At 39.0% G+C, this 72,089-nt stretch overlaps 2 protein-coding genes across 4 annotated transcripts; one reads left to right on the plus strand and one right to left on the minus strand.

Moving 5' to 3' along the window:
- Positions 1 to 39,992: 39,992 nt before the first annotated feature.
- On the plus strand, positions 39,993 to 45,364 carry LOC113697917 (tRNase Z TRZ2, chloroplastic). 2 transcript variants are annotated; one of them, XM_027217533.2, is made up of 8 exons: positions 39,993 to 40,499; positions 41,254 to 41,416; positions 41,502 to 41,572; positions 43,086 to 43,181; positions 43,294 to 43,464; positions 44,207 to 44,275; positions 44,462 to 44,536; positions 44,956 to 45,364. In XM_027217533.2, exons 1-8 carry the CDS (start codon positions 40,062 to 40,064, stop codon positions 45,043 to 45,045), a joined length of 1,173 nt encoding a protein of 390 aa, XP_027073334.1. In that variant the 5' UTR covers positions 39,993 to 40,061; the 3' UTR covers positions 45,046 to 45,364. The 2 variants fall into 2 exon arrangements, with proteins under 2 accessions (XP_027073334.1, XP_027073335.1); XM_027217534.2 differs by having other exon boundaries at positions 39,999 to 40,499; positions 43,294 to 43,407.
- Positions 45,365 to 47,257: 1,893 nt separating this feature from the next.
- On the minus strand, positions 47,258 to 53,467 carry LOC113698339 (beta-1,3-galactosyltransferase 7). Of its 2 annotated transcripts, none has more exons than XM_027218125.2 (11): positions 53,309 to 53,467; positions 52,307 to 52,394; positions 52,147 to 52,196; positions 51,684 to 51,895; positions 51,532 to 51,595; positions 49,566 to 49,638; positions 49,366 to 49,486; positions 49,117 to 49,204; positions 48,885 to 49,010; positions 48,244 to 48,353; positions 47,258 to 47,678 (listed from the first exon to the last, which is right to left on the minus strand). In XM_027218125.2, exons 1-11 carry the CDS (start codon positions 53,422 to 53,424, stop codon positions 47,530 to 47,532), a joined length of 1,197 nt encoding a protein of 398 aa, XP_027073926.2. In that variant the 5' UTR covers positions 53,425 to 53,467; the 3' UTR covers positions 47,258 to 47,529. The 2 variants fall into 2 exon arrangements, with proteins under 2 accessions (XP_027073926.2, XP_027073925.2); XM_027218124.2 differs by having other exon boundaries at positions 51,684 to 51,904.
- Positions 53,468 to 72,089: the final 18,622 nt, after the last annotated feature.

The following is a 72,089-nucleotide window of genomic DNA, read 5'->3' on the forward strand; positions in this document are numbered from 1 at the left end:
ACGAAAGCAGAGGATATCGCAACCACTAAAACATGTAAGGAAACTTTTGGCTGCAGAAATTTTTTCAGGAGTTGGATATGAAGCAACAGAAATACAGTCTAAGGCTGCAAACGAACCGAGCCGCTCGAGTCGAGTTGGCTCGAGTCGAAATCGAACTCAAACTCGAGGAGTTGGATATGAAGCAACAGAAATACAGTCTAAGGCTGCAAACGAACCAAGCCGCTCGAGTCGAGTTGGCTCGAGTCGAAATCGAACTCAAACTCGAGCTCAAAATATTAAGTTCGTTGCTCGCGAGCTCGAGTATATATATATATTTTTTTAATTTTAAGTATATATATATTTTTTCTTAATAAATAATAAATTATTAAGGATATATATGTAATTTTACTATTAAAATAAAATATGAGTTCGAATTCAATAAAATTAAGTCAAGACTCGACTTGATTAGGTCAAAATTCGACTCGACTCGGCTCGTTTGCAGCTTTAAATACAGTCTTCACTGTGACAGTCAAAGTGCTATTCATTTGTATAAGAATTCGACATTTCACTCCCGATCCAAGTACATTGATGTGAGGTATCATTGGATTCGAGATGTGTTGGATTTCAAGTTACCTGTGATGGCATTCACGAACTGCATGGGGTTGACCAGTGCGTCCTGCGTCTCGTACTGGTAGCCATCATTTTCAGCGACCAAGGCACTAACATTCTGGTTCTTCTTTTTGTTGGGACAATTGCGGGCCAAGTGTGGTCCTCCGCAATTAAAGCAGCCATCTTTCTTCGGATTCGGTGCCTGCTTTTCCTTAGAAGAAGTAGCACCACCGGCCTCGTTTGTGACCACCGATTGCTTCTTTTTCTTCTTCTTCGCGAACGGTCCACCTTTCTGATCCTTGCCCTTCTCCTTCTTCTTGTCGTTGGATCCTGTGGACCTGAAGTCTATCAACTTCTCTGCGGCAGCAAGTGCTTGAGACACGGTGGACTTGTTATGATTGGTTCACCAAATGGGCTAGACCTATAAGCCCAACAATCTCCATCTCCATCTCATTTGGAAGGCTCTACCAAATCTATTTTTTGTCTGCAAAACGAGAGTTTCTTCTTAGGCAATACTTTGATTAGCGTATCTACACCATTGTCATTACGTAGATCGGTTTTCTAAGTATGCTATCTTTATCGGTGCGCCGAAAGCGTGTCCGGCTGATGTTGCCGCTGAGTTGTTTTTCAGAAATGTTGTGAAGTACTTCGGTTTACTCGAAGACATCATAAGTGACAGGGATACCAGATTCACGGGGAGATTCTGGACCGTGTTGTTCGGATTGCTGGGATCCGAACTTAAATTCTCTACTGCCGCCCATCCTCAGACCGACGGTCAGACGGAGAAATGCCTTGCTGGAGGAGTACCTAAGGCATTACGTGACGGCAAGTCAGAAGAATTGGGTGGAGTTGCTGGATGCCGCACAGTTTTGCTACAATCTGCACAAGTCATCCGCAACGAAACTGAGTCCGTTCGAGTTGGTAAACGGGCAACAACCTCTGACTCCGCATGAAGTGGCACTTCAAGGCGGGAGTCGTTGCCCAGCCGCACACCGGTTTGCTCATTGCAAGCAGGAACTGGTGGACGAAGCAAGAGATAGCTTGCTGGTGGCGCAACAACGCATGAAGAAGTATGCAGACCAACGTAGACGAGACTTAGAATTCCAAGTGGGGGATCAAGTGATGCTGAAGTTGACTCCCCAGATTTGGAAGAAAGTGAGCAGCAAGACCGTCCATCGTGGGCTCATTCCGAAGTACGATGGACCATTTGAGGTAATTAAGAAGGTGGGTCGTGTAGCCTATCGATTGAAACTGCCCGATAGACTGAAGATCCACCCGACCTTCCATGTAAGCTTCTTGAAGCCCTTCAACCAGGACGAGATGGATGAGGGACGGAGGCAAGCGAAACGTGCTCCGCTGGTGATCCGCAAGCAATTCCAGAAGGAGGTGGAAGCTGTGCTGGACCACAGGACGATGGGGCAGAGCAAAAAGAACAAACGGACAGATTACCTGATCCAGTGGAAGGGCGAGACCGAGTTGGATGCTACTTGGGAGCGGGACGTGACCTTGTGGCAGTTCGAAGATAAAATTACTGAGTACCTGAGGAACGTGCGGAAGCAAGCCAAGTTGACGAGGACGTCAACCTCTTCAGGTGGGGGTGGTTTGTTAGGCCCTTAGGGCGCGGTCCAGACGGAACGCGCTCGGCCTTGGCCAAGTTCGGCCAAGCCATGGCCTAGGTGGAAGGCCGAAGGTGAAGTTTGTTGGAAACGAGTGGACCCATGTGTGATGATGTTTTCCTAGCCTAAGTATGGGTTGGGGAAAGTTCCAGGGGCATCAGGTGCCTCTGGATTAGTTGGGGACAGAGGGGTGCCTCTACTAACGGTTGGAAGTTTTCCCTTAAAACACCTATAAGGAAGGGATAACTGTAACTAAGCCAAGTCAAGGCCATGGCCCAAGGGCCAAGGCCACGGATTGACTATGGCTTGGTGGGGTGTTCGGGTGGTTCCAAGGGATAGGAACCACGGTGCCTAAGGTTGCGAAGTGTTGGAGCAAGTTGGGCGCGGAACGTTGCCGATGGCGGGAAACGGGGCGCCCGAAATTGCTGGATGGTTGCTGGTGCGCGCCAGAGAAGAACGTTGGGCAGTTGCCAACCGTTGTGGGCGGTTGCTAGGAGTTGCTGGTGGCTACCAGCAACTCAGCCTTGTTCCTAGCCAATTCCTAGTTTCATGGACGTTCAGTTAAGAAGAGCGGTTGGGTCTTTTTTCAACCGTGATGTGCCTATAAATATTGGGTTAGGCAGAGACTAAAGGGCAGAGAGTTCTCAAATAGTGAGAATCACCCTTAGATGTTCTGCACGCCAAGTGTTTGTAGAAATTCCTTGTAAGCGTTATTGTGCAATACAGGGTTGGCCGTGTTGGCTGTAACTTGTGCGTGTGATCCTTTACTTTGCCTAAGTGTTGTGTTCTAAATACTTGTGGGAAAGTGTGTGTCGCGTAGGCTGACTGGTAGAGGGACTTACCAGTGCCATCACGTGGTTGGTTTAATTGAGGGAGTTAAACACCTCGTGACAGCGTGGTATCAGAGCACGGCTCTGATCCATTTAGACCGTACTTTTGTTGTGTTTGTTTTGTAGGTAATGATGGTTGGACACGGAAATACTGTCCAAGATCGGTTGCAACGGCAGGAGCTTGCCTTTGAAGACTTGATGCAGCGTCTGGGAGACGTCCCGGAGGGCTTCAATGTCGTGGACGCTTTGTTGCAGACCCGAGAGACGATCAACGCCCTGACCGTGCAGATGGAGGAAACTCGGACTAAGGTCTCCTCTGTTGGGGATGTTGAATCGTTGCGGAACGAAGTGGTTTCATCCCGTGCTGAGATCACGACTTTGCAGTCGGAGATCGGTGTGTTGAAGAAGGCGGTTGGCTCTTCCAACACACAGACCGTTCATAAATCTTCGAGAGGAAAAGTGAAGGTCCCTGAGCCGAAACCGTATCAAGGGAGTAGGAGTTCGAAGGATTTGAAAAACTTCTTGTGGGATGTCGAACAGTACTTCAAGGCTGTTGACGTTCCAGAAGTAGAGAATGTGTCCATTGCATCCATGTACCTTAGCGGGGATGCAAAGTTGTGGTGGAGAACGATGCAATCAGACCCCACCAGGCCCAAGATTGAGACTTGGGATGTGCTGAAGGAGGAGTTGAAGAAGCAATTCCTTCCCACGAATATGTCGTGAAAAGTTCGGGACGCGTTGTGGAACTTGAAGCAGAACAAGAGCGTGCATGAGTACGTTGCTGAGTTTCAGGCCCTGATGTTGGATGTGAAGGAGATGTCCGAGGAGGACAGGCTCTACACTTTCATCCGTGGACTGCAGCCGTGGGCGCAGACGGAGTTGCGGAGACAGAATGTTCAGACCGTGTCTCAAGCACTTGCTGCCGCAGAGAAGTTGATAGACTTCAGGTCCACGGGATCCAACGACAAGAAGAAGGAGAAGGGCAAGGATCAGAAAGGTGGACCGTTCGCGAAGAAGAAGAAAAAGAAGCAATCGATGGTCACAAACGAGGCCGGTGGTGCTACTTCTTCTAAGGAAAAGCAGGCACCGAATCCGAAGAAGGATGGCTGCTTTAATTGCGGAGGACCACACTTGGCCCGCAATTGTCCCAACAAAAAGAAGGACCAGAATGTTAGTGCCTTGGTCGCTGAAGATGATGGCTACCAGTACGAGACGCAGGACGCACGGGTCAACCCCATGCAGTTCGTGAATGTCATAACAGGTACTAATGGTCGTTCTACTTGTAATGGTCTGATGTATGTGCAGGTTACGTTGAATGGTAACCGGATACTGGCGATGGTGGATACGGGAGCATCGCACAGTTGCATGACGGAACGCGTGGTAAAGCAGTTCCGGTTGAAGTTGAAGGACTTGGGCTTCAAGTTGAAGGCAGTCAACTCTGAAGCCAAGCCAGTGTTGGGCGTGGCAACGGTGGAATTGGAGTTGGGGCCGTGGAAGGGATGGTGCAGCCTCATGGCCAGTCAGATGGACGACTTTGACTTGATCCTTGGCAAGGATTTCATGGTTGCCAATCGGATCTATCCCATTTCGCACTTGGATGGCATCATGGTGGACGACGACCAGAACCCAGGTTTTGTTGCTCCAGTAAGGTTGCCGAAACAAAGGGCAACCCACAAAATAACATGGTGTCGGCTGTACAGATCGAGTCCAGCCGTAGGCGCTGCGAAATAGTGTATATTGCTGCGTTGGTAGAGATGAAACCCGACATGTACCAGGAGGTACCCGATGCCGTGGCTAATGTATTGGAGGAGTTTGCAGACTTGATGCCTGCAGAGTTGCCAAGACGGCTACCTCCTAGACGTGCTGTGGAGCACAGAATCGAGTTGATGCCAGGAGCCCAACCCCCTGCCCAAGCTCCTTATCGCATGTCCCCGATGGAGTTGGTGGAACTGTGGCGCCAACTGAACGAGTTGCTGGAAGGCCAGGCGCTGAGGCCGTTGAAGGCTCCGTACGGTGCCCCAGCGTTGTTCCAGAAGAAGGCAGATGAAACACTTAGATTTTGCGTGGATTATCGTGCCTTGAACAAGATCACGATCAGGAACAGGTACCCGATCCCAAACACCTTTGACTTGTTCGATAGGCTGGCAAGGGGCCGATTCTTCACCAAGATTGACTTGCGGTCGGGATACTGGCAAGTCCGGATAGCCCCAGGAGATGAGGAGAAAACGACGGTGGTGACAAGGTATGGTTCTTTTGAATTTCTTGTCATGCCGTTCGGCTTGACGAATGCACCTGCTACGTTTTGTAGGCTGATGAACGATGTCTTGTATGACTACCTTGACAAGTTTGTTGTAGTGTACTTAGATGACATTGTTGTGTATTCGGAGTCCCTAGAAGAGCATGTAGGGCACTTGAGAGACGTGTTCCGTAAGTTGCGGGAATACGAGCTCTATGTAAAGAAGGAAAAGTGTGAGTTTGGCAGGGAGCAGATCACTTTTCTTGGCCATGTGGTGAGCAATGGCCGGATCCAGATGGATCACTGGAAGGTCGAGGCGATTCTCGACTGGCCCGCACCCCAGAAGGTCGCTGAACTAAGGTCGTTCCTTGGGCTGGTCAACTACTACCGGCGCTTCATCCAGGGATACTCGAGGATTGTGGCACCTCTGACCGACCTACTGAAGAAGGACAGACCGTGGATGTGGGATTACGAATGCGAGAATGCATTCAGAATGTTGAAGGAAGCAGTCACTTCTGAACCTGTGTTGCAACTTCCAGAGTTCACGAAGACTTTCGAAGTGCACACTGACGCTTCCGACCATGCAATTGGAGGAGTGCTGATGCAGGATAAGCACCCAATTGCGTTTGAAAGCCGAAAGCTGAAGGAGTGCGAGCAGAGATACAGCATGGGTTGGGGACCACCTTCTTCCTTTCCACCTTGTCTTGTTGGCACACAAGACATGTTCTCACGTATGCCTCAATATCTGCTTCCATCTTTGGCCAGTAGAAGTTCCGCGACAGCAAGGCCCTCATTCGCTCCACTCCGGGATGACCAGCCCAAGGAGTGTCATGGGTCTCTCACAGCAACTGTCGCCTAAGTCCCCCTCCTGCCGGGACATAAGCTCTACCACCCTTGGCGAAAAGTAAGTCGTCTTCAAGCCAATAACGACGAACTTTGCCCTCACGGACCTGACCGACCAGGGTCTGGTACACTGGATCGTTCGGAGACTCCGCCTTAATCCTGTCCCGAAAGTCCGTTTCCACAGTGCTAAGGGCCGCAACGTACTCTTCGACATGCTTTCGGCTGAGCGCGTCGGCAACCGCATTCTCCCTTCCTAGCTTGTGCAGCCAGTCAAAGTCGAACTCGGCCAGAAACTCCTGCCAACGAGCCTGCTTTGGGGTCAGCTTTTTCTGCGTTTTGAAGTACGTGTTGGCCACGTTGTCGGTCACCACCACGAATTTGGTTCCCAACAAGTAGTGCTTCCAGATCTCCAGGCAATGCACTACGGCGGTCATCTCTTTCTCGTGCGTGCTGTATCTCTGCTCGCACTCCTTCAACTTTCAGCTTTCAAACGCAATTGGGTGCTTATCCTGCATCAGCACTCCTCCAATTGCACGGTCGGAAGCGACGGTGTGCACTTCGAAAGTCTTCGTGAACTCCGAAAGTTGCAACACAGGTTCAGAAGTGACTGCTTCCTTCAACATTCTGAATGCATCCTCGCATTCGTAATCCCACATCCACGGTCTGTCCTTCTTCAGTAGGTCAGTCAGAGGTGCCACAATCCTCGAGTATCCCTGGATGAAGCGCCGGTAGTAGTTGGCCACCCCAAGGAACGACCTTAGTTCAGCGACCTTCTGGGGTGCGGGCCAGTCGAGAATCGCCTCGACCTTCCTACGATCCATCTGGATCCGGCCATTGCTCACCACATGGCCAAGAAAAGTGATCTGCTCCCTGCCAAACTCACACTTTCCCTTCTTTACATAGAGCTCGTATTCTCTCAACTTACGGAACACGTCTCTCAAGTGCCCTACATGCTCTTCTAAGGACTCCGAATACACAACAATGTCATCTAAGTACACTACAACAAACTTGTCAAGGTAGTCATACAAGACATCGTTCAGCTTCTATCCGACAGGGTTTAATGGCGAAACGCGCGCGGCCGTGGCCAAGTTCGGCCAATCCATGGCCTAAGTGGAAGGCCGAAGGTGAAACTTGTTGGAAACGAGTGGACCCATGTGTGATGCTGTTTTTCTAGTCTAAGTATGGGTTGGGGAAAGTTCCAGGGGCATCAGGTGCCTCTGGGTTAGTTGGGGACAGATGGGTGCCTCTACTAACGGTTGGACGTTTTTCCTTAAGACACCTATAAGGAAGGGATAACTGTAACTAAGTCAAGTCAAGGCCATGGGCCAAGGGCCTAGGCCACGGATTAACTATGACTCGGTGGGGTGTTCGGGTGGTTCCAAGGGATAGGAACCACGGTGCCTAAGGTTGCGAAGTGTTGGAGCAAGTTGGGCGCGGAACGTTGTCGATGGCGGGAAACGAGGCCCGCGAAATTGCTGGAGGGTTGCTGGTGCGCGCCAGAGAAGAACGTTGGGCAGTTGCCAACCGTTGTGGGCGGTTGCTGGGAGTTGCTGGCGGTTACCAGCAACTCAGCCTTGTTCCTAGCCGATTCCTAGTTTCATGGACGTTCAGTTAAGACCAGCGGTTGGGTCCTTTGTCAACCGTGATGTGCCTATAAATATTGGGCTAGACAGAGACTAAAGGGAAGAGAGTTCTCAGATAGTGAGAATCACCCTTAGATGCTCTGCACGCCAAGTGTTTGTAGAAATTCCTTGTAAGCGTTATTGTGCAATACAGGGTTGGCCGTGTTGGCTGTAACTTGTGCTTGTGATCCTTTACTTTGCCTAAGTGTTGTGTCCTAAATACTTGTAGGAAAGTGTGTGTCGCGTAGGCTGACTGGTAGAGGGACTTACCAGTGCCATCACGTGGTTGGTTTAATTGATGGAGTTAAACACCTCGTGACAGCGTGGTATCAGAGCAAGGCTCTGATCCATTTATACCGTGCTTTTGTTGTGTTTGTTTTATAGGTAATGATGGTTGGACACGAAAATACTGTCCAAGATCGGTTGCAACGGCAGGAGCTTGCCTTTGAAGACTTGATGCAGCGTCTGGGAGACGTCCCGGAGGGCTTCAATGTCGTGGACGCTTTGTTGCAGACCCGAGAGACGATCAACGCCCTGACCGTGCAGATGGAGGAAACTCGGACTAAGGTCTCCTCTGTTGGGGATGTTGAATCGTTGCGGAACGAAGTGGTTTCGTCCCGTGTTGAGATCACGAATTTGCAGTCGGAGATCGGTGCGTTGAAGAAGGCGGTTGGCTCTTCCAACACACAGACCGTTCAGAAATCTTCGAGAGGGTAAGTGAAGGTTCCTGAGCCGAAACCGTATCAAGGGAGTAGGAGTTCGAATGATTTGGAAAACTTCTTGTGGGATGTCGAATAGTACTTCAAGGCTGTTGACGTTTCAGAAGTAGAGAAGGTGTCCATTGCATCCATGTACCTTAGCGGGGATGCAAAGTTGTGGTGAAGAACGATGCAATCAGACCCCACCAGGCCCAAGATTGAGACTTGGGATGTGCTGAAGGAGGAGTTGAAGAAGCAATGCCTTCCCACGAATGTGTCGTGAAAAGTTCGGGACGCGTTGTGGAATTTGAAGCAGAACAAGAGCGTGCATGAGTACGTTGCTGAGTTCCAGGCCCTAATGTTGGATGTGAAGGAGATGTCCGAGGAGGACAAGCTCTACACTTTCATCCGTGGACTGCAGCCGTGGGCGCAGATGGAGTTGCGGAGACAGAATGTTCAGACCGCGTCTCAAGCACTTGCTGCCACAGAGAAGTTGGTAGACTTCAGGTCCACGGGATCCAACGACAAGAAGAAGGAGAAGGGCAAGGATCAGAAAGGTGGACCGTTCGCGAAGAAGAAGAAAAAGAAGCAAGCGGTGGTCACAAACGAGGCCGGTGGTGCTACTTCTTCTAAGGAAAAGCAGGCACCGAATCCGAAGAAGGATGGCTGCTTTAATTGCGGAGGACCACACTTGGCCCGCAATTGTCCCAACAAAAAGAAGGACCAGAATGTTAGTGCCTTGGTCGCTGAAGATGATGGCTACCAGTAAGAGACGCAGGACGCACGGGTCAACCCCATGCAGTTCGTGAATGCCATAACAGGTACTAATGGTCGTTCTACTTGTAATGGTCTGATGTATGTGCAGGTTACGTTGAATGGTAACCGGATACTGGCGATGGTGGATACGGGAGCATCGCACAGTTGCGTGACGGAACGCGTGGTAAAGCAGTTTCGGTTGAAGTTGAAGGACTTGGGTTTCAAGTTGAAGGCAGTCAACTCTGAAGCCAAGCCAGTGTTGGGCGTGGCAACGGTGGAATTGGAGTTGGGGCCGGGGAAGGGATGGTGCAGCCTCATGGCCAGTCAGATGAACGATTTTGACTTGATCCTTGGCAAGGACTTCATGGTTGCCAATCGGATCTATCCCATTCCGCACTTGGATGGCATCATGGTGGACGACGACCAGAACCCAGGTTTTGTTGCTGCAGTAAGGTTGCCGAAGCAGAAGGGCAACCCACGAAATAACATGGTGTCGGCTGTACAGATCGACTCCAGCCTTAGGCGCGGCGAAGTGGTGTATATTGCTGCGTTGGTAGAGATGAAGCCCGACACGTACCAGGAGGTACCCGATGCTGTGGCTCATGTATTGGAAGAGTTTGCAGACTTGATGCCTGCAGAGTTGCCAAGACGGCTACCTCCTGGACGTGCTGTGGAGCACAGAATCGAGTTGGTGCCAGGAGCCCAACCCCCTACCCATGCTCCTTATCGCATGTCCCCGATGGAGTTGGCGGAACTGCGGCGCCAACTGAACGAGTTGCTGGAAGGCCAGGCGCTGAGGCCGTCGAAGGCTCAGTACGGTGCCCCAGCGTTGTTCCAGAAGAAGACAGATGGAACACTTAGATTTTGCGTGGATTATCGTGCCTTGAACAAGATCACGGTCAGGAACAGGTACCCGATCCCAAACACCTTTGACTTGTTCGATAGGCTGACAAGGGGCCGATTCTTCACCAAGATTGACTTGCGGTCGGGATACTGGCAAGTCCGGATAGCCCCAGGAGATGAGGAGAAAACGACGGTGGTGACAATGTATGGTTCTTTTGAATTTCTTGTCATGCCGTTCGGTTTGACGAATGCACCTGCTACGTTTTGTAGGCTGATGAACGATGTCTTGTATGACTACCTTGACAAGTTTGTTGTAGTGTACTTAGATGACATTGTTGTGTATTCGGAGTCCCTAGAAGAGCATGTAGGGCACTTGAGAGACGTGTTCCGTAAGTTGAGGGAATACGAGATCTATGTAAAGAACGAAAAGTGTGAGTTTAGCAGGGAGCATATCACTTTTCTTGGCCATGTGGAGAGCAATGGCCGGATCCAGATGGATCACAGGAAGGTCGAGGCGATTCTCGACTGGCCCGCACCCCAGAAGGTCGCTGAACTAAGGTCGTTTCTTGGGCTGGCCAACTACTACTGGCGCTTCATCCAGGGATACTCGAGGATTGTGGCAACCTTACTGTAGCAACAAAGCCTGGGTTCTGGTCGTCGTCCACCATGACGCTATCCAAGTGCGGAATGGGATAGATCCAATACATGAGCCACGCATCGGGTACCTCATGGTACATGTCGGGGTTCATCTCTACCAACGCAGCAATATACACCACTTCGCCGCGCCTAAGGCTGGATTCGATCTGTACAGCCGACACCATGTTATTTCGTGGGTTGCCCTTCTGCTTCGGCAACCTTACTGCAGCAACAAAGCCTGGGTTCTGGTCGTCGTCCACCATGACGCCATCCAAATGCGAAATGGGATAGATCCGATTGGCAACCATGAAATCCTTGCCAAGGATCAAGTCAAAGTCGTCCATCTGACTGGCCATGAGGCTGCACCATCCCTTCCACGGCCCCAACTCCAATTCCACCGTTGCCACGCCCAACACTGGCTTGGCTTCAGAGTTGACTGCCTTCAACTTGAAGCCCAAGTCCTTCAACTTCAACCGGAACTGCTTTACCACGCGTTCCGTCATGCAACTGTGCGATGCTCCCGTATCCACCATCGCCAGTATCCGGTTACCATTCAACGTAACTTGCACATACATCAGACCATTACAAGTAGAACGACCATTAATACCTGTGATGGCATTCACGAACTGCATGGGGTTGACCCGTGCGTCATGCGTCTCGTACTGGTAGCCATCATCTTCAGCGACCAAGGCACTAACATTCTGGTCCTTCTTTTTGTTGGGACAATTGCGGGCCAAGTGTGGTCCTCCGCAATTAAAGCAGCCATCCTTCTTCGGATTCGGTGCCTGCTTTTCCTTAGAAGAAGTAGCACCACCGGCCTCGTTTGTGACCACCGATTGCTTCTTTTTCTTCTTCTTCGCGAACGGTCCACCTTTCTGATCCTTGCCCTTCTCCTTGCCCTTCTCCTTCTTCTTGCCGTTGGATCCCGTGGACTTGAAGTCTATCAACTTCTCTGCGGCAGCAAGTGCTTGACACACGGTCTGAATATTCTGTCTCCGCAACTCCATCTGCGCCCACGGCTGCAGTCCACGGATGAAAGTGTAGAGCTTGTCCATCAGCAACGTACTCATGCACGCTCTTGTTCTGCTTCAAGTTCCACAACGCATCCCGAACTTTCCACGACACATTCGTGGGAAGGAATTGCTTCTTCAACTCCTCCTTCAGCACATCCCAAGTCTCAATCTTGGGTCTGGTGGGGTCTGATTGCATCGTTCTTCACCACAACTTTGTATCCCCGCTAAGGTACATGGATGCAATGGATACCTTCTCTACTTCTGGAACGTCAACAGCCTTGAAGTACTGTTCGACATCCCACAAGAAGTTTTCCAAATCCTTCGAACTCCTACTCCCTTGATACGGTTTCGGCTCCGGGACCTTCACTTACCCTCTCGAAAATTTCTGAACGGTCTGTGTATTGGAAGAGCCAACCGCCTTCTTCATCACACCGATCTCCGACTGCAAAGTCGTGATCTCAGTACGGGACGAAGCCACTTCGTTCCGCAACGATTCAACATCCCCAACAGAGGAGACCTTAGTCCGAGTTTCCTCCATCTGCACGCTCAGGGCGTTGATCGTCTCTCGGGTCTGCAACAAAGCGTCTACGACATTGAAGCCCTCCGGGACGTTTCCCAGACGCTGCATTAAGTCTTCAAAGGCAAGCTCCTGCCGTTGCAACCGATCTTGGACAGTATTTCCGTGTCCAACCATCATTACCTACAAAACAAATACAACAAAAGCACGGTCTAAATGGATCAGAGCCGTGCTCTGATACCATGCTGTCACGAGATGTTTAACTCCCTCAATTAAACCAACCACGTGATGGCACTGGTAAGTCCCTCTACCAGTCAGCCTACGCGACACACACTTTTCCACAAGTATTTAGAACACAACACTTGGGCAAAGTAAAGGATCACATGCACAAGTTACAGCCAACACGGCCAACCCTGTATTGCATAATAACGCTTACAAGGAATTTCTACAAACACTTGGCGTGCAGAACATCTAAGGGTGATTCTCACTATCTGAGAACTCTCTGCCCTTTAGTCTCTGCCTAGCCCAATATTTATAGGCACATCACGGTTGACAAAAGACCCAACCGCTGGTCTTAACTGAACGTCCATGAAACTAGGAATCGGCTAGGAACAAGGCTGAGTTGCTGGTAACCGCCAGCAACTCCCAGCAACCGCCCACAACGGTTGGCAACTGCCCAACGTTCTTCTCTGGAGCGCGCACCAGCAACCGTCCAGCAATTCCGCGCGCCCCGTTTCCCGCCATCGGCAACGTTCCGCGCCCAGCTTGCTCCAACACTTTGCAACCTTAGGCACCGTGGTTCCTATCCCTTGGAACCACCCGAACACCCCACCGAGCCATAGTCAATCCGTGGCCTTGGCCCTTGGCCCATGGCCTTGATTTGGCTTAATTACAGTTATCCCTTCCTTATAGGTGTCTTAAGGGAAAACTTCCAACCGTTAGTAGAGGCACCCCTCTGTCCCCAACTAACCCAGAGGCACCTGATGCCCCTGGAACTTTCCCCAACCCATACTTAGGCTAGAAAAACATCATCACACATGGATCCACTCGTTTCCAACAAGCTTCACCTTCGGCCTTCCACCTAGGCCATGGTTTGGCCGAACTTGGCCACGGCCGCGCGCGTTCCGTCTGGACCGCGCCCTAAGGGGCAAACAAATCACCCCCACCTGAAGAGGTTGACGCCCTCGTCAACTTGGCTTGCTTCCGCACGTTCCTCAGGTACTCAGCAATTTTATTTTCGAACTGCCACAAGGTCACGTCTCGCTCCCAAGTAGCATCCAACTCGGTCTCGCCCTTCCACTGGATCAGGTAATCTGTCCGTTTGTTCTTTTTGCTCTGCCCCATCGTCCTGTGGTCCAGCACAGCTTCCACCTCCTTCTGGAATTGCTTGCGGATCACCGGCGGAGCACGTTTCGCTTGCCTCCGTCCCTCATCCATCTCGTCCTGGTTGAAGGGCTTCAAGAAACTTACATGGAAGGTCGGGTGGATCTTCAGTCTATCGGGCAGCTTCAATCGATAGGTTACACGACCCACCTTCTTAATTACCTCAAATGGTCCATCGTAATTCGGAATGAGCCCACGATGGACGGTCTTGCTGCTCACCTCCTTCCAAATCTGGGGAGTCAACTTCAGCATCACTTGATCCCCCACTTGGAATTCTAAGCCTCGTCTACGTTGGTCTGCATACTTCTTCATGCGTTGTTGCGCCACCAGCAAGCTATCTCTTGCTTCGTCCACCAGTTCCTGCTTGCCATGAGCAAACCGGTGTGCGGTTGGGCAACGACTCCCGCCTTGAAGTGCCACTTCATGCGGAGTCAGAGGTTGTTGCCCGTTTACCAACTCGAACGGACTCAGTTTCGTTACGGATGACTTGTGCAGATTGTAGCAAAACTGCGCGGCATCCAGCAACTCCACCCAATTCTTCTGACTTGCCGTCACGTAATGCCTTAGGTACTCCTCCAGCAAGGCATTGATCCTCTCCGTCTGACCGTCGGTCTGAGGATGGGCGGCAGTAGAGAACTTAAATTCGGATCCCAGCAATCCGAACAACACGGTCCAGAACAGGTACCCGATCCCAAACACCTTTGACTTGTTCGATAGGCTGGCAAGGGGCAGATTCTTCACCAAGATTGACTGCGGTCGGGATACTGGCAAGTCCGGATAGTCCCAGGAGATGAGGAGAAAACGACGGTGGTGACAAGGTATGGTTCTTTTGAATTTCTTGTCATGCCCTTCGGCTTGACGAATGCACCTGCTGCGTTTTGTAGGCTGATGAACGATGTCTTGTATGACTACCTTGACAAGTTTGTTGTAGTGTACTTAGATGACATTGTTGTGTATTCGGAGTCCCTAGAAGAGCATGTAGGGCACTTGAGAGACGTGTTCCGTAAGTTGAGAGAATACGAGCTCTATGTAAAGAAGGAAAAGTGTGGGTTTGGCAGGGAGCAGATCACTTTTCTTGGCCATGTGGTGAGCAATGGCCGGATCCAGATGGATCGCAGGAAGGTCGAGGCGATTCTCGACTGGCCCACACCCCAGAAGGTCGCTGAACTAAGGTCGTTCCTTGGGTTGGCCAACTACTACCGGCGCTTCATCCAGGGATACTCGAGAATTGTGGCACCTCTGACCGACCTGCTGAAGAAGGACAGACCGTGGATGTGGGATTACGAATGCGAGGATGCATTCAGAATGTTGAAGGAAGCAGTCACTTCTGAACCTGTGTTGCAACTTCCGGAGTTCACGAAGACTTTCGAAGTGCACACCGACGCTTCCGATCGTGCAATTGGAGGAGTGCTGATGCAGGATAAGCACCCAATTGCGTTTGAAAGCCAAAAGCTGAAGGAGTGCGAGCAGAGATACAGCACGCACGAGAAAGAGATGACGGCCGTAGTGCATTGCCTGGAGATTTGGAAGCACTACTTGTTGGGAACCAAGTTCGTGGTGGTGACCGACAATGTGGCTAACACGTACTTCAAAACGCAGAAAAAGCTGACCCCAAAGCAGGCTCGTTGGCAGGAGTTTCTGGCCGAGTTCGACTTTGACTGGCTGCACAAGCCAGGAAGGGAGAATCCGGTTGCCGATGCGCTCAGCCGAAAGCATGTCGAAGAGTACGTTGCGGCCCTTAGCACTGTGGAAACGGACTTTCGGGACAGGATTAAGGCGGAGTCTCCGAACGATCCAGTGTACCAGACCCTGATCGCTCAGGTCCGTGAGGGCAAAGTTCGTCGTTATTGGCTTGAAGATGACTTACTTTTCGCCAAGGGTGGTAGAGCTTATGTCCCGGCAGGAGGGGGACTTAGGCGACAGTTACTGCGAGAGACTCATGACACTCCTTGGGCTGGTCATCCCGGAGTGGAGCGAATGAGGGCCTTGCTGTCGCGGAGCTTCTACTGGCCAAAGATGGAAGCAGATATTGAGGCATACGTGAGAACATGTCTTGTGTGCCAACAAGACAAGGTGGAAAGGAAGAAGGAGTCAGGCTTGTTGCAGCCTTTGCCGATCCCTGATCGACCGTGGCAATCGGTGTCAATGGACTTCGTTTCGGAATTTCCTAAGGTCGATGGTATGGCTTCTGTTTTCGTAATCGTAGATCGGTTTTCTAAGTATGCTATCTTTATCGGTGCGCCGAAGGCGTGTCCGGCTGATGTTGCCGCTGAGTTGTTTTTCAGAAATGTTGTGAAGTACTTCGGTTTACCCAAAGACATCATAAGTGACAGGGATACCAGATTCACGGGAAGATTCTGGACCGTGTTGTTCTGATTGCTGGGATCCGAACTTAAGTTCTCTACTGCCGCCCATCCTCAGACCGACGGTCAGACAGAGAGGATCAATGCCTTGCTGGAGGAGTTCCTAAGGCATTACGTGACTGCAAGTCAGAAGAATTGGGTGGAGTTGCTGGATGCTGCGCAGTTTTGCTACAATCTGCACATGTCATCCGCAACGAAATTGAGTCCGTTCGAGTTGGTAAACGGGCAACAACCTCTGACTCCGCATGAAGTGGCACTTCAAGGCGGGAGTCGTTGCCCAGCCGCACACCGGTTTGCTCATGGCAAGCAGGAACTGGTGGACGAAGCAAGAGATAGCTTGTTGGTGGCGCAACAACGCATGAAGAAGTATGCAGACCAACGTAGACGAGACTTAGAATTTCAAGTGGGGGATCAAGTGATGCTGAAGTTGACTCCCCAGATTTGGAAGAAAGTGAGCAGCAAGACCATCCATCGTGGGCTCATTCCGAAGTACGATGGACCATTTGAGGTAATTAAGAAGGTAGGTCGTGTAACCTATCGATTGAAGCTGCCCGATAGACTGAAGATCCACCCGACCTTCCATGTAAGCTTCTTGAAGCCCTTCAACCAGGACGAGATGGATGAGGGACGGAGGCAAGCGAAACGTGCTCCGCCGGTGATCCGCAAGCAATTTCAGAATGAGGTGGAAGCTGTGCTGGACCACAGGACGATGGGGCAGAGCAAAAAGAACAAACGGACAGATTACCTGATCCAGTGGAAGGGCGAGACCGAGTTGGATGCTACTTGGGAGCGGGACGTGACCTTGTGGCAGTTCGAAGATAAAATTGCTGAGTACCTGAGGAACGTGCGGAAGCAAGCTAAGTTGACGAGGGCGTCAACCTCTTCAGGTGGGGGTGGTTTGTTAGCCCCTTAGGGCGCAGTCCAAACGGAACGCGAACGGCCGTGGCCAAGTTCGGCCAAGCCATGGCCTAGGTGGAAGGCCGAAGGTGAAGCTTGTTGGAAACGAGTGGACCCATGTGTGATGATGTTTTCCTAGCCTAAGTATGGGTTGGGGAAAGTTCCAGGGGCATCAGGTGCCTCTGGGTTAGTTGGGGACAGAGGGGTGCCTCTACTAACGGTTGGAAGTTTTTCCTTAAGACACCTATAAGGAAGGGATAACTGTAATTAAGCCAAGTCAAGGCCATGGGCCAAGGGCCAAGGCCATGGGCCAAGGGCCAAGGCCACGGATTGACTATGGCTCGGTGGGGTGTTCGGGTGGTTCCAAGGGATAGGAACCACGGTGCTTAAGGTTGTGAAGTGTTGGAGCAAGTTGGGCGCGGAACGTTGCCGATGGCGGGAAACGGGGCGCGCGGAATTGCTGGACGGTTGCTGGTGCGCGCCAGGGAAGAACGTTGGGCAGTTGCCAACCGTTGTGGGCCGTTGCTGGGAGTTGCTGGCGGTTACCAGCAACTCAGCCTTGTTCCTAGCCAATTCCTAGTTTCATGGACGTTCAGTTAATACCAGCGGTTGGGTCTTTTGTCAACCGTGATGTGCCTATAAATATTGGGCTAGGCAGAGACTAAAGGGCAGAGAGTTCTCAGATAGTGAGAATCACTCTTAGATGTTCTGCACGCCAAGTGTTTGTAGAAATTCCTTGTAAGCGTTATTGTGCAATACAGGGTTGGCCGTGTTGGCTGTAACTTGTGCGTGTGATCCTTTACTTTGCCTAAGTGTTGTGTTCTAAATACTTGTGGGAAAGTGTGTGCGATTCTCTTGTCAAGCTCTATTCATCTACTGGTTCAAATTTTAGATTTTCTCTTCGTTTGGTAACACCTTTTCATACCCACTTCTTTGACAGTTGTGTAGACACCGAAATTTTTATTTTTACTTATTCCTATCTTTATTTTTATGTTTTTCAAAGAAAATTCATTTTTGTCTTATTTGATTTTTATTTGTTTTGCAGAAAAATGAAAAAGGTATTAGAAAGAAAATAAAAGGAAAGGCAAAAAAAGAAAAATCAAAATCAGATTAAAAAAAGGGGGCTGCTTAACGCGCGCGTGCGTATAGAAGATGAAGCCATAGTACAAGAATATTGCAGCTGCAAATTTCATCCAATTTTCACTCATTTTTCTTGCCTTTTCTTTCCTTCCAAGCTCCTCAGTACAAGGGGACACCTCATCCATCAGGAATTATTAAGAATCTTCTGGAATCTAAGCCATCTAATGGTTCAAAATTGCAAAAAGAAAAAAAAAATCCAACTTTAATATGAACCATTGAGATGAGGGTTTTAGCAACCCTTGTCTCATATAAATGGAACAAAAAATGTAAGAATTAGGGTGAGAAATAAAGGAGAAGTGGTGGTGAAAGAAAAAGTGGGAAAGGAGAGAAAACAGAGAAAGAAAAGAGGAAGAAATTGAAAGAAAGAAAACGGCGATAAAGCTGAACCAGCAACCTGCTTCTTGATCATTTTCCAATCATATTTCGAGCCCTTAGAACAACTTCTTGGTTTCTGCACTTTCCTAGGATGTATTCGAGCAACTTTCATTCAGAAACCATTTAGGAAAAACAACTCTAAATCTGCCGAATTTAGACTCAAAGTCACGGAATCACCAGCCCTTTGAAGAAATCTTGCAGCAAAAGACTGAGCTTCCATCTGCAATTTTCACATGTCGGATTCGCTTCTTTTACGGTGTAACGTGTTGTTCTTCCTTTTGGAGCGCCAAAGGTAATCTTTTTCATCTTGTTCCGTTCGTATATCATTAGATTTACATAAAAATATTAAAACCTCGTTGTTGTATATCGCGCCCCATTTTTTTTGAAAAAATAATCTAAGTATTTAGGTGTGGGAAAAATGAATTTTTGATTTGGAAAATAGTTTTAGAGAATAAACAAAAGAAAAAGAGCCTAAAATGGGATTTAAAAGTGCGACGATTTTGACCCAAAACAATTGTCTAAAAAAGGGTTTTTAAGAAAAATAGGAGTCATCACTTGATATTGAGTTTAAGGTGTACCAAGTCACCTAAAAATGTATTTTTAATAAAATAAATAAAAACTTTTTTAGACGACTTCAGGTCTCCAAAAACAAGAGAAAAGAATTTGGGAGTCATGGTTAAAGAAAAGGAAGGCAAAGATTTGATCTAAGGTATCTTTTCAACCTAGCCAATGATAGTTGCGTGATTTAGTCGAAAATTTTCTTAATTTAACTTACAAAACTTATCACATTTGGATATTACTTTATGGATACAAATCTAGACCTAATGGATATCGGGAGAGTCGAAATATCTGTTTAAAACTTAATTGGTGCAAATCACATTAATTGTGATGCTCAAGAATGATTCTTAAAAGATGTCATGAATATGCAAAATGAGATTCAAAGAAAAGAAAAATTATAAAATAATATATAAATATATGTGACCTAAAAAGGAGGAATGCAACATAACGGGTACGAGAGACTATGATTCGTGACTCAATTTTTCTTTTCATAGAGGAGATACGAACGTGTTAAAACTAAAAAATCATACTCGTCCATTTCCTATATTTGAAAGGTGACTCCCCTAAACTAATTAAGCAAATGAACTAACTTATTTCTAGTTTCCTAAATGGAATACAAGTTTAAATGTCATGTTTCGCACACATAGGGGGAAGGGAGATAATATATAGAGAAAATATCATGCAAGATGAGAAGAGACCCTAAAAATGAAATATATGTATGAAATGCAATGAATGTCACGCAAAAAGTGTAAATCTAACACGAAAACGGCCTAAAAGATCTAGTATTGGACTAACCCATTTTCACAAATTTTCACTAGCGTTGGACTAATGATAAATAAAAAAAAATGGCCACAACTAGCGTTGGACTAGTGTGGTGGCGTCATGCATTTATTATAACTAAATAAATCATAAAAAACATAATTAAAGTAAATAAACACATAAAACACATAGAGCACATAACACATAAGTATAATTTTTAGATGCAAAACCCTAATGAAAGTGAATAAACACGTAAATACACAAGTATGCAAGCACACAAACAAATAAAAGCAAATAAAAGCCTACCTATTTCATTTCGGATCCTAATTACAATCTAAGGGATGGGATTTAAATAATAATAATCTAACTATTATATTTATCTAACTAAATATATTTTTAGTAAAAATTAAAACCTATCTATTATATAAGCTAACTAAATACATGTCTTGAGCACCTATTTATTACAATTTGGCATTTTAATGCTTCTCAAATAATCATCAAAAATTAAATAAAATAAATGAAATTTAAAATGAGTAAAAATGAATAATAATAAGAAAAAGAACACTCAAAACATGCAATTATATATAAAAACACATTGGAGCACATAAAAGAGTTTAAAATAATAAAAGATATTACCTCCCTTAAAGTGGTGATTAAATGGGGTGAAATTTGCCCTACTTATGCTCCAAAATGAACAAAATGATTAAGGCACCAATTTAATTATAAAAAATGAAAATAATCATGAAATCTACCAATTAAACCACTTAAATAAAGTATAATTAAGAATTAAAGAAGATAAACAACTTGTATTTTAGAAATCATAACTGTTAGGGACCTAATTGCAAAAATTAAGAAAGTTTTGAGGGTCAAATTAAATTATTGCAAAATTTAGGGGTCAAAAATTAAAGAAAAATAAAGTTTAGATACCAACTTGCAATTAAATTAGGGCCCTAATTGAAAAAAAAACCAAAGTTTTTAGGGCTAAAATATAGTTAATGAAAAGAATAGGGATCATTCTGCAATTTATGTATTAGGTTTTCTTAACAAACCAGGCCATTGGGCCATCTTTATTTCTTTTGTGGGCTGAAAGCCATCCGGCCCACCGAAAATCCAAGGAAAGAAATGCGGGCTAGCCTATCATTTTTTACCAAACAAACCTAACTAAAAGGATGGTTGGCCTGCCTTCTACCAAGCAAAAAAAATCAATCAAAAGTGTTGGGCTTTACCCACTTAACCCAATGCCAAACCCAAAAGAAATAAAACAACAACCCAACTAAAAATATTTCTTAACCCAAAACCTAATCCAGCAAATTATTAAACTCTATTCATGCCCTGAAATCTGAAAATAACATGCGCAGGAACATGCTTAGGACATGTAAAAGAAGATTAATGCTTAAAAGGAGTAAAAATAATCCATTTGCAGAAGTTTTTGGGCCAAAATGTAGTTTTCAAAAATTTCATGCAAATCAGATCCGAGGCTTTCTTCTTCATTTCATCTTCTGCAACTTTTCTTTGCAAAGTATCAGCTTTATATGCGGACAATTATACATGGGCTCAAACAAAATCCATTGATTTGTCAACTAAAATCCAACAGAATATACCACTCATTAACACAACCAAAAACTCCAATAGAAAGCCTTTTTGAAGATCAAATAGGAGCAAATAGGATAATAATGCAAGAAAGAAGTCATGAAACTGACTTCGATGGAACCAACCATGGAAACACCAAAAACTACAAGTTATTCGGCCACTAGATATCTGTTGAATAAGTCTTCTAGTTGTTAGCAGTACTGGAGGTTTGTTTCCTTAGTTCTAGCCGTGTAGTTGTTGGGGATCAGCAGAGTAGTTTAGATATTGATTTGCCATATTTTTAGGATTTGCAGTTGTAAGTTCTCCTATTTATATGTTTATCTAGCCCATGAATAAGACACTCAATTCCCTCAAACACATACACTTCAGTTACGTAAGGCTATCTTCCTAACATTCTGGTACCATAGCCGGGTTCAGGCCTGATATGTCATAGCAGCAGCTAGGTAAACATTGAGTGAGAAAGAGTGATAGCAACAGAAAGTATGTTCGTGCAACCTTCAATTCCCAAGTTCGATGGACACTATGACCATTGGGCAATGCTGATGGAGAATTTCCTAAGGTCAAAAGAATAATGGCACTTGGTCGAAAAAGGTTTACCAGCAATACTTACTGGAAAGGCAATCACAGAGGAGCAGCAGCGCCAAATAGATGAACAGAAGCTAAAGGACCTGAAGGTGAAGAATTATTTCTTCCAAGCTTGGATCAATCCATTCTTGAGACAATCCTCAAGAAAGACACGTCCAAGGACATATGGGACTCTGTAAAGCAGAAGTATCAAGGTTCAATGCGGGTTAAGAGAGCGCAACTCCAGGCTTTGAGGAAGGAATTTGAGACACTTCACATGAAGACTGGAGAGACGGTGAATGAATACTTTGCACGGACACTTACGATTGCAAACAAGATGAAGGCCAACGGTGAAAACAAAGGCGACACAGCAGTGGTGGAGAAAATCCTACGATCTATGACTTCGAAATTCAATTACGTGGTCTGCTCCATTGAGGAAGCACAAGACACTAGCAACATATCTATAGATGAACTGCAAAGTAGTTTGCTCGTGCATGAGCAAAGGATGAGCAGCTTGGACGAGGAACAAGCCTTGAAGGTGACTCACGAAGGGACTGCAAATCGAGGCCGAGGTCGTGGAGGCTACCGAGGACGAGGACGTGGATGTGGAAGGACAAACTTTGACAAATCCACTGTCGAGTGCTACAATTGCCACAAGTTAGGGCACTTCCAGTGGGAATGTCAGAGCAAGGAAAGCAACCATACAGAAGTTTCTGAAGAGATGCTACTGATGGCCCAGGTTGGAGACGAACAATTCAAGAGTGATCTTTGGTTCCTGGACTCCGGCTGCAGCAATCACATGTGCAATCGAAAGGAATATTTTGCAGACTTTAACGAGCAATTCTCTGATAACGTGAAGCTCGAGAACAATGCAAATTTGGAGGTAAAAAGGAAAGGAAATGTACGGCTGCAAATCAACAATCAAGTACAGGTTATAACAGAAGTATTTTTTGTGCCTGAATTGAAAAACAACTTGCTAAGTATCGGACAGCTCCAAGAGAAGGGTCTAGCCGTGCTTATTCAACGCAACAGTTGCAAAGTATATCATCCTGAGAGAGGTGTTATTATGGAATCAGCCATGTCCTTCAATCGCATGTTCAAGGTTGCAGCAGTGCCTCTATCAACAGGAACGACTTGCTTCAATACGATAACGGAAGATATTGGCCAACTATGGCACTGCCGATATGGTCACTTGAGTTTCAAGGGTCTCTACACGCTACAACAAAAGGAGATGGTGTTGGGGTTGCCGCAACTAACAAAGCCATCAAGAGTGTGCAAAGACTGTCTACTCGGGAAACAACACCGGGATTCCTTTCCTGAGAAGAGTACACGGAAAGCGGAGCTGCCACTACAATTGATTCACTCCGATTTTTGTGGTCTCATTCAACCAATCTCAAACAGCAACAAGAAATACTTCATCACCTTCATCGACGATTGCAGCCGAAAGACATGGGTGTATTTCTTGCATTTACAATCTTCAAGGAGTCCAAAATCAAAGTTGAACGTGAAGCAGGACTGCCAATTAAAGGTCTGCGTACAGACCGTGGTGGCGAGTTCACCTCATCAGCATTCTTAAATTTCTATGTTGAACATGGGATAAAAAGGCAGCTTACTACTGCATATTCACCACAGCAGAATGGCATTGCCGAGCAAAAGAATCGTACCATTATGAATATGGTTCGAAGCATGATGTTCGGAAAAAATATCCCAAAAATGTTTTGGCCGGAAGCTGTTAATTGGGCAATACACATTCTCAACAGGAGTCCGACGCTTGCAATGAAGAACAAGACACCAGAGGAAGCTTGGAGTGGATAAAAACCTTCAGTTGAATATTTTATAGTTTTCGGATGCATAACTCATGTGCATGTGGTAGATAACACTCGAGGAAAATTGGATTAACGAAGTACAACCTGTGTTCTATTGGGTGTCAGTGAAGAATCCAAGGTTTATCGACTCTTTGATCTCATCAGCAGAAAGATAATTGTTAGTCGAGATGTTGTATTTGAAGAGGACAGATGTTGGAATTGGGAAGGAGAATGCGCACCATTGATTGTAGCTGATCTGGATTGGAATGAAAGTAATGGCGAAATGTGCGATGATCAGGAGCAGGAAATAGAAGATGACGAGGCACAACAGTAGGAGGAAGCTCCAAAATCGCAGCTTCCACCCACCATATCACAGCGTCCTCCCTCAACAAGGTAACGAACTTCACCAACATGGATGCAGGATTATTTCACAGGTGAAGAGCTATTTGAAGAAGACCTTGAATTACACCTCACTGATAGCGAGGGAGATGATCCTATACATTTTGAAGAAGCTGAAAAGAATCCTATATGAAGGAAAGCCATGCAAGAAGAAATTGAAGCTATAGAATAGAATGGTACGTGATTTTTAACTGATCTCTCAGCTAGGGCTAAAAGGATTGGAGTCAAGTGGATCTTCAAAACTAAGCGTGATGAGAATGGAGAGGTCAGCAAATACAAGGCACGATTGGTGGTCTGAGGATATACTCAAGAACATGGTGTAGATTATACGGAGGTGTTCGCCCCAGTAGCTCACATGGAGACTATTCAGCTAGTCATTGCTGTAGCTGCTCACCATGGATGGCCCATCTACCAATTGGACGTAAAATCTGCCTTCCTACATGGGGAATTAACCGAAGATGTCTATGTCGAACAACCACAGGGATTTGAGCAAAAAGGGGAAGAAGGTAAAGTATACAAACTGAAACGTGCTTTATATGGATTAAAACAGGCCTCTCGGGCTTGGTACAGTAGCATTGAAGGGTATTTTCTCAGCCATGGTTTTGAAAAATGTGAATACGAACCCACAATATTTACTAAGGTGGAGAAGACGAGTATCTTGGTGGTAAGTTTGTATGTGGATGATTTGATTTACGCAGGAAATGATGATAAGTTGATGATGGAGTTCAAGAGGTCCATGAAACTGGAGTTTGCTATGACCGACTTGAGAAAAATGAAGTTTTTCCTCGGTCTTGAAGCAACATAGAAGGATGATGGTATCTTTGTATGTCAAAAGAAGTACATGGCAGATCTTCTACAGAGATTTGGGATGGAAAACTCGAAATCAGTCTATAATCCAATGGTTCCAAGAGATAAACTAAGCAAGGATGAAAACGAAAAAAGAGTAGACAAGACATTTTACAATCAGATGGTCGGGAGTCTAATGTATGCCACTGCCACAAGACCAGATATCATGTATAGTGTGAGTCAAGTTAGCCGATTCATGGATAATCCCAAGGAGCTACATTTCCAAGCAGTAAAGCGAATCATTTGCTACCTCAAAGGAACAAGTGAATATGGACTGTTCTATCAGAGAAATAGAGGAAGAGAACTAGTGGGCTACACAGATAGTGACTATGCTAGTGATGTTGAAGACATGAAAAGCACATCTGGCTATGTGTTTATGCTAAGTGAGGCTGCTATCTCATGGAGCTCAAAGAAGCAGCCTGTGGTGAGTCTATCAACCACCGAAGCAGAATTTATAGCCGCAGCAGCAAGCTCATGTCAGGCAGTATGGCTCAGAAGGATACTTGAAATTGTAGGAAGAAATCAAATAAATCCCACAGTTATCTACTGTGATAATAGCTCAACCATCAAATTGTCAAGGAATTCAGTTCTGCATAGGAGGAGTAAGCACATAGACATACGCTTCCCCTTCCTGAGGGAACTTACAAGGAACGGAATGGTTGAGCTACTACATTGCAGTTCACAAGAACAAGTAGCAGATGTCATGACCAAGCCACTCAAGTTGGAAGAGTTTGTAAGAATGCGAGACAAGATGGGAGTCGTAACAAATGTAAACTGAATGCATGGGATAATTCAGTTTACGGGAGGGAATGTTAGATATCTATTGAATAAGTCTTCTAGTCGTTAGTAGTACTGGAGGTTTGTTTCCTTAGTTCTAGCCGTGTAGTTGCTGGGGATCAACAGAGTAGTTTAGATATTGATTTGCCATATTTTTAGAATTTGCAGTTGTAAGTTCTCCTATTTATATGTTTATCTGCCCCATGAATAAGACACTCAATTCCCGCAAACACATACACTTCAGTTACGTAAGGCTATCTTCCTAACATCTATCAAAAGCAAACATCAGGCCATCTTCTACTCTATTTTTAGCTAATTTTTAAACCATCAAAAGAATAGCTTTCCAAGACATAAGGAATCTCAACCAAAAATCAACAAAAAGGCAAAATCCCATAAACTCATGCAAATGTCTTAGATTAGTGTCGAATCAAAATAAGAAAGGTTAGAAAAAAACCTTGTGAAGCTCTAGAAACAAATTGGAACCCGGAAAATGCGAGTGGAAGCGGATTGAAAAATTTCCAACAAAATTACGACGGAACCAGGAATGACGAGACAACAGCTTTGAGGCCAGATTCGAAGGCTTTCAACTCGTCTTTTCAACACAATTTCTGAATGAAAGTTTTTCCCCTAACTTTGTAGATAGTGCAGAAATTGAAATACACTTAAAATAGGATGAAAAAAATGAGATAATCGAGACGCAATATGGCCGAAAATCAGCCTTTTTCTACTAAAAATTTCTGCAGAATTTTGTTCTTTTTCTCTCCATTTTTCTCTCTAATTTCTCTCTCTTTTGTTTTTTTTTTCTTTTTTCAGCCACCACCCCTCTACTCCCCTCTTGTTCTCGCCTGCTTTAATGTTATGTTTTCATGCCTTTATATGGCACAAAAAACCCCAAACCCTATGAGCAATGGTATGGATGGAGCTGTATTTTCTTGTGGCATTTGATGCTCTTAGTTCCAGAATATTCTTGACATCTCCTGATGAATGAGGTGGCATTATATACTGGTAATCTTGGAGAAAAAGAAAAGGAAGAAAAATCCCATTTTGTTGCCTCCCATTTCCAGCTGCAATGTCCTGTACTTCATGCTGGTTTGTGGCGTGAAGAAAATCGTGCGCGTGCAATGCATGCGTGTGTGGGGCATTCCTCATTTTTTTTTTTTGCAAAGTTGTATTTTCATTTTTTGATTTCTTTTCTTTTCTTCTCTTCTCTTTCCAATTTTTCTTTTCACTTTTTCCTTGTGTTTTCTTTACATATTTTTCTTTTCTTTTCACGATTTTCATACAAAAAATGATTTTTCCTTAAAATAAGAATAAAAAAAATAAAAATAAAAATAAAGATAAAGAGAAGAAATAAATAAATAAATTTTGATGGTGTCTACACTGTACTTCTTGTTGGGTTTTTTTTTCTTCTTCCTTCTATGATTTTCCCTTTCTTTTACATGTTGTTAGCCTAGATTTTGTCTCATAATGTCATTGTTCAAATATTTAGATTTGGTATTAATGAAGCATCGTATGCTGAGAAATCATTTGGTACGATGTCTTGATGAATGACGAACCTAGAAGTTGTAGCAATGCTTCGAACCAGATGCATGGAAATTTTAAAAATTTGCATTTTGACCCTAAATTTCTGCCTAATTGTACTGTGGCCCAAAATCTGGAAAAACGAATCAATTTTCCCCCTTTTAAGCATTATTCCTTCTTTGAATGTTTTACGTATATTTTTAAGCCTTTGATTTTTGGATTTTAGGGCATGAATAAAGCTTAATATTTCTTTTTAGTTGATTTAATGTCTCGTTGGGTTAGATTTTTGGGTAAAGATTTATTTTAGTTGGGTTTTTATTTTATTTTTCTGGGTTTTGGCATTGAGTTATAGAGGTTAAATCCCAACCTTTTGGTTGTTGGCTTGGCCTACAAGGGCAGGCTAACCCGCCCTTTTCCTTTGGGCTTTTCGTTGAGCCAAGATGGCCTTTGACCCAAGAAAATAATAGAAATGGCCCAAGTGGCTTTTTAGCTCAAGAAATCTGATAACTGAAATTCCATTTTAGTCCCTGGACTTTCAAATATTTTTATTGTGATCCTAAAAACTTTTTATTTCTTTCAAATAAGTCCCTATTTTAATTGTAATTTGATCCCTGAATTTTATTTTTCTTTGATTTTGACTACTAAATTTTCTAAAAATTATAATTTAACCTCAAAAACTTTCTTAATTTTTACAATTAGGTCCCTGACAGTTTTGATTTCTTAAGTATAATTTGTCCGTCCTCTTACATGTCTCATTTAAATACATTTAATTAGTAAAATTTTAGGAGTTTCATGGTTATTTATGTTTACTTCCTTTATGTGCGTTTGTTTACTTGTGTGCTTACGTGCGTATATGTTAATTCGCTTTCTCTAGGGTTTTACATTTAGATATCATACTTATGTGTTAAGTGCTCTATGTGCTTTATGTGTTTACTTGTTTTAATCATGTTTTATATACTTTATTTATTTATAATAAATGCATGAAATCACCACACTAGTCCAACGCTAGCCATGGCCTTTTTTCCGTTTTCTCACTAGTCTAATGTTAGTGAGAACTTATAGATATGGGATAGTCTAATACTAGACCCTTAAGGCCATCTATGTGCTAGAATCATATGTTTGCATGATATTTATTGCATTTCATGCATATTTTTATTTTTTATTTTTAGGATCTTTTTCTTATCTCGCATGATCTTTTCTCTATATATTATCTCTCTTATCCCTATGTACAAAAAATATGACATTTAGACTTGTATTCCATTTAGAAAATTAGAAATATGTTAGTTCATTTGCTTGATTGAGTTAGGAGAGTCACCCTTCAAATATGAGAAATGAACAAGTATAATTTCTTAACTTTAGCAGGCTCTTTTCTCCTCTATAAAAAGGAAAATTCGAGTCACGAATTTTAGCATCCCGTACCCGTATGTTGCATTCCCCTCTTCTAGGTCATGTATATTTATTTATATATATTATAATTTCTTTTTCGAGTCCCATCTTTTTACATATTTGTGACTTCCTCAAAAAATCATTTTTGAGTTTCACAATTAATGTGATTAGTCCCAATTAAACTTTGAAAAGACATTCCGACCCTCCCGATATCCTAGGCTAGATTCGTATCCATATAGAAGCATCCTAATATAATAAATTTTATAGGTTAAATTAGGAAAATTTTCTACTAAATCTTACAACTAGATTTGATTAGGTTGAAAGGGTGCCTTAGATCAAATCTTTGCCTTCCTTTTCTTCAACGGTAACTTCCTAAATTTTTTTTCTTGTTTTCAAATATTTGGAGTCATTTAAAAGAGGTTTTATTTATTTTTTCATTTAAAAATATATTTTTAGGTGATTTGATACACCTAAATTCAATATCAAGTGGCAACTCCTATTTTCTTAAAACCCTTTTTAGACTATTAATTTGGGCTCAAACCATCGCATATTTTAAGTCCTATTTTAGGCTCTTTTTCTTTATTTGTTTTCTAAAATCAAAAACTCACTTTTTTAACATTCATTAATTTTAAAAAATGGGGCGCAACAAATTGTAGTTTTTGGGGGTGATTTTGTAACAATTTCACTTAATTGATATTGATGATATTGTTGTCATCCAAATATTTTTAGTAGACCTGTATACTTTCATTATTGTAATAGTGGAGATTTTTGGACTGGACTAGATCCCATAATTTTTTCAATTCTGGTTTTCCACATTAAAAATTTTGGTGTCCTGCATTTTTTTTTCTGCATTTTATTATTGCTGTTGGCATCGTTCTTGGGTAATTTAATTTATTCTTATTTTAATTAGTATTTGGGAAAAGAGTAATTTGTCTTAAGTTAACTTTGATATTGTGTGCTTGCATCGGTACCCTTTTCCCAACATCACTAGATATGGAAAACCAGAATTCTAGAGGAGGGCATTGACAATAAGTTTGAAGTCCTTAAAACTTGTAACTCTATCCCTATCCCCATCAACAGAGGCAATAATAAGTTGGGAATCTTCAAGAGACAAATCTTGTCCCATATTTTCCACAACTTAAACGGTTCTTTCACGGTCACAAACTTTTCTCCCTGAAAATCCAAAGCTGCAAAAATCACCTGACAGAAGTCTCGGGGTCACCAATTCCAAGGTCCTTGTTCAAATCAAGAAACTTTGTAATGCTTAGCAGTCCAATTTTGTTAGTGTCACCATTTTGCATCATAGGTTTTTATCAAAGAACAAGTGAAAATAAGCATAGCACGTTATGAAATGTGGTGGTTGAGCAAGGATAGAAGTAGCAATTTGGATTCCTGTGGTTACATTTGAATTGATAGTTCATAGCTCAAAAGAGAAGGCACTTGAAGTACGAAATAGATTACGAGAATTCAATTGGTTAACCTGATAAACCGGCCACCTAGGCCCTAGCTAGACTGGATTAATAGTTAACTGAAAAAGTAATGAACTATTAATTTTTCAATGATCTGTCAATTCAATTGTGATTCAGAAAATTGGCGGGTTCAACCACCAATATAATCATTAATTAATATGGCAAATGTTGATCGCAACTCACTTTTTTTTTTTTAAACGAACTCTCATTATTATTTTTAGGGCAAATTATCCAATTGGCCCTTTAACTCTTTGTCTAGGTAAAATTAAGCCCCTCATCTATTTTTTTCTGACTTTAAGCCCTTGAACTTGTAAAACTGATAAAACGTGGCCCTTTTAGCCAGTTTCTCCGGTTTTGCAACCGGAGAACCAATTCACACGAATGCAACTTGCTTCTTCAAAGGGCATTTTTGTCCGCATATTGTAAACAAAAAGCGCACAACTCCTCCACCTTCCCTCCATTTTCCTAACCCAACCCAACTGCAAACTTCACAGCAACAGCCTTACCCATTTTCATCTTCTCCATTTTCATCTTCTCTTGAGGATCTTTGCGGAGGGAGAAGAGCAAGAGAGCAAGAGAGTTAATTCCTACTTGTCGGGTTTAGGTATCATCGACATTGAAGCAACAATGGAGGGGTGGCAAATCAGGCCAGAAAATGAATACTTTGATCCTATCCTCGCTTATGGTATGTATATTGTAACAGCCCCACTTTCCCCTAAGGCGAACCAAAGGGGTTAGCGGACTGCTTGCCCAGCTCTCGCCAGGACTACGGATCAGATTAGAGCTATCCACTTCAATCCGGAACTTACAAACGCGCGTAAACAAATCAAAATAGTAAAATAACCCAGAATAAAAAAATGAAATCCGGAGTCGGCCATGAATAGTAACCGACCCGTCAGAGCCCAACCGAAAAAAAATACTAACAAACATTCACATCTGAACTTTAGCGATTACAAATCAGAATGACATACAAAAACTTTCAAAAGTTAATACATATACACGGTTTGCCAAATCAAAAGAGGAAACGCCCCAAAAGTACACTTAGGGTTTTAATACATGAGGTATACAAAAGATATGTTCAACTAGCTCAATTTGGCAGCCATTTGTCAAATCCAGACCAAAAGGGTTTATTTTCCTGTAAGGAAAACAAAAGGAACAGAAAGGGGTGAGCTTGCGCTCAATGAGGTACCAAACAGATAGCATTAAAATCATGGCATTTCACATTTAACAAATCAGACACACATGTCAGATGTAAAGCAAAGGAACCAATGATTCAAATCAGAAGGATACGGGTGGCTCTCAGGAGCCAAATTTCCAGCGCAGTACTTGATCTAAACCGGTTGACTCTCCGTCAACGCATATAGAACCAACGCGTCCGTAGACCCCTCTTTACACCGAATTCCGTCCACCAAACACCCCTTTACCGGGCCCGCTCACCTCAACCGAACAGAAATGGTAATACTCGAGTATACCCGGAATCAAGGGTCTCAATACCCAAAATCCCCGAACAGACTACCGTGGTTCGTTATCTAATCGTCCAGGCCCTTGCCGGCCCGAGTCGAATAATTTAGCCACAGGATTGAGCTCATAGGTAATAGAAATCCGAACAGATGCAGACACAGATAATAGATTCAGATACAGATACAGGATAGCAGATTCAGATAGCAGATTCAGACGGCAGATTCAGATAGGCACTCAAAATTGGCATATGAACAGATAGAAGAACGAGTGTGATAAAGTACACCCTCGCCTCCATTTTATCAAAACAGTATTTGGCTTCAATAGTCATAAATCAAGTATTCAGATATTCAGATATTTCACATAATGGGTAGCAGGTAGTGGAACACTCACCGGCTCAACTTCAAAAGTTTTCACTTCAGATTGGCCTTAATCGCCAAGAAACCCTAAAATAATCAAAATAAACCAATTGAAGGTTTTACTTCCAGAATCGAGTAAACAGAATGCACATGTAAGACTCGACTACACGTCGTACGCCTTGCCAAATAAATACTAATGCAAGAATGCAAAAACATGATTCCCTTGGAAACGAAAAGGTAGCATGAAGACCTAGGCGCAAACAACCCAAAAGCCTTTCATTCTACCAAAAGGCAAATCCAACTTAAAGGAACCAAACGGCCTAGAAAATCGGGCAGCACTTCCCCTAAATTTCTTACTTTTCCAGCCATTAAGGCTTCATTATATCCTCAAATCAGTCCCAACATCTCACACAAAATTCATCTCATTTCCCAAAAGCCGTTCGCTAGGCTCAAAGTGGTACAAGTACAAAAATTAACTAGGAAACAACCGAAATGAAAGCAAGCCCTAAAAGAGACTCGATAACGAGTCATAAACCAATGCCAACCACAACCCCAATAAGGTTTCATATGCATATATAAGCATCATAGGTAACCAGAAATTAAGAAATGGCTTTAACTTAGGCCTTAACAAAAAAACGTATTTGACCTCATAATGCGGTAATGACACCACTTTCACTACGGTTATCGGATGGGGGTGCAAGACCCACCGTTTCGAAGCTATGAAACAGGGCTACAACAATGTAGAAGGTCACTCAGTCCAGTTCCTAGCTTAACTAGGTCAAAAATGCCAAACACTAAACCAGAATCACCAAAAATAGGTTTATAAATCACCCAATGCTGTAATGAACACAACTCAGTCTATACAAGTCCAAATGCCGAAATTCTAAAGGCATATGTTAGCTAAGACATCCAGCTACATTTCATCAGAAGACACCAACTTCAAAATCCAAACCAATTCCAGTCAAAACAAACGATTACAAGCGCAGTTTTCACATTCTGAGCAACCCAGATCAGCAATAGTAAAATCGACATATCTCACTCTACACTAATCCAAATGACCTGAAATTTTGCAGGCACTTCAAACTCATCAATACCTACAACTTTCATGTTTTGAGAAAAGTCCAATTCGGCCTCTATCTGTGACCTAAAATTTCGGACAGAATGTTCAACCAAGAACCCTAATTTTCCAGAAATTCTTCCAAATTCAAAATTGATTGCAATTTCCTATCATATGCACCTACTAGAGCCAAAGCCCCTTATTACCAACCATCAAAAACAACCACACCATCAAGATCATATGAAACCAGAAAATTCCTCAAAAAATAAAAAACTCAACCAAATCACTTCAAATCAAGAAATAATCCACAATTACTAGCACAATAGCCACCATTAGGCATAAAATAAGCATCATTAGATATAGGAGGGTGTTCATATACCACTTACCAAGTAAACAAGAGAGAGGAAGATGTTGGACACCTTAAGTCTTCAAACAAACTTCACTAAACTACTTACTAGCACCCAAGGGAGGAATTTTATGGAGTGAAATCAAGATCAAATGGTTGGATGATCACATTCAAGCAAAATGGAAGCAAGAATCTTGAAGAATTTTCCTTTCTTCTTAGCTCAAGAAAGTCGGCCACAAGAAGGTAAGAAATGGTAAGTTTTTTTCAATTTTTGTGAGATATTTACTCAAATAGTCAAAAGGTCAAAAAATGAATAGTAACTCTTAAGTTACTTCCAATCCCATGGTGACACTTGGCACCTTAGTAAATGCAATTCAATCCTTTGGTCACCTCTCACATCAATCACCTTACACTCCTTTATTTATCCATTAACACCCGATAAATTTTTCACAGTATCCGGAACTTAACCTAATTGACCGAATTTTTCCGAACTTTTTGCACTAGTGGGTCCCACGTCCTTTCTATATCCGTAATTTTTTCAAAACTACCCAATGCTAGGAAAATCATCTAAAAACTATAATTACTCATAAAATCCACCAAGAAAAATATTCTAAGCCAGAAAATGCAAAAAATTATGCAATTAAGGGGTAATAAACCCTAGGAAAAAATATTAGGATTTTACGGGTTCTCACATATATTCGTTCGAACCTTTAAATGTGAAATAGGTAGCATATTTAGTGGTCAGATGGGTGAAAAGAGTAAAATTTTGGTGGTGGGGGTTACTGAAAGTGACGTGCCAGTGGTCCTAGATGTGGGGGTATGGTGGTGGGCACTAAAGTTTGTTGTTTAAATGTTCAAAAAGTGTAGGGATTGACGAATAATTAGCATTTCATTAAAAGTTGGAACTTTTGTATTGTTTAACTTCGATTTAAGCATTACATTAGGGTTTCCCCTTGATAAAAAGCATGTGAAAAAGAAATTGAAATTTTAATTAATTATATTTGAATTTGAATAGTATATTTATCTGCATTTGTTGTAGCCCAACTTGTATTGAAACAATATATTCATATTGATATGCAGATCCAGAATGTGAAATATTTAGCATAAGATTACACCATGGGGGAAGAATAAATTGGGAAAATTATGTCAGTTATGAGAATGGAGAAGTGGCCTACATAGATATGCGTGATGCTGAACGTATGTCAATTCATGAGTTGAATAAAATGGTTGGAAAAGTTGGTCATCGTAATGCAACCATTTTATACTATTACCTTGAACCAGTTGCAGACATGAGGACTGGTTTGAGAGAATTGTCTACTGATACCCATGTTAGGACATTCTGTGACTGGGCATATAAATTCAAGGTGATGGAAGTGTATTGCCATCATCTGACAGACCCAGAAATTGAAGAACTGAAAAATGCTGTAATAATAGAGTCACCAGACAAGGGGAAAAAGAAAACTGGAGTTGTCATAGAGGAAGTAGATGAGGAAGAATGCATAACTAGATATGTAGGTACTGGGAAGAGTAGTAGAAGGGATTGTATGGTTGGGAATGTAGGGGGTGAAAAAAGAGCAAAAAACAGTCAAAGGGATAGTAATGTTAGGCCAGTAGAAGGTGTAGATACGTTTGAAAAGGTAGGGGGTGCAAAAACAGCAAAAAGCACTCATGCAGCTAGTAATGTTAGGACAGAAGAGGGTGTTCATGAAGCTGACTATGGTGGTGGTGAACACGAAGGTGAACATGAAGCTGAGGGTGAACATGAAGCTGACTATGGTGGTGAACAGCAAGGTGAACATGAAGCAGAGGGTGAAAACATAGATGATGAATCTGAATCACAAGTAGAGGAAGAAAATGATAGATTCAGTGGTGTCAATGACTATGGTGGTGAAGAGATTATGCTGCACATTTTGAATTCGAATGCTGATGGTTGTGGTGAAACTTCACAGCAACAGCAGAGAGATGAAACAACTGACCAGACGCAATATTCAGAACAGGAGAATGTTTGTGGAAGGCAAACAGAAACTGACCTGGAAACACAACAGCAAGGTGCGAGAAAGAAACAAGTTAGGAGAAAGAGAACCAGATCAGCAGAACAAACTAGCCAGGCACCAGAGGATATAGATTCACTCCAACAAGATTACATCCCTGATCACCTGAGCAGTGACAATGACTCTTCAGATGATGAATTCAAAGGGAGATACAAGGACTTTGTCCTAGAGAAATTCCTCAGGGATCCCAAATTCGAGATTGGGATGAAGTTTGAGTCAAGAGCACAATTCAAATCTGTTGTGACCGAGTATGGGATTAGGATGGGTAAACCTGTTTGGACTAGTAAAAATGAGCCCACCAGGGTGAGGGCCAAGTGCAGGGAACCATGTAAATGGTTTGTATTTGCTTCAATAGAAAAGGCTCTGGGCACAAAGGATTTGGTAGTAAAGAGTCTGCATGATGTCCATGAAACATGCAGCCATGCATGGAAAAATAAGAATATTACAGCCAAGTGGCTGTCTGACAGGTATGTAGAGAGGATAAGATCAAATAACAATCTGCCAACAAGAGAGTTAAGGCAAACAGTCCATGAAGACTACCAGGCAGAAGTATCTAAGCATGTTGCAGCTAAGGCGAAGACACTAGCTATAGAGAAGATCAAGGGGTCAGCTGAGTCACAATACAAGAAAATATGGCAATATTGTGAAGAAATTAAAAGGACTCATCCTGGCAGTACAATGGAGGTTATGTTCACTCCATTTAGAGAATCTGGATGTAATCCAAGGTTCATGAGGATGTACTGCTGCCTTGGCCCACTGAAGAAAGGCTTTAAAGATGGGTGCAGACCTATTTTGTGTTTGGATAGATGTCATATTAAAGGTAGGTACCCAGGCCAGCTGTTGACAGCTATTGCAGTGGATCCCAACAACGGCTTTTGGCCAGTTGCATGGGCAGCTGTTGAAAAAGAGGCCACGGAGCAATGGAGATGGTTCCTAACCCTCTTGAGTGGCGACCTGGAAATACAGAACCAGGGACATTATACTTTCATCTCCGACCAGCAGAAGGTAAAAGCTTAATGAGAGATCTAAAACTTTTATTCTATGGTTTTATAGCAGATTTTAAGCCCCTGAACTTTTAGTGTAGGTAAAAACAAGCTCCTTAACTTTTAGTGTAGGTAAAAACAAGCCCCTGAACTTTTAATATAGCATACTTGTTGCCCTCAAACTAACCACTTGGCTTAGATATCTAACTTATACCTGTTGTGATATTTTTTGTAGGGACTAGACAGAGCACTTGCAGAGGTTCTACCAAATTCTGAACACAGATATTGTGTTCAACACATGTATAGGAATTTCAAGAAGAAACATCCAGGATTAGGTTTAAAGGATCGATTGTGGCATATAGCAAGCACCACAACAGTGGAACATTTCAACCAGGCCTTGGATGACCTTGAAGCCTATGACCAAGAAGCACATGCATGGGTGAAGAAGGGACCACACCCTCAACATTGGTGTAAGGCCTTTTTTTCCAAACATACACAGTGTGATATGTTGGTTAATAATCTGTGTGAATCATTTAATGCCCATATTTTAGAGGCTAGGGACCAGCCTATTATTTCTATGATGGAGGCTATTAGGGAATACCTCATGGAAAGGATCCAAAAGAGAAGGGCAGCAATGGAAAAATACAAGTTAGATGGTGGACCACTCATTAGATCGATTGTGGAAGAAAGGGTCAAACGTGCAGCACAATGGGAAATAACATGGAATTCAAGCTCAGGTTATCAAGCAAAAGGGCCACGGGGAGCCCAATTTGCTGTTGACCTTGACAAAAATGAGTGCACCTGCAATCTGTGGGCCTTGAGTGGCATTCCATGTTCCCATGCAATTGCTGCTCTACATAGAGCTAAAAAGGATCCCTACAAAATGTTGGCTAATTGCTATCATAGGGAGGTATTTTTTACCATCTATGATAATGTGTTGCAGCCTATTAATGGAGATATTCAGTGGCCACAGTCAGACATGCTGGAGTTGGATCCACCAGCAAGTGTCACTCAACCTGGTAGGCCAAAGAAAGCTAGAAAGAGAGATGTTACAGAAGGAAAAGATCATGGCAAAAGGTTACGAAAGAGGGTTGTAATCCACTGTAGAAAGTGTGGAGGGACTGGACATAATGCTAAAACTTGCAGGAATCCTCCTAAGTCATCTACTGAACAGCAACCTTCTCAACAACCAGCACCTACTGGACAACCTTCTCAACAGCAGCAGCATGAAGCACCAACAAAAAGACGACGTGTGCGTTTGCACTTCATTATAACTTTCAGCCTGTTTGTGACCTTTTTTTGAGATCTGAAATGCTTTTTTTAATTTGTAGGTAAGCAAGAATCAGGGACAAAGAAATCAGTCCCAGCCTTCTCAGCAGCCACCAACACAGCAACCTCAGTCCCAGCCTTCTCAACAGCAGCCAACACAGTAACCTCAGTCCCAGCCTTCTCAGCAGCAGCCAACACATCAACCTCAGTCCCAACAATCCACCTCAAGGCCAGCAGTTCATAGGAACAAGAGAAGTACATCAAAAAGGCCACTGACAGAAGCAGACAAAGGTTTTATTAATCTCAACTATGCTTATTTGGGTAAAGATCCACCTTTCAATGTTGGAAACTGGCAGGGAAGAGGTGGAGGAAGAGGAAGAGGCAGGGGAAGGGGAAGAGGAAAGGGTCCATCTGGAACAAGTTCTTGAAGTATTGCTGGACCTGCAAATATTTTTGTGTGATTTTGTTGACTGTAAATGGATGTAACTAGAATGTTGAAACTATAAATGATATTTTTTTGAATAGGCTTTTGTGGGGAATCAAAGCATGTGCCTGTGCTTGGTATCTAGTTAGATGGACACAGGTCACTGCTTTTTGTGTATTTGTCTGTTTCCTATGACAGTGATTGTTGACTGTATTTACAGGCAAATACCATTGTAATTTCCTTTTGCTAATTATATTCTAATGTTATGCAGTTGCTCTCTTATATTTGTATGGTTTGGTATAGCAGTTTTTGTTGACTAGATAAATCAAATAAATCCAACAAAGCCCATGACATGCGAATTGGGATAAATAATTCTCATCACATTACTTGCCGAAAATTACAGTTAGCATTGATTGGGTTCAACCATACTTTCACACTAATATGTGGGTACAACAAAGACTTGTTTAAGCTAAACAATACAATATACTTCTCCCTAACCATCTGCATCATACACCATAGATCCATTTGCTCCATCCATGGTTCTCAAAACTGACAGTTCCCCTATCCAATATGTTACACTTACACACTGCCCTTCATGTATCCTCTTCAATTTGCATAATCCCATTACATTTATTCCCAATTTGGAGCATCCCAAGAGAGACTCCACCTGCAATTTTTTTCTCTGTAAGCACCATTATTACAGCAACCAACCAACTTACCACAAAAACCCTTACAAGCAACTTGTTCAACCATTTTTGCCACCGCAGCTGCTTCTTTGTTTCTCTCAATTTTGCCTTCAACTTGGCAGCTTTTGCCTCGGATCTCGCGGCTGCAGTTTCAAATTCGTCTTTTTGCTCTTCTGTTGCATTGATCCTTCTTAGAAGGCCTGGTATCACCTCAATAGAACGACGGCACATCTCGTCGTCAATCCAATTCCAATACCCGCAGCCACCAATTTCTTCTGAGCAAATGGCGTACCTTCTTCCTGGATTTCTATCAGTCCAAGAAGTAATCATCTTCGTGACTTTACCGCAACGACAAGTAGGAAGCAGAGGGCCGCGATATTTGCGCATTTTTTCCTTCCCTTCACAAAGCTTTTACCTTCTCCCCTTTTTTTTTCCTTTCAGACTGCTCTCTTGCTTCAATGTCGATGATTTTCTGGCCTGATTTGCCACTCCTTGTTGCTTCAATGTCGATGATACCCAAAGCCGACAGTGCTGATTCTCTCTTGCTCTTCTCCCTCCGCAAAGATCCTTAAGGGAAAATGAAAATGGGTAAGCAAAATGTAGGAAACCTTTTCTCTTGCCACTCCATTGTTGCTTCCATTGTTGCTGTGAAGTAGGGTTGGGATAGAAAAATGGAGGGAGGGAGGAGTTGTGCGCTTTTTGTTTACAATATGCGGACAAAAATGCCCTTTGAAGAAGCAAGTTGCATTCGTGTGAATTGGTTCTCCGGTTGCAAAACCGGAGAAATTGGCTAAAAGGGCCACGTTTTATCAGTTTTACAAGTTCAAGGGCTTAAAGTCAGAAAAAAATAGATGAGTGGCTTAATTTTACCTAGACAAAGAGTTAAAGGGCCAATTGGATAATTTGCCCTTATTTTTATCATACGATTTTTATTTATTAGACTATGATATAAAAAGATGATGAGAGTGCCATTATAAAAGAGTAGATGGTGATTAATATTTATTATTATTATTTATTTTCAATGTATTATTTTATTATATCACATGTTTAAGGAATCGTGACAGGTATGATTGGTTTAGATTTGATTAGGTGTGATTAGTATAGCACATGTAAAATGTGGATGTACGCTTATAAGGGCATATGTATTTTGTGCATTGATACGGTATACACGAATAAAATTTATAAATACAACAAAATTATGTAAACGTGTACCATGTAATATAAAAGTTATAACAACTAGATAATCGCACGAAGTTACCGTCCATACCGGCCTCTGAACCTGGTTCAACCAATAAACCCATTGTTGAACCGACGGCCTTTTCGGATTGATGTCCGTAAAATTATCCTTATGTGTTCCCATCATTTACCCTTTTCTTTTCCTTCCGCTAAAACTCCAAAATGAGCAGCCAAAGCTATCTGCAAAAACTACCTTTAACGTTAAACCCCTCTATCCTTTCTCCCTCCCGATCTTCGCCAGCATCTCTCCAAATAAACCTTCTTCAATCTCACCAAAAACCAACACAGAATAAGTTGAATGGCTGTAATAACTCTTGTTCTTCCTTGTTACCTGCTGCTGTAGGAGGTTCTTCTTCTGGGATTTTGTCTGCAATCGGGAGAGCAATTGAGGAAGAAGAAGAGTACAGAAAAGCCAGGGCTGAGGTTCACAAGAAGAGTGTGGATTTGGAGGGGTATTCAGTCGAAGGGATTTCAATTGGTGGTCATGAAACTTGTGTTGTTGTTCCTCAACTCAAGGCCGCTTTTGACATTGGGAGGTGCCCTTCTAGAGCTGTTCATCAGAACTTCTTGTTTATCACTCATGCCCATCTTGATCACATTGTAAGCTCTTTGCTTCTTCTTCTTCTTCTTCATTTTTGGTTTGTTTCAATTGAGTTGCTGCAATGATCCTTGCTTGATTGAAATCTCATTTCAGTTATGATTGGGATTTTCTTTTTGAAAATTTTTATCTTGTTTCTTTTTATTTATTTATTTATTTTTGTGAAAATGAGGTGCTTGGATTGCTATTTAGCAATCAGGTGCATATTTATCTTAACGGGCGTTTCCGTTGATTTTGCGACAGAGTATACTGACAACTTCTGGTGATAATGTTCATATCTACTTAATAATAATTTTAATCCTAAATATGTTTAATAATTTGAAGTTCAACTGGTAGTGAGGAGGGGAATATATTTTTATTTTACGTCTAGCTGAATATGCTTGAGCAAATATTTTAGTTTGTATAATAATGACATGTTGGAGGAGGACTAGTAGATTTGGATTGTGCCGCACAGCAGTTGATGGTTTGTAATATTTGATAATAGTATTTGTTGACACTGAATTTTATCTGTTTATACTTTGATTTAAATTAAGAGTTTTTGCAGTTTCTACTGATTTAGAGTGGACTTCCAACGTATGTGACTGCTCGTGGTCTTTACATTATGAAACTTCCAATGGTTTTTTTTCCACATTGTATTAAATAAGATGAGGAGAAGTTATTTGATATTCACCTTCTATATGTTCATATTCTTATTATATCTTATCTTTTTTTACTTGGTTGATGTTAAGAGGACTTTTTGCAATTTTACTGAATTAGGGTGGACTTCCAATGTATGTGGCTACTCGCGGTCTTTACAGCTTGAAACCTCCAACTATTTTTGTTCCACCTTGTATTAAAGAAGATGTCGAGAAGTTATTTGATATTCACAGGGCCATGAGTAATGTAGAACTCAACCTTGATTTGGTTGCTCTGGATATAGGTATGCATTCCCTTCTGATACAGTTTCTTTCGTTCTTTGCTTGATATCTCATAGTCCGTAGCATGATTCCTAAGTTTATGATCAGGGGAAACTTATGAAATGCGGAATGATCTTGTTGTGCGGCCATTTAAAACTCATCATGTCATACCCAGCCAGGTAATAGTGCAAAACTTTCTTTTTGTTTTCCCCTTTTCTTTAATTACCTTGTTTCTTTGTATCATCAGAAGCATCCATTTTGCACAATCTACTAGGGTACACTTGTGTGGATGTTGGGGATAAAGTTTGGAAAATTATAGGTAGATGATACTGACCTTTCCTGAGGTTCACTGCTATTCCAGATACCTCCCTGTGGTTCTTGAATTAACACCAACCTTTCTTGCTAGAAACATCAACTAAATGGCATTAAGTTTTCTGATCGAGACACTTACAGTCCTCTCATTTTGGTGTCACCCTTTCAGCAGCCGCTTTCTCTTCACTCTTATCAAATCCCTTCCCATTTTCTCTGTCAACCCAAAGTGTCCTTTCCTCCTACTCGTTTCCCACCTCACCAACGTTTCCCTTTCTGAATTTACCTCATCCACCCTCTGCACTTCCTCTTGCTATTCCAGTGTCTCGGGTGCCTCCCCACCATCTGATTTCCAAATGCCTAAAAATAATATATTCATGTCTGCTGATTTGTTCAACTTCAGATCATCCCATCTACTACTACAATGACTCGACATCAAGCACATAGATTTAGAAAAACTTGGATATATTTATTTGCCAATACTTCTCCTATATATATATATATATATATATATATTTAGATATCTTTAACTGAGACTGAGAATTGGGTTGATGATGAAGGGAAAATGCCTTTGGGTAGACTCCAGTTTTGATAAAACTGGGTTCTATGAACATATAGAATAATTTGGTGATTTTGATATGTTCTCCTTTTGTATTTAGTGTGATCATGTTGGGTTCTAGTTCAAAATGTTCCAGTTTTATCCATTAGTTTTTTGCAAATCATTTGCATCAACTGACAGTGGGACTTCATAGGGTCAGATTATTTTGGTTTTTTATTTTGGGCAGGGGCGGAGTTGCTGACTTTTGATGGAGTTTTTTTTTTTTTTTTTATGGGGTGGTTCAGCTCTCACTTTGGGTGACTAGGTTTCTGCAAATTTGGCAGGCTGTTACATATTGCCTGGGGAGATGAAGGATATTGAAGAGGAAATGTAAAGCAAGCATGGAAGAAACTAGAGAACAGTAAAATGGAAAAAGAACTTGTTAGGATTTTGTTTTTTTGTTGACTGTGGAAGGGCAGTTATGATGAACCAATACCTCAATTTCTGCATGTAATTAATTTTTACTCATTGCTATTTACTGAAATTGGTGGCAAGAGTAGTTAGTTGAAGCTGAAGTGAATCTGAAAAGAGGCAATAGTCATTCTGGGAACCACTACAGAAGGACGATTAAACCACAAGGAGGTTGGTCTGATTTACCAACAATTTAATAGATACTTTTAAGGTTAATGTTAATGTAAAACTGTTGAAAATCCTATAGAAATTGTGGGTGACCAAGAGCTTGGGTGAGTGAAACTAAGACATGCTCGATTTGCTTGCCAACTTTTGCCCTGAGGTTGAAATTGCTCTTAATGCTGCATCATTCTGGCTGCTGCTTATGCGTACAGGGTTATGTTGTTTACTCTGTTAGAAAGAAGCTGAGGAAACAATATATGCACCTAAAGGGAAAGCAGATTGAGAAACTGAAGAAGTCTGGTGTTGAGGTTTGCGAAATGAAAACTGCTTGCAATATATACATTTTTCTTTAATTTCATCTTAGACAGGCTGCCATTAGAGTTTTCCTCCCCCTTGTCTAATGTGAGATACATTTTTCAGATCACAGATACTATCTTGTGCCCTGAAGTGGCCTTCACTGGAGACACAAAGTCTGATGTTTTCCTTGATCCACGCAATGCTGATGCATTGAGGGCAAAGATCCTTATAACTGAGGTCAAGCCTTTTGCTTTTAGCAATCACATGATGCATCTTTATGAGATCTCTTTAAAGGTGTTACCAACTTATGTCTCTGTAAAGACCTCCTGTGTCTCTTAGGATTTTCTAATAAATGTCAAAAATGAACATTCTCTTTCTAAAGTTTTAGCTACTGAACTGATTTTCTTGTAGTTGTCCTCACCCTGTACTCCTAAAGGATTCATATTTATTGCTCTATGTGATGATCATGGTAAAATGTGGATTTTGATATCTGTCCTTAGTAGATTTAATATTTTATTGAAGGAAATGAATAATCTCTAAGTCTTCAATGTCTCTTTTAAGTCATATACCTATTTTCGAGCAAAGATGAACTTTTCATATTTCGGCTTTTAAAGTTGGTCCAAGTGTGAGCATGGCTAGTCTGTGTCAGATAGCAAGAAAATTTCTATCCTATATTCTTAAGACCTCTACCACATGCGTCTCGTTCTTCCAGATTGAGGAAATGCATGAATGGGTTGAATACATAGCAATGTAGATCAGAGGTGGTTGCCTTTCCATATCTCTAAATGAAATATTAGATTCTTTACATTTTCTATTATCTATGAGATACAGTCTCTGTTTCATAATATATGATCAAGTTTGCTTGAGATCAGAACCATTTATACTTTAGAACCCTCTGGAACTTAACTTTACCTGCTGTGAGAGATGACTTGAAAACTTTGACGTTTAGTCAAAAGCCTTGCTTCCTGTTTGTTATTATTGTATAATTTTATTTCAATGATATTTCTGATATACTAAAAATTTCTGTTCTGGACAGGCTACCTTTTTGGATGAGAGTGTCACTGTTGAACATGCACGTGATCACGGTCATACACACCTATTTGAGGTACTTGAGTATGAAGCAACTGGTCTACAAAATTATGCCATTATGATTTACATTGTAGTCCATCTGAAGCAGATGCAGATGATAGTACACATGATAAGTAACCATGTTATGAAAGTATATCTGAAAGCTTGTTTGGGGTACAAATGGGTTCTGTATTAGTTATATTGTTTACCATTGGAAATGCAGATTATGGAGCATGCCCAGTGGATTAGGAGCAAAGCAGTAATATTGACTCATTTCTCTCCCCGCTACAACATTGAGGTACGTGATGCAGTTTGTTGTTATGATCTGTTTATCGCAATATATTTTTAGAAGTTTTTGTTGGCTTCTTGTAGTTGATTGCTAATCATGTTGAATTTGTCCTCTATTATCGTTTTTTTTTTTTGTTTCCTTTTTCCACTTGACTCTTTTATTCTGCTTTTGTGCCTTCCCTTTAGATTTTGGCCTTTCTTCATTTGAGATTTTTTAGATAGTTTGTTATGAATGAAGAACGAGGAGCAGGGATTTGGAGTCTGGATGCATATAATTCTTTTACTATAATCACCAAACAGACAAATCACTGGAAAAATTAAAAAAGACAAACGATGAAAAAAACCATAGACAGCTGGTAATATGTCTCAGCCAAAAAAGTGTTCCTGGCAAGGGTTCAAGTCTTATGTTGTTTGATGTGTCAATTTCAGGACATCCGCCAAGCTGTATCAAGATTGCAGTCAAAGGTCTCAGCAAAAGTAATTGCTCTAACGGAGGGTTTTAAATCAAAGTATTCGTAGATGGGAGCTGTATTACTCTCTACAATGATCTGTTGTTTGTAATTGTTATTTAGTTTTCACTATCTTTGTTTGCAACAATTTGTTGTAGTCTCCACCTGTGCGTGCGTATGTAAATTTTCAGGTGATTCTGTAGATATATTGGATAAGCTTTTGTAGAAGGAGCTTCTAGAGCAACGTTTAGGGAATGGTAGGGTTATGGATCACAGGTTTTCAGAGTCAAATTTGGCACAGTAGATCAACTTTCCACATTTGATTTCCTGGACGCTCTCTTTAAATGCTCTTGAATTCAACAATGCAGCGCCCTAGAGTTTTTTTTTTCCTTCTGTTTCTTTTTCTTTGAATAACCTTGCGATCTTACAAGTGCCTTTTTGAAGGAAATGAAACTAATATACTACTTAGAAGTTATAGTTATAATATGTACATCCCCCGGTTCATGTCCTGGACCATGCCAAATTTGCAGCAAAAGAAGGGATATTTTCATGCTTGATTGTTTAAGAATGAAATGCAGCTTTACTGGAATAGACGCTACTGCTCCATATCTTAAAATGTACAGAAAGTTAATCTTGCCGATCTCATTTGTTTGATCACTTGGTTGCTTTGGGATATTTTTCTAGATAGGCTAAGCTCTCTACTAAGAGTGCAAATGAGTCGAGTCAAGTCGAATTTTGGTTTAATCAAACCGAGCTTCTAGTTAATTTTATGAAGTTCGAGCTCGAGCTCAACGAGTTCAAAATATTAAGCTCAAGCTCGAGATTAAAAAATAAAAAATTATTATTATTTTATTTTTAAAAAATAAAAATAATTATTTTATTTTTAAAAATGAATAAAATAATAATTTTTTCTAACAAATAATAAAACATTAGGGATATATATGTAATTTTACTATTAAAATAAAAATATATATATACATATATAATCGAACTCGCGAGCCAATGAACTTAATGTTTTTAAGCTCAAGCTCGACTTGATTAGCTCGAACTCGTATTCGAATCGATCGCGATCGACTTATGAGCGGTTTGATTCGTGGACTGCCCTACCCTCTAGCCAAATACAGCAGGAAGTGACAACGAGAAAGTATGTTGGAATCTTGTCCTTGACTCCACACATCATATCAACTTCTTTTTTACTCAGTTAACATCAATCTCCCCACAGGGTCTATCATGGGTGACCAATTTGTTTTTTGTTCATGATATCCTATCTGACTAGTCCAATGCCAACCTTCTTTAGAGGCTTATTCTGGCAGACTTTGGTATGCAATTGTTGTTTCTCCCCTTCACTGCAACAAGAAAGTAGTATCCTTTGACAACCTTTGACAGTATAAATATGCTTCAACTGAAAAGTCAGAAGTACAAGTTTTTCCGATGAAGTCGACCTTTGATCAGTTATTTTCTCAACAGAAACACGCTTCAATCCTCCCTCCCTAGTGATATTTACAGAAAGTATTTGACATCTAGATGACTCGAGTCTTGTAGCAATCAGGGAGGGACTCCCACTAAGTTGGTCTGTGATGCTTTGAAAAGAAATTATGTTCTGAGATGTTGCTTGCTGCAAGTTTTAGGTGTATATTACACAAATTATGAACGATATATGTTTTTCAACTCTTGTGAAACGTGGCGTCAAGTACTATTCAATTTGGTGACGGTGCTGTTTTTGGGGGTGTTTGTGAAAAATTTTACTGTAACAAAGTTTTTAGAGTATATTTTGGGATATTTTTAGAAAATATTTTGGAATATTTAAGAGTAGTAGAGTTTTTAAAATATATTTTGGAATATTTTTTGAATATTAAAAAAAATTTAGATTACTTTTTAGATTATCTTTTTGAAAAACTAGTTTTTGAAAAACTAGTGGATCCAAACAGAGGTTTTTAAAAACAAAGAACCTCTGATGTTATGTTGAAAACATTTATCTTATTGTTTGGACTTGGATGGCAAACAAACAATGTTTTTGTGTGAACCTCTTGTCTGTGTATTCATAAATGTCATGTAAAGATATATAATGTTTAATGAGAGCAGGATTTAGTTGCTAATTAATTCACATCAACTTTCCATTGAAGGCAAGATTCTAGAACTTGGTGGGTTGGTAAACATATCAGAAGATCCATAGGTTTATTCAGACATCAATTTTAAACACCTAAGCAAACTTTTCCTCACTAAGTATGCTCGACTGGCTGATAATTTATATTTAACAAGTTAAAATTGTAGGATCGGTCATATGAAAAAGAAGCATGAATTTTCAATGCATAAAATGAGCTGAGAAACAGCCACTAGTTAACAATGCTTCACACTGAGCTTCAGCTTTTCCTTTGGGGATGGCTACAAGATGCAGATTCACTAATGTGATTCAGCTACAACCATTCTCACTATAATTACGCTTTTGTAACATGATTTCCCAGTCAATTCTGTGGAATCCAAGGTAGCTCAGGAGAGATTGGTGATGGTCCTCAAACTCTAGTATATTTGGATTGTTTATCTATTATGGCTGTGATCACAAGAGCACACTCCAAAGGGTAGCAGGATCTTCACCACACCTGGTATGAACCTCTTTTATTCTTTCAACAGAACTGCAAATCCCACTACACCTCCAATCAAATGATGCCACGCAAGCGCTACCAGACTGTGCTTTCCATTCACATTCTGTAAAGTCAGGTGAATTTCATTAGACATACCAAAGAATGAAGACTAATACTACTTGGCACGTTCAAAGTATTAGGCCTATGACGCTTCTGTATGATGATCTTTCATTCTTGACAAGTTTGAAAATTGTAATTGTCAATATGTATTTATTGGTGATTCATCCATAACTGTTAGACAGATCTAGGAGTTCTAAGTTCCAACAAACCTTAAGAGCAAAGACATAAAAAGAAATATACAAGAGAAGTGACTAGAGTTGATTCGCACATTCTCTCCTAATGCTTCCGAGAATTACTGAACTGAATGTTCGCCATCACAGTTATGGAATTTTTCTGTTGTTAACTACACTTTTTTGCCCTTAAAGCAGTGTACTTGTTGTTGAGGAACATAGTGTTGGGTCACTAATTGGTGTAAAGAAGCAAAAGTAGAACTATGGGGACTATATTTTGCCCAATAAAGGTCCAAGTGCATAGTGTATAAACCTAATATATCACTTTGCACAATGGAATTGGAGCCAACAATAGCATAAAACAAGCAGAAGCAAGAACAAAACTTGGAAACTGCATACCGTGTGGTGTTCTACAGCACATATTATGATCGTTAATGTGCTCAACTTCAAGACCAATTAGCCATGCCCCCAGTGAAACATCTTCGTTTGCATATTTATGCAAAATTGGTCTGAAATCATAATAATAACTTAATGAGAGAAGTATCATACAGAAATCCAACTACAATGCAAAATGTCTAAGAATTTGAGTTCAAAAAATACGTATGTGGATATGCGGTTAAAAGAAATGGATATGTGGAGTCAAGCGGAGCATTCACCCTGTTTCAATAACCCAATGAGGACTTAGCTAAATATATTTTTCATCTCATGAAAGGCAACCAGAGGGTGACTGGAACTTGCAATTTTTGTCAGGAGAGGAAGTCACTCTTACCAGCCTAGCCAACTTTGGGCCATGCTAGATTGCTTCCACCTATTATATTGCAACTCTAATTAAGAAATAAGATTATGTTCTCAGATTTGCTTCCAAAAGTTAAGCTTAATTTCCACTACAACTTTGAGGTCAAAATGTTTCTAAAGAAAACAATGCAATTTTGGAAACCAAGATTGCATGCCTGTGTCGATAGTTTACACTATAAAATCAAACTCTCTGTTCTCTTCCTATAACATGAAAAATAACTGAATGAGATACTCATGATTCTTACCGGTTGACAGAGATGTATGTTGCCAATTCCTGTGAGATAGCATATATCTGACCAGTTGCATGTCTGAAATATCGGTTCCCCTCCTCTCCAAATTTCCAATGTTCAGGTTCGTGGTACTTGACGTCCCTGACAAATGAGACAGAAAATGAGAGCAGAGAAAACATATTTTGTGAAGCACATTGCTGACTAAAGCATGATATCTTTAAGAATTGTTGGGATTAGAGAAAATTACTTCTGATAAAGAACTGGTCCTGATTTCATACACCCTATGTATACCCTTGGTTTTGAACGGTGGCGGGCAAGAGTAGCAGCTAATGTGCCTGCACTACCAGGTAAATCAATACTTTTAGTAAATATACAAAGTTCCAAACTAGTGAATTGAGGCAACATATACTGAACAATAGATGTTCCAGATTTCCAGCTTCTACAAGTATATAAAGAACTATGGGAATGAAAAGAGGAAAGGAGATGGTATACGCACCCAGATTTACGTGAACATCATCATCGATCTTAACGTAAAAGTCAGCATCCCATTTGGCTACTGCAGTAGAAAAGAATGCTTTTGTCTTTGCAGATAACTCATGATATCCCTCAACATGTTCCTATAGAAAAAATCACAATACATGTGACCTGCTATTATAAAGAATGTCCACGGTGTAGAGAGCCTTGGCTTATACGTACCAGCCGGAGAATGTCATTATGCTGTTGTTCCTCCAAGTCGATTGCTCTGTCCAAAATGCTATTGGATGTTGCACTGCAAAGACCAGCATAATATTTGTCAGAGCACATCTTGGGACACATTAATTTCATAAATGACTTCTTATGACGAATATTTATTAGGTATAAGCAACAAAATGCTTCAAAGAACATGATTAAATTTCTAATTCGGTCAAGTCCTCCAACTGCATTTTCAAATATATATTTCCAAGCGTGCCAGCAGACAGACTTCTTTCCGAGTTTTACTCACATTATGATTGCTGTGATGGAACTATCAAGTACCATTCAGGAAATGTAAGAAATGTGCAATTGTAACGAAACAAGTAGCAATGTTATGCAATTACATAGTTTGCTGCCACCATCACTGGGGAGCACAGAAAATATGGTTTGTAATTATGTTGATTTTTTTGTCAGTTAACATGGCTTAATCCTATGTTAACTATGGAAGGTGCTGGCAACATTGAGGACAATTGGAAAACATAAAAATCCCCATATTGGAAACACATTATAACAAGCACATACCACAAAGTCTTAGAGCTCAATGATCCAGTTTCCCTGAATTATTGTAGTCATTCCATGACAATATAGAAGCCAGCAACAAGTGCACTCTGACACTATTGAGACCCGGAGGGAGGGGGAGACAGGACAAGGAATGGCATCTAGTTCCTAGTGATATTCATGAAGAAAGAAAAGATTCGCCAGTTATTTGCGATAAATTTTTACATAATACTTTTGTCTAGTTGAAAAGAAGTTCACCCATAATGTGCATTTCCCAAGTAAGCTCCATTTCCTAGTCAGACTTCTTATTTGGTCAACTTGACACGTCATGACCATATTATGATCCAGAATTACTCTGCTTTAATTTACATAAGCAGTGGCGGAGCTAGGACCCTGTGGTGAGGGATGCAACAGTCAATTTCAAAGTAAATCATGCTCTATGATTATATGAGAAATACACTATATACTTTGATTCAAAAAGCCAAATCCTTTTTTCTCATTAGAGTGTTGTTAATGTTTAATTCAGAATAAGTCCGAAATTTATATTAGAAGTAATTAATAAAATATCTTATATTTTTTAGTGGTTAAATTAGAATAAAGGGACAATATATAAATCTTCAAAGGATAATCTATATAGAGAAAGGAATTTTGTTAAATTTAAGGGGGGCAATACAACTAAAATAGAGAATTTTATGAAATTCAGAGGGTACAAATGTGGTGCAGAATTAAAAATCTTGAAAATTTTCAAGCCCATTATATAATTTTATAAAATTTGAGAAGGGGGGGGGGGAAGCAGTTGTCCATCCTCAATCCTATGTGGCTCCGCCACTGTACATAAGTACAAGTTTCTGTCATTATGGCATCCCAAAATTGATTATCCAGCCGATTCTGTTTCCAATTGTTGCAATTCACAGAAGCTGGAGACGAATGACATACAAGAGGTTATTATTGCCACTATCTCTTTGTTTGGCTGAACTACAGTTAAGCTTGTTAGCGAAATGGATGATAATGTAAAGTGCTTTAATTCTTAAGACTACCTATTAACACTATCCTTGCAGATCATACAAGAACAGGAAAGAAGGCAGACCTTAACTAGCCAGTGTACATTTACTATCAAGACTGCTACTCATTGCGTCATTGACAGTTGTATAAAGGTGCCTTGCTCTAAACTACTATAGTGTAATCATTAGCACTTCACTCTCCTTTGTTTTAAGGTGTTTATGAATTGGCAGATCTCTGCCAAGCATACAAACTGGAAGAGCATCCTTATCCTTGCCATATTGATGACAAATTGTTGAGTTCATCAGTTGTTTTTCAAGGTTGCTCTTTTCTTCAAGTCCTTGTTGAGTTGTTGAGTTCATCAGTTGTTATTATTGTGACTATCATCATTCATATGCACATGAAAAATGAAATCAACAAAAACAATATTCACCTGTGACCTATCATGAATCGGATGAATATGCCCTTTTCACGCTCTAACTGAACTAGCTTTTCACCTGGTCAACAAAACAATGTGATTTTAAATCTAATCCAGAGCAGATGAATATATATTGCGGCACAAGAGCAGAACAAAAGTAATATTACCTTGAGGCATCCAGGTTTCTCTAACTGAATCACGCCTCTTTCTGCTACTAAAAGCTGTGTTAATTCCAATGACTATAAATGCCTTTTCGCGCTTACTCTTGCCATTTGAGTCCGTGCCAAGGGCAGGCAAATTTTCAGATTTTCCCATCTGATCAACATCTCTAGCAGATGGTAGCTCCAGCCGAAGCTTAGCAATTGAATTGTCGAGAGACCTATTATTCCTCCACAAGCATTAAAAGAGTCTTGTTACCAATTGTCTCCTCTGTTGTCATAGGCACGGTATAGATCGATATGAACAACATGAGCAGTGCCTTAATTAAACCAGTAACCTTATATTTGGCTAGGAAAAATCAAATTCTGTTTAGCAATTTAGCTTCTTTTAGATGGATGTTATATATATATCAATACTAAATTATGAAACAAGCCCAAAAACAAATCGGAAAATGCAATCAAGAATACTCACTTAATAGCTTCTTGAGCTTCCTTATAACCTCTGATGACATCCTCTTTATCCTGATTGCAAAAGGAAACTCTGCTCAAAATATGCAAAAAGAACAGCACAGACAGCAGCGGATTACAATGCTTTGGGAAAGATGAAGACAGAAAAAACAGTGAATGTACACCTTCTCCCTTTTTGAGTCAATTGCCAATTCTTGTTGACGTCTCCTCAGAGAAACTATCGGATCATCCCACTCAGAAGGAGCCCACAACCTAAAACTCAGCCATGATTTCAATTATCAGCTCAAGAATTCATAGCATCCCAAAATTTGACCAAACAATTCCTTCAGAGAAAGCCCTGTCCATGTGTAAATCATAGCACATCTAAATATTTAGTCTTCCAAATTCAGCCAGCTTTGGCATATGCTGGACTAATCCACCCCTCTCTTGATCTTGACTCAGACACCTACTAAAAAAAGCAATTGGAAATTGCTAGATTTCTTTCACAAAGGGGATGTAGACAAAACATAGAAAAAGAATGAGTGAGACCGTCCCCTCATCTGTCTTATTCACACTTTAGCCCCTTACACGCGTTTCATCATTTTTAACAGACACATATGAGAAAACCATAGAGTATGTGACTATGTCTAACAATCATTTTCATGCCTCGAGTCCATTTACACGCAAATTTTAGGTATTCACTATCCCCTATCCAGCACCAATGGACATTTTTGGGTGTTTGCTAATAGCTTATTCCACTTGTTTTTATAAAAATATCGGTTTTTGCTCAAAAACCAAGAAAAAGCATCCTATTTCTTCAAAAAAAACTCACCACCGGCAACCTCCCATCCATCACCAGCAACCATCTTCGCCACCAGCACTCTTTCTAACATTTTTTTAGAATATTGCTGTTTTAACAGAGCTTTGTCACCAACGCCCCAGACAAACACACCGGATATCATAATTCGAACTAACTCGTATCAATACGATACAATTTCTGAATCCTTATGGCAAATTTTGCATGACAAGATATATATATATATATATATATATATATATATATATATATATATATATATATATATATATTTCTTTCACGTAAAATTGGAGGAGCGTGACAAATAAATGTGAAAGAAAGACAGCGCAGAGATATTGGATTTGGAGGTGTGTGTGCGTGTTTTTTGTACCTGTTGGAGAAGAGTACGCCAAGGGCGAAGCTGAAGATGCAGAAAACAACGATCCATTTGGGTGAAACAATGGCTTTGTTTCTGCTCTTCATAGTGTCTTTGGGCTGTTGAAGCATGAGTCGAGGAGTTTATTATGCGCGCAATGACCGGCAGGGCAGTCTGCAACATTTGTCATAAGATTAGCTTGCTTTTATGGGTAGAGTTGATGGAGCGAGTTTACAATCTTGTCCTAGATTGGTGGATGATTAAACTTTCATTTGTGTCTTTTGAAGAATATTATTGATGGTAAATTTCTAACGGTGTGACTAACATGTGTCCGTTGACCATTCGATAAGAGGGGTTTCAAATGTTAATTTTTTTGCAATAGCATTACTTCTGAAAAGTGTGTTTGATAAACGAGCGTTTTCAAGTGTTAATTTTTTGAAATAGCATTATGGCTCCATATGGATTAATCTATCTTTCAAATACAATGTTATATTAATATACAAATAAAAATAACTTTAAAAACACTTCATCCATAAAGTATATCACATATAATTCACAAATATACAAAAAAAAATAATTAAAAAAATAAATTTTACAACATTTTCTATCTATCATCGCCACCAATCACCATTTTCACCCAACACTATCACCATCCCTTTCTCCTCCTCCGTCTATTTCCTTATTTCTCTCCTTTCCTCTTCCTCCCTCTCTCCCCTTTACTGCCACCCCCGCCCCTCCCAGTTGCGACTAGATCATGGCCTTTGGTCGATTGGGAGGGGAAGGAAGGAATGGGCTATGGCGGGCAAGAGGAAGGGAGGACGAAAAGGGAAGGGGAAGATGGGGAGAAGGAGGAGGAAGAGTGAAGGAGAGGAAGAAGAAAAATGGAGGAAGAGGAGGAGGAATAAGGAGAAGGAGGAGAAAGTAAGAAGGATGCGATGGTGGTGGTTGTGGGTGGTAATGTTAATTTTTAAAAGGTACTTTAAAAAAAATTTAATTTTAAGAGGTACACCAAAATATATTTCAAAAAATACCACAAAAATCATTGGGTATTCATTTAAAAAAAAATCTAATATCTAAAGGAGCTAAACAAATAAAGGAAGAATTATGTAACGAAAAAAAAAAGGTTTATTTTGGGAAGGAAATGCCAATGAGGGTTGGGATCATTATTTTGGCAATCAAGAAGGTTAGGCTGGAATTATGCTACATTTTGAGAAAGCACTTGGCATTTATCGGATCTTTAACCTTACCAAATTCTGACGACGGAATTTGCTTCAGTCTTTGAAATAGGCTTTTACGGTAATAAGCACTCTAACTTAACAGTGAAGACATGCCTGTTAGAGGTTAAAAGTTAGATTCAAATATTCAATTCCGCAAAAATCGCATCAATTTAACTAATCAAAGATTGATCATCAATTAACTTAAGATGCATGGGTCAATTTTGTGAAGAGTTCTTTGAAGTTAGTAAAGAGGTGGGCCTAGTGTATGCAATGTACAAAATTCGGTTCGGCTATGAGCACTCTCGAGAAGTTGATTAATTGTGATTGTGTAATTTAGGTTGCGCTTGATAAAAGTTGAATTTAAAAGTTAAATTTTGAAATATGGAATCTTAAATGTGAATCCATTAAATTATTGAATTGTAAAATACTATGTTTGATAGTTTTTAGTATGTATCACATCAAGTAATGAGTGAATAGTTTATCGCTTATTGTTTGGAACAAATTTTACCTAGAAAATTCAGGATCATTTAATTAATTCAAATATTCTATTTTTTATTATTAAACGTATCTGAACATGTTAAAATCTAAATTTATTAAGTTTAAATGCTGAAATGAATTATCAAACAGCTGTGTTAAGTTCCTTCATTAGAAGGGGGAGGATTGAGTTGGGTAGTTCAAGTCCTCTCACTTACCCACAAAAAAAAAAAAAAAAAATCCTTCATTAGAAAAACCCTAGATAATTTTAAAATGCGGTGAAATGTCCAAATTTTATAGTAGGCCAATTCACCCTCTTTTTTTTTTTTCTACTTATCTTGGAACAGAGGTAAAAAAGAAAAACTTTTTATAGATGATTTATTAAGCGAAGAGTTTTGTGACTATGTTGCAAGAACAGTATTTTTGTTTGGACAGTGAATTATTTTCAGAAATTTATTTGTTTACATCACCAATACATTTTTTTGGTATACCCACATAACTTCCAATTTTGTTCCTACCCAACAAAAAAGGAAGCAACCAAGAAGAAAAAAATGATGTCGGCCCACGCGGTGAAAGGCAAAGTGTTGGAAGATTCGAGTTTGGTTTCAAAATGGTTTAGTTATTCATTGACTTGTTTGCATGCATAGTTCCATAGCGTAAGCACTGATCTGTTGTTGACCAGACCAATTGCTTGCCGTCAACGAATGTGCCAAACCGCAGAATTAAATTCCGTGTAACGCCGTGTTGACGAAGGCGTTGTTTGATGGCCGGAATTTACAAGGAAAAAGTAACAAAAACATGAATAAGGGAATAGAATTAGAATTAAGGTCAGTTTGGCATGACATTCCAGAGGCAAATTGACCTTTTTTTTCTTTTTAATTTTTTCTAACAGAGAATGGGTGAAATTTTTTTTTTTAAAAAAAAGGAGGAAACGAGAGGATTAAAATCGAGAACCTCTAAATTCGTGAGATTTTAACGTTGGCTACTAAATCAAGAATTCCTTGGTGAGGCAAATTGTACTACTTTGAGAAATGTGTTTAGACTTTGGCTATCCCATTTAGCTATTACATGTTGCATATTGATCTCCAAAAATTCTATTTGGCGAAAGTTTTGTCAACCTGTGCCATATAAATAAAGAAATATATTTTGATTTTGAAAAAAAAATCATTTTAGAGTATTATTTTCTTTCTTTAAATATTCATGATTAAAATAATGCTTTTTTTTATTTTTATTTTTCCCATGATCATAAGAGCACAAAGTGCAAGCCATACATTGTAATCCACAATTTTCTGCACATACTAATGGGACACCTATAATCTATTATCTAGTAATATAACAAGCATGGTCCTTGTTATCTTTTTTGACGAGCTACTTAAAGATTCTAACTTAGCCTAATAACGACCCACTTTAAACAGTGGGTCGGATACCCTAAAAAATTCTCTTATCAAATTTTAATCCGCTTATCTAAGTTTTTTCATCAAATTCTATCAGATAACCTTGCAAATTTTAACTTCTATTACCAACCCTCTCACTCTCGGGTTCGAATTATTCATCAAATGCCCTGTGCTTGCTAATTTGAGTTATTCAGAAAAAGATAATTAACTATTATCAAGTTAAAATTAACACATACATCATGTTAATCAACACATTATGTTAAATTTGAAACTTTGGTAGAGTTATACAACCTATATGCAAGGATTTAGCATTTTATGAAGGGTAAAATGCTTTATGTCGGGTTTCAGATTTTTAGGTTTCTCTTACTAAATCCTATCTGATTGTCCATCCGTGAACTCTCATCAATACTAAATCCAAATGGATTACCCATCGGTCGTTTAATCGGATTAATAATCGGGTCGAGTACTCACGAGTGTCGAATTTTACGCTGTCAATTGCCATCCCTAATCATTTTGACATTGTAAAACGAACTTTCTTTTACTATTTCTTTTTTTTTTTTTTGGCTACCTGATCACATTTCATGGAGTAATAAAAAAAAAATATTGGACATATTTTAGAATAAATGGGAAATCAATTAACATAAGGTTTCTAATGCCCGCCATGTCTGTATGGTGATTTAGTTGTAACTCCATATAATCTGTAATTCCATTAATACAAGAAAAATCGTGAAGATATTACACTCATGCTTCCCAGCTTCAATCAAGAAATTCGATTACAAATACTTGGAAAACTTACCGAGCATAACCATCAAAGCACAGAAAATTTTTGTAGCTCTTAACGCTTTTTATATAACCCCATGATCCATCTTTCTGTCTCCATTAACTTGTTGCAGTCTTGTTCCTTCATCATTTGCCGCTAAGCAAAGTCGAGAAATTGTTTCAGGAGCCGCAAGCTTTTCATGTGGAAAATTTGAGGATCATCAGGTATTCTGTAAGATTTTCAACTCCAACTAAACAAAGCAATTCAATGAATCGATCGATTAGTTAGGTAGGAAAAGGCGCAGGTTTGCACTAATACTAATATTTAATCGTGTTTCTTCTTTTTTTTTTTTTTCTCTATTATATAATGCCTAAAATACACTGAAGTCTAATCTATTATAGTTTAACTCTTAAATGGTGTTGGGCGGTAAGATGGGAGAAATTGTAAATAAAAGGAATTGTAAGGTGAGAGGTCCGAGGCTCAAAACTTTCCACTTTAAAAAAAAATCCCTAAATGAGATACGTTGTTTCATGTTTCTTGTAATTAATGCCTAAAATACTCTTAAATCTAATCTAATCTAATATAAAATAGTATAAAAGCTAAACGCTAAATGATCATGATTATCTTCTCGAAAGTATTTGAAATCCACAAGGACTAACTAACATACTTTAAACAGTCCACCTAAGGGGTGTGAGGTGTCTAATGGGTAGTCATTATTAATGTGAGTAAAGTTACCATAATTGATGAATTTTAGTATATAAGAGTTGATGTCTTCAATTTTAAAAAACTTCTGGTAAGAAAAGAATTTGTCATTTAAGAGATGATGTCTTCAATTTTAGAAAACTTCTGGTAAGAAAAGAATTTGACAAATAACAAAAAAGATCATTTCAAATAAACCAACAAAGGTGCGGTTAAATTAAGTTTGATGTGGCTGGTTGTTCTCCAACTTCATCTCTTCTTCTTCTTCTTTGTTTTTTTCCTTTTTTGTTTAATTATCTTTTTTTCTAACATAAGTTTAGAAATCTAATAATATTTTTTCCATAGAACTGAGAATGAAATAAATTTTGCTATTATGTTTCTTTTTTTTTTTTTGTCTAAAAGATGCATAATATTATTAAGGTTACTAAAGTAACCTATTGTTATACTTTTATTTTTTAACTACAAAGAAATAATAGGTTTCTAAATTCTAAACCAAACTAAATCAAGACTATTATGGTTCACAAAAAAAAAAAAAGGAAGATCATCAAAACCATGGAACTTTTAATCCCCACAAAATGACAATTTGAAAGAAAAAATACAATTTATTTTGGAAGAAGACATAATATAATAAATTTTTAAGACTTGTAAAAAAATAAAATGCAAAAATAAATTCAAAAAAATTGACAAAACAAGAAAATCAGACATGACATTCTAATTCTCGTAATAAAACAAATTGTGCTTGGTTTACTAGGTTTAATTTTTAGGGAAAATATTAGGTATGTCATTTAACACATGAATCCCTTAAAAATATACCTATCAAAAAATTAATGCATTCATTAGACAGATTGTTTCTTATTCATATTAATGATTGCCCAATAAATACCTGTCAAAAAATTCCTACTTTGCTTTAAAACAGGATGTCAAATCCACATTATATCAATAACAACCCACAGGTTAACGAACAAGCAACCAAAAAATGAATAACAACCGCCATTTTTTTCCAGCTTTTTCAAGAAGCAAAAGAGTAACGAGGAAAGAAGAATAATTCATATTATCAGGTTTATTCTGAACTTAATTCATATCATCATATATATGTTATGTCCAAGTTTGTGTACAAAATTAACGTTTAAGTATCTGGTTGCTTTTTCTAAACGGATAATTGACTCTCTCTTCTGTTTTTAAAGCAAGTCGAGGTTCAATTCGATAGCTAAGGTTACAAATTCCACTATGCCTCCATATTTTTCTTTCACTGGTATCAGAGCCTACAAGCTTGTTTTCACAGATTAATTGATTATAGGGATAATTTCAGATACCTCCCCTGAGGTTTCTGACAGTCTCACTCTCCTCCCCTGTGGTTTCAAAAATATCACAAACCTCCCCTGTCAGAATTTTAGGTCCCATTTCTTACATCATCATGTCCAAAAAGACTTAAATACCCTCACAAGTTAGCTAATATTTCGTGATTATTAGGACAAATTTGGTGAAACACAATTAATATAATTAACGATAAATTAGAATCCTTTAACCAATGTAAAAACAGGCAAGTAACTAACATCTAACATAATGTACATGTTTGTAAACTGGTTGTACCTCATAGATCATCCCGTGTAAGGTGTTTATAGATAAATCAGTATTAGTCATATAGATAAAATTACATACCCACTGCAGCTTGCAAGGAGAAGCACAAGTTACTTGCCTGTTTCATATGAGATTAACTCACTAATGCAAGAAAATCAGGGCATTTGTTGTGGTATATAGTTGTTTCTCTCTCCAACTCCCCATTTTTTATTATTTGTATTTTTGAATTGGGTCTACTTTGAGACAGTCTATTTAGTTTTAGGGGAAGTTTGTGGTATTTTTGAAACCACAGGGGAGGGGAGTGAGACTGTCAGAAACCTCAGGGGAGGTATCTGAAATTATCCCTTGATTATATGACACAACTTTCATAGTGATTTTGTCATAAAGTTAGTAAATATAATATGGAAAATCATATATATTGACATGGAACTTTTGTAACGATATTCTGATATGATATTATGATTAAATTATTTTTATTAACTTTAGTTATGTAATTTTTGCTGATAAAAAAAGGATTTGATGGCATGCAAAGTTGATGACAAAATAATACGATTGGATTTTACTTGGAATTGTCTTCGTATTAATATTTTATTTACATAACTTGGATCAAAGTTGAGCAAATAATGAACATTTGAATTTATAATACGATTTAGTCAACTATATGTTCTTGTGTTTGTGATACAGTGGTGATTGTCGTGCATGGCCTATGGTGTTCTATCCATTCTTGGCATCCGTAGCCAAGAAAGACGTGTTCATTACTCTCCTTATGCGAGGTTGAATTTGGCCTCTGATGCCAAAATTCTTCATGAATTGAGAATGCTAGTTGACAAAAAAGCCTTTGGGTATGTTGGTTCTGAACCAAAATAATCACATTAGTCATAATAATATCTCCAAGTAAATACAATAAAGAGATTAACAAAATTCACCTTTCCTCAATATTTCATGAAAAAAAAATGAAAGCTTTTGGTATCGTTAAGTAATTTGGCGCGGAATGAGACTCAGACTAGGTGGCTCATTTTAAAACAATATATGCCCTTATAGAGTATTCTCTAATGTAGTAAGTCTTAATATGTCACCTTCAAGATATAACAACCCAATATTTTCTCACGTTGTAGTCTACTCCAATTTATACCAGTAGAATAAGATGAAAACCTCATACAACACCACCATTATTTGCCCCATGTAGAATACTTTAATAATACGTATCTCTAATATATTATATTTGTAGTAGTAGAAAGATAGATAAAGAATCCCTTCATAAGTTATGGAATTAGAAAGACAGCATAAAGCAATGGTGGTAAGAATTCTATTGTTAGAACTCCTATTTATAGGTTTGAAAAATAGGAGTTATCAGTAGGTAAATTAAGATTGGTCATTATATAAATTTTGGTTACAAAATATATTGATTTAGTTTAGTGGTCAAATTCATTATTTATTTTATGACTGTTATAGCTGTTATGACTATTATAAAGCCGCTGGATATTTATGTAACTTAAAATTTTCTCAAATCATTTTTTGAGTTTTTTTTGTATTTTGTTATTAAAATTACCTATCTATGGATAAGTTTTTTTTTATATTTTTGTTATTAAAATTATTTATCTATGGATAACAAACTAGTATTAATCTATGATATTTTTGTTTCAATTTAATTTATTAACTTAATCTCCTTGTGGAAACAGGATGAATATTTTGTTGATTCACAATGTTGTGGTCCATTTTCTTTCTTTTTGCAACTTAGGTAAAGTAGGTTGATCTGCCAAAAATTCCTATGATCTCATAGGATTTAAAGTCCAAAAAAAAAAAAAAATTAGATAACCCATCCCTATAGTTCGAACTTTTTTACTTGCAATTCAAGTCCTATTTTCTTTGTGATTCAAAGAATTTTGGGTTTTTGAGATTCTCCTTTGCTAGGGTTTTTGCCAGTCTCTCTCAATTGTTCGAATAGAAGAACAAATGAAGAAAGAACCTTATGTTGTATTTATTTATAAATAAAGGATTTGGGGCAGGGACGGTCATCAGGTTGACCATCCCTGAGCAATCCTCTCACAAAAGGAAATGAGAGGACTGCAATGGACCATGTATATTGGGAGCAGGAGTAAAGGAAAACGGCATCGTTTCACTAAGTGGGCAGAATAAAAAAGTACAAAATGTATTGAAATCCTAACAGTGTTCGTTTGGGGCAAACGGACTGATTCAAAATTCAAATATGCAAAATTTTGAATCAACTGCATAAAATGAAAAGAAAAAGTCGGGAAAGCATGGATTCATTCTTTTGTACACTAAAATAAGACTTGCTATCTCTACGGATATTTGCCAAAAATAATTGAGAGATAAAATTGCAAACATTGAAGTGGGAGGAGAAATTTAGGGCACGTTTATGTGAAGAAGAAAGGAGGCCAAATCCATTGAGAGGAAACCAAGCTCGTGAGGCATTTTGAGTGAAGATGGAAGGACCAATTTATCTTTGTAGACATCTTTGGGAGGGAATGCAACAATTGAACGAGGTTAAAAATTGTTAGGACAATTTCTCTACATCCTTTCCAGGGCAGGCAGTAAAGTAGAAGGGAATAGAGGAAATATATTTACAATAATTTCCAGTTTTGTCGAACAACTAAGTCACAGCAACTGTGCCATCCAACGTTGGTGAAACATAATGCCCCAATTCGACGAAGGTAATGTCACTGAACCATGTCCTAAACTACATCTAATGATTTGTCACTTAAGGTGTATAGATATAGTAAGAGCCAACTTGGGGGAGGTATGCACAAGGAACTTATGCATGCCAAGTGTTTGTAAATTTGACTTAGAGGATGAATTAAATGACTTGAAAAGTTTATCGGCATATAAAATAACAAGAAAAGTATGAAGGTTATCATTATTTGCTTTTTTCATTTTGTTGTAGGATAGCAGTGATACCATACAGTTTAGAATGTATTACTGGCTGTGGATGGGAGTTCACATCATAGTAAACAGACACATACAAAGATAAAAGATAAGCAAAGTGAGTCATTGTAAATTACACGAATGAAATAAGGAGTACAACAAAATTCTACCAGGATTACAAGGTATTTGAGTGATTGTGGTTAGTTATACTTTTTGATAGCAATTTTTTTTTTAGATAAATTACTGAGAGTTGAGAAATACTTTCATGTATCTCTAAAGAAGGATTCTTCCAATATATGAGATATTTGAGTGATTATGGTTAACTATACTTCTTGATATCAAATATATTTTAAGATAAACTGCTGATAGTTGAGGATGCAGGGCCTGGATGGTTGTCAGTAACAACTGTTCGGAATGATGTAATATTTTTTGAACAATGTGTAACTTTATATGAACTACTTGTAAAATTTAACAACAGAGATGAATTATTACATATGGGATCCACATGAATAGTAACACAATATCACACCTCTGTTGTAAGAAAGTATAAGAAATTTACATATAATTACAAAACATTCAAAAGAAGTTACATTGTTTAAGAACGATTGAACTGGCAACCATCCTTACCCTATGTCCGATAGTTAATAAATACTCCCATGTATCTCTAATTAAGTGGGTTTTAATATAGTTTGGCATCTATATACATAGAGAATTGCATTTGAGTGGAAAATAACTAAAAAAAAAGGAATGGTGGGTATAAGGGGGAGGGAACTGCACACTTTATTAATTAAACATTGATGGTTGCTACTTTATGTTAGAAATTTGGTACATGTTCGTGCAATAGTAGTGAATTAATTAAAGAGAATTTCTTTTAAACTTGGTTAGTATAAGTGCAGATTGCAGATATATGTGTTACGCTATGTACATATTATTTTGCTGAACTTACCTAGTGAAAGAAATTGGTTGCAATTCAGTGTACCTTGACATCATGTCAGAGAAGCATTATTTTATGTGAATAAATCATAACAATGGATTCAGATTATGATAGTGTTGTAAAATGGCTTCAGACGAGAGGTTTTTGGAAGAAGTGTTGCAAAAATATAGTGTCATCAGTCAATGTACCGAGAGAATACAAGAAGTAACTGCTACGGGACAAGAATTTTTCATAAAGGCTACAAAATGGTGAAAATTGGTGAGATCTGAAGCAGAGATACACTCAATCGAATTGGACTAAATCACATAGGTAAGAATATTGCAAACTCATCACAATATTTGGCTTGTTTTGTGACAGAAGGAGGATGAACTTACTTGCATGGGTTTGTTTGTACAACTTGTTTAAGATGATGTGACATGAGTACTGAAATTGAAACTCTAACGAAAACTCCTAAACAAGAAAACTGTGGGTAATACAAGTTAGATACACTAAGAGCTAATTTGGGGGAGGTATGCACAGGGAACTTATGTATGCCAAGTGTTTGTAAATTTGATTCAGTAGACGAATTAAATGACTTAGGAAATTTATAAACATATAAAATAACAGAGAGAGTATGAAGGTAATTGTTGCTTTTTTTTAATTCTTGTTGCAGGATAGTAGTGACACCGTATAATTTAGACTGCATTACCAACTGTGTATAAGTGCTCACATCACAGTAGATTGACACATACAAAGATAAAGATAACCAAATTGATTCATTGTAAATTATACAAATGAAATAGGGAGTACAACAAAGAGGGATTCCTCCAAGATTACAAGGTATCTGAGTGATTGTGGCTGGCTGTACTTCTTAATCACAGTAGACTGACACATACAAAGATAAAGATAAGCAAATTGAGTCATTGTAAATTGCACGAATGAAATAGGGAGTACAACAAAGAGGGATTTCTTCAAGATTATAAGGTATCTGAGTGATTGTGGCTAGGTGTACTTCTTGATCACAAATACTTTTTGAGATAAACTACCGACGATTGGAAAATACACTCATGTATCTCTAAAGAGGGATTCTTCTAGGATTACACGATATCTAAGTAATTGTGGGTAGCTATACTTCTTGATAGTAAATATTTTTTGAGATAAACTACTGGTAGTTAAGAAATACTTTTATGTATCTCTAATTAAGTGGATTCTAACATGGTTTGGCATCTATATACATAGAAAATTACATTGGAGCAAGAAATGAAAAAAGGAATAATAGACACAATGGGGGAGAGAACTACACACTTTATTAATTAAACATTGCTGGTTGCTACCTTATGTTAGAAATTTGGTACCTATTCATGCAACAATAGTGAATTGATTAAAGAGGATTTCTTTTAAATTTGATATGAGTGTAGATTGTAGATATATGTGTTACGTTATGTACATATTGTTTAGCTAGACTTACCTAGTGAAAGAAATTTGTTACAATTCAATGTTCCTTGACATTATGTTGGAGAAGTATTATTTTATCTGAATAAATAGTGACCATGGAGTAAAACTGTTATGGTGTTGTAAATTAGTATTTCACTAATGTAATAATGTTAAAACCATGTCTGTCTAAATGACAATAGAAGAAAAATTTATAAAAGGATGGGAAGGAGAGGGAAGGAGGATTTGCACATAATATTAAACAGTAACTATTATTACCTCATGCTTGTAACATTGTACCTTTTTGTAGAATAGTAGTATAATAAATGAAACACATTTCTTGAAACTAGATGAGTATAAATATAGATTGTAATTTGTATCTAGTAGGTCAAATGACATATTATTTAGATTGCCTTTCTTATAGTTATCTTAATTAGTGTGCATGTACATTTTGTTAGATAACTATTACGTTCTATGATAGAACAGTGACAGTGTAGAAATACTTTGACATGGTCGTAAATGTACAATCAACTAGTTTAATGATATTAAATCAGATCCAAGAGATTGATAATGGAAACCATGTAGAGAAAGAAATGCAGACATTAATAAGCATCAGTAATTTTTTACTCTTATTTATAAGTTTGAACCTCGACTAACTGTAGCAATCCAATAATTGAAACCCACAATATGAGAGTTGATTGGCATGAGTCTTGGTTCTAATGTCTATATGTTAGTCTGAATGTACTTGTTGTTCAAAATATTTTACTCACAATTGAATCTGCTATATCATTCTTGGAACTAATTTATCTTGATTTAGGATTGTTGGGAGAAAACCCTATGTAATTGAAATGTAGTTGTCTATCAAAAAGTTAGTGCAGATGGCATGAAGGAGATTGAAAAGTTCGATTAAGAAAGCATCTAGAGAAGAAAAAAGTGAAAAATCGAGTAGCAGCAAACTTGAGACACCATCAAAATTCTTGAATACGTAAGTTGTCAATGTTTTTATGTTGCGCCATTATGTTGGTAGATAGTGAGATGTAACTGTTTGATTGATTGCAATTACGAGTTGTTGAATTAGTCTCATACTGTGTTAATTTGCCTAGATAAAAGTATATTTTTAGCCAAATTGATACATGTTGAACAAAGTAAATAGTCTTTACAATTTGCATGAGCAGTGGCAAGATGACACGGAAAAGGACAAAGAAGAATCCAAGTGATAAGGAAGAAATATAAATAGGGGGAACTACTGACCTTGCAAAACCAATCCCATCATTTATAATTAGAAAGGAAAAGAAGAAATCAACTTGAGAAGAAGAAATGGAGCAAGCGAAACTCAGTTAATAGCACCGTGCAACTCTTTTACCTTTCTTTTACAAAATTTGGTATCACAATATTTGTAAATTTTTTATTTCGATTTATAGAAAATATTATGCAGTGATAGATAAAAATCCTTGTAGATATCATTATAATTATTGTAAATTTTTGTTCAATTTATATATTTATTTGAAATATTGTATATATCTATTAGAATTACTATACATATTGTTATAACTAGATTGTACATTTGGCTAATTTTTTTTATTCAGTTTTTAGAAATATTTGTAAATAATAAAATTATCTAACAAAAAGGCACTTTGTTATATTTATAAACTTAACAAACTTCTTCATTCTTCATTTTTTTTATGAGGAATCCATTCTTCATTTTAAGTCGCATATCATCCCTCTTTATGTATATGTTATTTTTATATGCATCATATCTAATAAACCCAAGAATATTTATTCAAAAAATAATTAAATGATAGAAATATGTCAAAGTTGACATTCCAACCAACCTAAAGATATTTGTTCAAAGAACAATTAAATGCTAGAAGTTTGTCAAAATTGACATGCCAATTACTTTTCTAACGCTTTTACTTCGGGTTGATAAAAATGAAAATAAGTAACATTATGGTTGAGTGTTACAAATTTGTTGATGGACAATTATTGCTTTATAAAATTATAATATATTGACAACTAAAATCTTACCTAAAGCCACTACTTTCATAATAGTGGTAGATGACTAGTTAAATTTTTTTTTCAATCAACATGTATGTAATTTATAAGTAACCAAATATAACTAATTTTTACCAATTTGTGAAACCAAAATCTTTATTTCCTTAAATATATCATAAAATGGGTTAAACAGTTTGTAAGACATTAGCAATGGAAAGTCAATAAATACCAACATGGGGTACAACATGTTACTAATTAGCAATAGAATGTAATTTTTTTTCCAATCTATAGAATAGAAGTCATTGCTTTGGATATATTGTATAACAGATCGAGCTAATAATAAAAAATTAGCAATAAATAATGTTTAAATACTAATTAAATATACAATACTAATAAACTGAATCTAAAATTAGTAATTTAACTTTAGCAATAGAATGTAATTTTTTTTCCAATCTATAGAATAGAAGTCATTGCTTTGGATATATTGTATAACAGATCGAGCTAATAATAAAAAATTAGCAATAAATAATGTTTAAATACTAATTAAATATACAATACTAATAAACTGAATCTAAAATTAGTAATTTAACTTTTTTCCCCCTTGGACATTGTAAAATAGATTGACCATGTGGTAATATATTAAGAACTAAATGTAAGTACATTCTAATGAATGTTATGAGTCTGGTACAATAAAACTATCTAATTATCCAATCTAATATCTTGGCTCCACCAGTATTGATTAATATCCATTGATTTGTCAAAAGACGCTATTTTTGCCCATGACATGCTGCAAAATAAGGTGAATACGATATAATGTGTTAACAATTATATACATGGTATAACTAATCAAACCCCAATTTGTATGCCTATATGAATTCTATGTAACCAATGAACAACTATAAATTAAATTTATTCTTACATTATGTGTATGCATGTGATATTGTGTAAGGGCTAACAAACAATTACAAATTTAAATAATGGACTAATTTATGTAAATTTATGACCATGTAAGCATACAAAACGTATAGTACTACTCTATAACCACTAACAATGTGTACATTCCACAGATAAATGCTGTTATCAATTATACCAAAGTTTGTAAAATATATTTCAACTCACGTAACTACTTTTTCTGCATTATATCTAATCTCCATTTTACATGCATATATAATCAAGTAACTAATACCTAATATGATGTACATTTTTGTAAACTGATTGTATCTCATAGATCATCTCGTGTAAGGTATTCATAGACAAATAATAACTACTCATACAAGTAAAATTACACATCTACTATAGGAAGATGCACAAATTGATCAAAGGGTTAAATAACCATTCTAAATTTATGCGTACCATTGCACTATCTTTTATAGATATACACGATCAACTAACATCTAACATAATATATATTTTTGTAAACTGATTGTACCTCATAAATCACTTCGTGTAAGGTGCTTATAAGTAAATTAGTATTAGTCATATAAATAAAATTACACACCCACTGCAGCCTGCAAAAAGATGCACAAGTGGGTCAAAGTACTAATAACCATTCCAAATGTATGCATTCTATTGCACTATGCATATTGCTACGATGACTAATTGTAATATGCATGTGAACAAATAACTACATATTTAACAATTTCTATGGATCGTACTTGGTTGATAATATGATATACATTATTTCAATCAGATTGTACATTCACTAAGTATTTATATGCATGCTACTTGCTGAAATAAACTACCTCTCTATTAAATATTTGATGCATTCTCATAAGCACTAATAGTTGATTTAACAGGTGATTGGAACAAATAACCATCTAGTAAAAATTTTTGATAAAATATTATTGATGAATAACATATTATACATTCTGATAAACATGGTGTATACCACACACCTTATCTAGACCAATAATCATTTCAAAGTTATACATACCATTGCACTACCTTTTACAGATATACACAGTCAATAACTAATATCTAACATGATGTACATTGTTATAAATTGATTGCATCTCATAGATCACCTCGTATAAAGTGCTTATAGACAAATTAGTATTACTCATACAAGTAAAATTACACATCTACTGCAGCCTATCAGAAGATGCACAAGTTGATCAAAATATCAATAACCATTCCAAAGGTATGCATACAATTGCACTATATTTTATAAATATACATATTCAAGTAACTAATACTTAAGATGATGTACATTTTCATAAATTGATTGTATTTATACATCACACTGTATAAGGTGTTTACAGACAAATCAATACTACTCATACAAGTAAAAGACATTTACTAAAAATCAGTACAAGTTGTGGCTGCAACGGCTAATTGCAATATGCATATGGACAACTAACCGCATATTCAATAATTTGTATACATTGTATTTGGTCGGTTACATGGTGTACATTATTTCAATCAGATTGTACATTCACTAAGTATATATGTACTTGCCACTCATTGAAGTAAACTATCTATCTAATTTAATGCACTCTCATAAGCACTAATAGTCAATTTCATAGATGATTGGAACAAATAACCATCTAGTAAAAAATCTGATATAAATGTTATTAATAAGTAACATGCTATGCGTTCCAATAAACACGGTGTACATCACATACCTTGTCTAGGCAAAATCTTACAAGTTATCAAAAGGTACGCCATATTTTAAAAGCAATTACAAATAGTAAAATTTATACCTTGCAACAAGTTACACCATACTTTGAAAGCAATTACGAGTAGGCAAATATCATTATAATCATGTTATGAGATACTTTACAACAAGTGTACCTTCTTGATGTTGTCAAGCCATCCTAATCCTTGTTTAGGTAGACTTTTCGAATGCTGAAACCTATGACAAAACCATATATGTGAGTGATGGTCGTATAGTGTTACAGTTGTGCACAATAGATTTCTGATAATATACATGTTGTTAGATGACAGTTACGATTTATAGTCACAAATGTACGCATTATGAGTCAGGTATTACAGTGTTGTACTCCCTATTTTATTCGTGTAATTTATAATAACTCACTTTACTTATCTTTTATCTTTGTATGTGTCAATCTACTATGATGTGAGCGCCCATACACAGTCAGTAATACAATTTAAACTGTAAGGTGTCATTGCTATCCTGCAATAAGAATAAAATAAAAAAGTAACAATTACCTTCACATTCTCCCTATTATTTTATATGCCTATAAACATCCTAAGTCATTTAATTCGTCTATTGAGTCAAATTTACAAATACTTGGTATGCATAAGTTCCTTGTGCATACGTCCACCAAGTTGGCTCTCAGTGTATTTAACTTGTGCTATCCATATGATTTCCTTGTTTAGGAGTTTTCGTTAGAGTTCCAATTTCATTATTCATATCATACTGTCTTAAACAAATTGTACAAACAAAATCATGCAAGTAAATTCATCCCCCTTGTGTCACAAAACAAGTCAAATAGTGCAATGAGTTTGCAATATTCTTACCTTTTGGGTTTAGTCCAATTCGATTGAGTCTATTTCTGCTTCAAATCTCACCAACTTCTATCTTTTTGCAGCCTTTATGAAAATTTTTTTCCCGCAACAGTTTCTGCAACACTTTCTCCAAAAACATCTCATCTGAAACTTCCCAATTTGGGGTAGGGATATTATTTTGCTAATACTCTGGAATTGTGAATGAATGTTCACAAGATATGTTTTTGGAGGGAAACCAAAATTCTATTTCATTTGAAGATTTCAGATGAAGAGTCGTGCCTCATTGATTTGAGCGGGAATTTTTGGAATCGATAGCTGAGGTATTTTAACGGAGCCCGTTAGCCCCTCAAATGTGTTATTATTTTTTTTCCTACTCACTTACTAAAACAACGTTGTTTTCCTTTGTTGTTGCCCCCATTATACGAGGCCTGTTGCAGTCCTCTTATTTCTTTTTGTGAGAGGACTGCTCGGGAATGGTTCGTCTGATGACCGTTCCTGCCCCAAATCCTCTCGTATCTGGATTACATTAATTGGACTAGTGGGGACCATCAGCATTGGTAAAAGGGGGTTAGTTAATAGTAAGGAGCACTAGTAGTAGTAGTTAGGTGATTCAGTTGCGGTAGTTAACAAGTAGACAATTAGCTATTGGAGTAGATATTTTTATAAATAGTAGCTCTGTATATAGGAATAATCATCTGGGAATATTCATTTTGTACATTCATTCCTCTTTCAATAAAATTCTCCTACTCTATTTCTCTACTGTCTCTCTTCCTTTCTTTTTCTCTTATTCTTAGTCTTTTTACTCAATCCATAACATTTGGTATCAGAGCTGGTGATCCTTGGACTATTAGCTCAGGCCATTGACAAATGTAGAAGGAACCAGAATGAAGAATATTGAGGAGCATTTATGAAAACAAGATGCCAAGATTCATAGAGTTCTTGAATCAGTGGCTACTGAAAGGCGTGACTTGGAGGAGAAAATGACACCCAACTATATAGAAATGAAAGTCCTGCTAGAGGCAAATAGTGTTAAGATGAGGGCATTCATGGCTTTAGTGAATTGCCAGATCAGTGCTTATATGAAGAATGCACAAGGAGAAAGAGGCATCCTTGGAAATTCCCCACCTACTAATGAGAGATCTTTATCGCAAGTGGTTCATAAAAGGGGTGAGTTCTATGCAATAGAATCATGGTGATAGGTCCCATTCTTTTCCTGTCGGACTACCTAAATTGGATTTTCCCAATTTCACTGGGAATAATCCCAGAGAATGGCTCAGGAAATGCAAGAAATTCTTTCATCTGTACTAGATTCAGGAAAACTTACACATGGCTTTGGCAAAGTTACACTTGGAAGGGAAGGCAGACTTGTGGTATCAAAGCTTCAGGAGGGATAAAGGGGTGGTATCTTGGGTGGATTTTGGAAGAGAACTTTGTAGAAGATTTGGGGTCTAGAGGAAAATGATGTAGTAGAGGAGTTCAACAAACTTCAGCAAACATCTACTGTGATTGCCTATCAGGACAAGTTTGAAGAATTGAGGACCATGGTGATGGGAGTACCTGAACTATCAGAATCCTATTATGTGTGGATTAAAAGAGGGGATCAAGACGGTTGTTGAAATGCATAAACCAACCACATTGCAAGCTGCATTTGAGATGGCAAGATGACAGGAACACAATCTAGAAATTACAGCCAAGATTTCCAAAATGTCTTCCAAGAATGCCTCACCAACATCCTACTTGCCTGTAGGAGGAGCTGTGTTTAGAATGACTACTCCTCAACCAGAATTAGGCAGTAAGAAATCAGTAGAACAGTCAAGAGGGAATGGAAACTTGAATATTGCTTCCCAAGTTTTCAAGAAAATATCCCCATCGGAATTTCAATACAAAAAGGAGCATAATCTATGCTTCAGTGTGGGAAGAAATTTAGCCCGGGTCATCAATGTAGAAACAAGAAAGTGCACGTGATCCTGGTTGAAGATGGGGA

This window comes from Coffea arabica, chromosome 7c, assembly GCF_036785885.1.
Source record: "Coffea arabica cultivar ET-39 chromosome 7c, Coffea Arabica ET-39 HiFi, whole genome shotgun sequence".
Taxonomy (NCBI): Eukaryota; Viridiplantae; Streptophyta; class Magnoliopsida; order Gentianales; family Rubiaceae; genus Coffea; species Coffea arabica.

What these genes read in the sequence shown, in the direction of transcription:
- LOC113697917 (XM_027217533.2), top strand. Translation starts at nt 40,062, where the DNA reads ATGAGCAGCCAAAGCTATCTGCAAAAACTACCTTTAACGTTAAACCCC. An exon ending in TTTGGTTGCTCTGGATATAG is followed by an intron (nt 41,417 to 41,501) that starts GTATGCATTCCC and finishes GTTTATGATCAG; the next exon opens with GGGAAACTTATGAAATGCGG. An exon ending in CTCCCCGCTACAACATTGAG is followed by an intron (nt 44,537 to 44,955) that starts GTACGTGATGCA and finishes TGTCAATTTCAG; the next exon opens with GACATCCGCCAAGCTGTATC.
- LOC113698339 (XM_027218124.2), bottom strand. Translation starts at nt 53,424, where the DNA reads ATGCTTCAACAGCCCAAAGACACTATGAAGAGCAGAAACAAAGCCATT. An exon ending in TTGACTCAAAAAGGGAGAAG is followed by an intron (nt 52,197 to 52,306) that starts GTGTACATTCAC and finishes TTTTGCAATCAG; the next exon opens with GATAAAGAGGATGTCATCAG. An exon ending in CGATTCATGATAGGTCACAG is followed by an intron (nt 49,639 to 51,531) that starts GTGAATATTGTT and finishes TGGTCTTTGCAG; the next exon opens with TGCAACATCCAATAGCATTT.